This window comes from Eulemur rufifrons, chromosome 6 (genome assembly GCF_041146395.1).
Source record: "Eulemur rufifrons isolate Redbay chromosome 6, OSU_ERuf_1, whole genome shotgun sequence".
Lineage (NCBI taxonomy): Eukaryota > Metazoa > Chordata > Mammalia > Primates > Lemuridae > Eulemur > Eulemur rufifrons.
In genome coordinates, this window is record NC_090988.1 from 91,835,991 (window position 1) to 91,908,079 (window position 72,089).

Here is a 72,089-nt window from a genome sequence, read left to right on the forward strand (position 1 = left end):
TATATATATATTCTATTGTATATACATATTATATATGAATATCAATATATATATTCTATCCATATATATATATAGAGAGAGAGAGAGAGAGAGGAGGGTGAGTTCTGAGGAACATGGGAACATCGTCTTCACTAAAGAGGACATGATGACCACAAGAAAGACTGAGTAAATTTTCCAGATTTCCCAAGATAGAGGCAAAACTGTGGTAGAAGGAGTTTTGTGTTTTATGTCAGTTTTTAGAGATCTTGGTTTCATTTGTGGTTCTGATTTCATCTTACTTTTTTAAACAAATATATTTTGAACACTTACTACTTACCAAAGAGCTTACTGAACTCTTTACATACATTAACTCATTTAATACTCACAAAAACATTGTAAAGAAGGTATGATTTTTGCTTAATTTTAAAATTGAGGCAACTGAGGTTTATAGAAAACATGGACCTTTCCAAAGTTCTCATAGTTAAGTTGATCAGGATTTAGGTATTGGTCCTGTCATTTCAATAAATTTGCATAATTAAAATGAACTAAGCATTATGTTTTATTTCATCATTTCTAGTAATAGAGCTCACATTTGCTTTTATGAAAATATCTGGTTGGTATATTTGAAGTATGGTTCTCTCAGGAATACAGAGAACTGAAACAATTTTTTTTTAATTTCCAAATATTTTTCCAGATCTTCTTTTATTGAGAAAAAAACATGGGAGGAAATAGCACAGCTTTCAGATATCTCTAGAGGTTCAAGTATAGATCCAAAGGGACCTAGGAAATAATAAATTACCAAAATAACTTCAGAATGAGCTCATTGTGAGCCAAGACCATTGCTAAGCAGGTGAGTCAGATGGAGTCTGTATTTGGACTCCACCTGTACCCTAACTCCCCATTAGAAACCTCTCTCTTTGTTGAGCTGTGGTATTAAATGGCATCAAAATGCATCATAACTCTATTTCATACATGCATGCTGTTTTTCAGTACTTTCTAAAGGATATCTGTTTATACTTATAATACTATTATACTTTCTGAATCCTCAGTGCGTGCATGTGCTCTCTCTAAATCTCCCTCTCTCTCTCTGTCACACACACACACTCTCTCTCTCTGTAAATGATCTCATGCTAGGTTAACCAGATAATCTCTTAGAATTTACCCTTATTTCTGCAGTAGTACTCACAAAAAACAGTACTATGTGGCCGATGTAGGAACGAAACGGGGGCAGGTGAGATTTCCTGTCTACAATTCTCTTATGAAGTTGTTCAGCAGTAATGGCTCTCCATTTAAATGCTAGTAACAAGCTCTGTAAAAATTCCTCTTTGGCCTTTGGAAACATTGAACATGAGGTAAAATTTTCCCTCTAAAATAAAGAATGCATATTCACTATAGTTTTTTGAACCCTGAAGTAAAATAGAAACCTCTTGGTATGACAGTTATTTAATATTACTTCTCAGAAAAAGTGTTTGGCCCTAACCAGGGCTCCAAGGCAATCTGGCTCAAGCCAGTGCTTCCCAACCTTTTTCATGTCATGTCATGCCATCTTTTGTTCTTTGAAACACATAGAGGGAGCATCTGATGGCTAAAATCACCAGGTCTAGACACCTGCAAGTACACTGGTGGTACACAGGGTGCCTTTTCGGCATGGTTATTAAGGTCTGGTAAAGAAAACAAGCTTGGTGCAGCTCTGGAATAAAGGATGCTCAATTTGGAAAAGCTCTACAAACCCTCCTAAAGCACAAGGCAGTAAATCAAGATATATCTTGATCAACAGAGCAGTGAACAGGAGAAAGGAAGTCCCCAATGACCATTTGATTTTTCCCTTTTATTGACTACTTTTTTCTGGCAAAGCATTGCCATTGTATTAGATGCCAAAGGCAAGCCTTTCAAGAATTAATATAAGAGAAAGATTAATCCGTTCTGAAACTATGTTTTGAGAATCTAAAGGGGCAAAATAGAATCCAAAGAGACTAGGAGAGAATCAAATAAATGAATGTACATAGTGTTTAAGAATTAGCCAACTACCAGAAAGGACTAAAATGATAATTACTGATTAATTTTGGTACTCACTAAAATAATTTAAAAACAAATATTTTCCTCAACATACATATTTAAGTAAATATCTAAAATTTTCCACCAATTGTTTAAATAGATAGGAAGATGTAATTTTTATATGTTATAAATATTGGCATTTAAAAATATATACATTATGTATTTAAATGTATACCTAGTTAAATGTATCTTAATAAAAGAATCATTAAAATTACCTATATACAAGGGCTATCCGGAAAGTATCCGGCCATTTTTACTATGATAAGAAAATATTGCATGGATGGATACTTTCTGGACAGCCCTCATCTGTCTAATTTTAATGAATAATGATTAAATGTAACTTGTATTTGAAATTTGTCTTATTAATGGGACAGGGGTCTTTTTTATGGCACCTTGATGAAAAGGATTGTCTGAATGCTCAAATTGTTTAGAAGTCAGGATATTTTTACCCCTGGGGGAAGAAATAATAGTAAGGTTTCAGATGGATGAAAAGTATGCCTTTCATTTGTAAAGTGGGCAAAGGGTGGGTTTTGAAAAGTGAAGACAGAAAAGAACCAAGAGCACAGGTGTCTTCTCAGGCAAATCATTTTCCTAAAGGAACAGATATAGAAATGGAGGAACTGGAAATTGATTTTCGTAAGGCTGTGCTTGTGCACATAATCACTGGGGAGTCTTTTCCCTAAAATAGAAAAAGGCATAGTCCAGTTGGAATTCCACTGGCTTGGTGGAGTCATGTACTCAAATTAATTCAACCATTGATAAACAAAACCAAAAGAGAAATGAATAATTTTGAAAATATGACTGAGCTCTGCTTGCTATTCCAATCATTGAATTTGTTTTTAGGCTGCTGGCTCTCAAACCTGGGTGTACATTAGAAACTCCTGGGGAACTTTAAAAATGCTGATGCCCAGGTGCCCCCCAGGTGTTATAATTAAATAAGTATGGAATGTTTGGGTATTAGGATGTTAAAAGCTCCAAAGGTAATTCCAAAGTGCAGTAAAGTTTGAAGAAAACATTTGCTTTAGGAAAGATGCACTGAAGCAAGAAACACCAGTGCTTATTAAGGAAATCTTGGTTAAAATATGTCCAGGGTTTTAAATATTTCCTCTAAAAATTGGCAGACATATGAAAATGGCTGTATAAATGGTGAGGCTTTGGGATTGTGATTGTTTCAGAACAAGTTAGAGAAACTATATTAGAGGCTATGAAGCAAAATTGCTTTTAAAAACTTAGAGCAATTGATAAAATCCACTAGAGAATTGTAACATAGATGTAAAGTCATAAAGCTATATATTGAGAGCATTTGAATAGATTTTCATAAGTAATTTTGTTTCTAAGTGAATTTTAGGTTTATTGTGCTTGGAATTCAAACTCCAGCTTAATATACAACTCCACTCTGAATTTTATTTTCCTACCATAATGTGGTACTTAAACATCCCACTTCACTTAATAGGAAATATCCACCAAAGTTAATGTTGTCATTGATGCATTTTTCTTCCCATATGGCTCCCTCTCATGTGACTTTTCATGTACTTTGGAACCACCACAAATTTTGAAGTTATATAAAACCAATAGCATAGGAAATGCTAAATACATAGATGGCCTTTGCAAAGTCAAAAAATTACAATAAATGATAAATAAATGTCTTCCCCAACACCTTTTTTGGTGAAAGTAATTTATTTCACTTTTACATTGTGTGGTAGCCTCATAATCACCCTCAGTTAGGGTTCACACCAAAACTTCACAGCTGCAGTGGAAATAAAAGCCTTTGTGAGAAAAAGTTGAGTAGGTTCAAGTCCCATATGCAAGTCAGAGCGTCCTTAATTCTGAATATTCTCAAATGAAACAGTTACTTACTGGAAAAGATAACATTAGATACTTTTTTTTTTTTAATTTCAAGAGCCTGCAATTTCATTTGACGAAATGCATGAAAAATTTAACAATCTTGAATAAACTAAAGCTTGTTTGTCTTCCTTAAGCTTTAAGCATTTAGGTTGACTCTATAAAGAAATGGATTCACTTGCTAGCTTTGTTCTTCCATTCCAGTGATTAAAGATGAAGGAACAAATTATTACACTTTAGGCTGAATAATTATGAATAGCATATGGGCTCTGCAGTCAAGCATACCCAGTCACACTCATGCTATGCCATCAGTTCTCCGTGACCACAGCCATTAGCCTGGGTCTTTCCAACTGTGAATTAGGGATGATTAGCGAGAACCTTCATTATGGGGTAAACAAGAGACTATCTTAAATTAATTCATATATTGCATTCAGTAGAGTATCTGATAAGAACAGTACTCAATTGTAACAGATAAAATAGTCATAGTACTAATCAATTAAATTTGAAATATGATTGATGACCTCCCAAGGCCCCTTTCTTGTTAATATTTTATGGTTCCACTTTGTGACAGATACATCCAGGAGCAAAATTAAAGTTTAAATAGGCTAATTTTGGCCTTAATGAGGCCAGTGTTCTTTTTCAGGGATGGTAAAAATATAAATAATTATAATTATTCTAAAAGATGCATCAAAACCTCCACCAAGTTATACACATTTTCATAAAATTGTTCACAACTGAATATTTCCTTAGAATATGTTGCTGAAATCACAACCAGCTGGAGTATATTAAGTCCTTAATATATATTGACATATATTTATGGGAAAAATATTTATCTACACATAGATTAGAATAATAAGCTATTTCATAAATTACTTTATTTATGTTAACTCTTTAGGCAACTACCTTCAAAATATGGCAAATTTTGAACTGGAAAAAAATTATGGCTTTTTAATTCCTGTGGAAATGAAATTTTATCTTTTTCCATACTTGTGATCAATATTCTTTTAGCTTCTATAGCATAAATTACTTATCCATTAATATATAAATGGGGGATAAAATGTAGGAAAGTGAGATCATGGCAGATATAAAATTATTTTGATTATATTAGCATATAAATTTGTTTTGATATATGTTTGACATATTTTATGGGAGAATGCACAAAACTGAAAAGCAGGGAGATATAAATATAGTTACAATTATAGATTAGTTATTTCTGTGATGCTATGTGTTTATATGCATGAAAAAGATAGTGGCAGCAAGAACTCTCAGATATTAGTGTTAGTGGTCTCAAGTGCTTTCATAACATTTATTTTAAACCAACATTCTGTCTTATTTTCTAAAATCATGAAGCACAAAACTCTTAAGAAGACCATTCTGATAGTAAACAACTCCCCTCCTGAGGCAAGAATGGCGTATCATTAGAGAGTCATGGTGCACATTTTTGCCTACATGATGATATGATTCAAGGCAAGATTCATTGAACACCTTTACCCAACACTGGCAGGGGCTATGAGAAGTATCATCCTTCAGCTGCAGTGAAGTTCACAAAATCTGCTGGAATAAATGGCTAAAGGTAATATCTCTTATGTTACTGAATTCATTCTCAAAGGAATTACAGACCGACCAGAGCTCCAGGCCCCGTGTTTCATGGTGTTTTTAGTTATCTATGTGGTCACAGTGCTAGGCAACCTTGGCTTGATTACCTTAATCAGGATTGATGCTCGACTCCACACCCCGATGTACTATTTCCTTAGTCACCTGGCCTTTGTTGACCTTTGTTACTCCTCTGCTATTACGCCAAAGATGATGGTGAATTTTGTTGTGGAATGCAACACTATTCTTTTCCATGCTTGTGCAACACAACTGGGTTGTTTTCTCACCTTCATGATCACTGAGTGTTTCCTTTTAGCCTCCATGGCCTATGATCGCTATGTTGCCATCTGTAGTCCCCTGCATTATTCAACACTGATGTCAAGAAGAGTCTGCATTCAACTAGTGGCAATTCCATATATATACAGCTTCCTGGTAGCCCTCTTCCATACCATCATCACTTTCCGTCTGACTTACTGTGGCCCCAACGTAATTAACCATTTCTACTGTGATGACCTCCCTCTATTAGCGCTGTCCTGCTCAGACACACACATGAAGGAAATTCTGATTTTTGCCTTTGCTGGTTTTGATATGATCTGTTCATCTTCCATTGTCCTCACCTCCTACATCTTTATCATTGCTGCTATCCTAAGGATCCGCTCTACCCAGGGGCGACGCAAAGCCATTTCCACCTGCGGCTCCCATATGGTGGCTGTTACTATCTTCTACGGCACTCTGATCTTTATGTACCTACAGCCCAAATCAAATCACTCCTTAGACACAGACAAAATGGCTTCTGTATTCTACACAGTGGTGATCCCCATGTTGAACCCCCTAATCTATAGTCTGAGGAACAAAGAAGTCAAAGATGCCTCAAAGAAAGCCTTAGATACATGTTGTGAAACCTTAAAGATATTAAAATTAAGAAATTAATGATCCTTCATTAAATAAAAGCAGGGAAATAAATCAAATGCTTTCTTGTAATTATTTCCCAATCAACTGAAAATGTAGCTGTTACTTTAACAGAACTTGACACTTTCTACAAGGGAACCAGCACATTAAAGAGTCCTGTTCAGGCCAGTACGACCTTGACAGACCACTGTAATCATGCTCAAATACACATGCAAACACATGTATGTGTATCTGCAAGGCAACAGGATGTTTTTGTTACAGCTTGGGACTCTGGAACAAGACTGTCTGAGTTTGAATGCTATTTCCTTCATTTACTAGCTGTGCAACCTTGGGCAACCGACCTCAACTCTGTGTGACTCTTTTCAATTCTGGGAAATAAGAAGACCTAACTCATTGGTCTGTTTTGAGGATTACATAGCTTAATATTTATGAAATGCTTAAACACTATCCAGTGACAATATATGTTTTGCAAGTGTTAGTTATACAAATGCTTGTTATGTAAAATTAAAAATAAATTCATTGAGCTTTCAAAGGCTTATCCGGCATTAAGGAGGAAGGACAAATCCTGGTTGGGTTTTTTACTACCTGCCAGACAATTTAATCAAGTAGTCCTACTTATTCCAATCAAGTAAACCTAAGAGATGTGTGAGGTTTCATCTCTGAATTGCTTAAGGTCACATAACTAGTAATATGAAAATTATAAATGCAAATTCATGTCTATTTGAATTTTGTTTTTTACCATGATAGGTGTTCAGAATGAAGGGTGTTATAATATAGATTAATTGGATTTAAATGTGTCATTATCAGACTTTTAAATATACTTGGAAGAACATGGTTTCTAGAAATTGTGTTTTTAGATAATAAGTTCATTGTATTTGCATATTTGTTCAATTAGAAACAACCTTCAGTTAGTATGTCATGTATCTGTGCCTGGTACTTATTCAGTCACCCTTGTAGATGATGATTTGTAATTTAAAAATAGTGATTTGATGTGCTTTTATTATGTTGACATTTTGGAAAAAGTAAACTAGTGGTTTAATGTTATCCATTTTTTTTTTTTTTACAATTTAGAAGAAGATTATGATACCTGCAACCATTACAAAGAACACAGTTAGAGGTTTGCAATCCAAAGTGATTATTTCCTCTCCTGCACTTGAGTTTTAAATGACTCAGATATGCTTCCATGAAGTGCTTATAGAACCTTGTGAGGTGAATCAATTTTCTGGTTTTTAAAACAGATTCAACAGCAAAGCCCCGTGTTTCTATTCACCACGCTTTGTCTTTTGAGTGTATGTTTTTATGGAGAGACACACACTATATTCTCACATAGCACATATATGACATTTACATGTGTCATAGACATTCTCTGCTTTACAAATGAAAAAATTCAGACCTATAAAATCTTGATATCTCACCTGAAAAACACTGGTTTTCTAGGGTTTCACTGCACCTTTCTGTTCATAGAATTATTTAGAGAAGTGATGCTTAAATAATAACTGAATTGAAGTTTTCATGTATTTACACAATTTTAATTCCTTACTATTAACCATCTATTAAGGGAAACCTACGTTTTTCTCAGAGATTTGAACTATTCAAGTGTATTTGGTAGACATATTACTCAGTTTCTTCTAGAGCAGATACACACAGTTCTGCGCAACCTCTAAAACTACACTTTATAGATTGCTGTAGGTGGCTGACATCATCTTTTGAAACACCAGTCCCTCAGTCAAAACACCAAAATCAACATCATTCACTCTCCAGGTATATTTCAACAAATATTTGTGTTGTCACCCCTCAGTCTGTGATCTCTATGATGTTTTTGTGTCTAAATATAGAATAAAGGGGCTGATAAAATGTAGAAAATAAATCATCTTTAGCAGTGTCTATGATTAGTGAAGAACATGCCTGATTTCAGAAAGATTTGGCCCCAAATTTGAGTTTTGCTACTCCTAGTTGTTGCGAGATATATAGCTCAAATTACTTATAAAATAAGAAATATGCTCATGTCACAAGCTAGGGTGTGAGCATTTAGACAGAAATATATGTAAAGACCTTGGCACAATGGCTGGCACCTAAGAGTCTTGTTAAATAATCAGTTTTATCATCATCAGTGACATGAACCATCCCTAATTCATTTTCTTATAAACAAAATTTTTTGTTTGTTTTTATATCTACATCTGATTAGTGGTGTTCCTTGAATAAAATTATAATCAATTGTTTTTGCATGTTGGTATTAAAATCTTTATACTTTGTATTGAATTTCTTCACTTTAGTCACTTTTCAATTTTTTTTCAGCTTGAGTGGACTGCATTGTCCTTAAAATAACAGTGCCTTTACTGTATGACTTGTTTTTAAATTTTTTTTTTTTTGTATTTAAAATGTTTTCATTTTATTTCTATGTTTTTTTTGTTTTTTTTTTATTTTTTGTTTGTTTTTCAGCTCATTAAGGGGGTACAAAAGATCAGGCTATATACATTGCCCATGCCTCCCCATCCCCCCGAGTCTGAGCTTTAGTTGTGTCCATTCCCTAGACAGTGCACATCACTCTCATCATGTAGGTGTGCACTCCTCCCCTCCCCTCACCCCATCCCCCCCAGTCAGAACTTCAAAGAAACAGTCACGAGAGTAAACAGACAACCTACAGAATGGGAAAAAATTTTTGCATACTACACATCAGATAAAGGACTGATAACAAGAATCTATTTAGAACTCAGGAAAATCAGTAAGAAAAAATCGAACAACCCTATCAAAAAGTGGGCAAAGGACATGAATAGAAATTTTTCAAAAGAAGATATAAAAATGGCTAACAAACATATGAAAAAGTGTTCAACATCTCTAATCATCAGGGAAATGCAAATCAAAACCACAATGAGATATCACTTAACTCCAGTGAGAACGGCCTTTATCAAAAAGTCCCAAAACTATACATGTTGGCGTGGGTGTGGAGAGACAGGTACACTCATACACTGCTGGTGGGACTGTAAACTAGCGCAGCCCCTGTGGAAAGCAATGTGGAGATACCTTAAACAGATTCAAGTAGACCTACCATTCGATCCAGCAATCCCATTACTGGGCATCTACCCAGAAGAACAAAAGTCATTCTATAAAAAAGATACCTGCACCCGAATGTTTATAGCAGCACAATTCACAATTGCAAAGATGTGGAAACAACCCAAATGCCCATCGATTCATGAATGGATTAGCAAAATGTGGTATATGTGTACCATGGAATACTACTCAGCTATTAGAAATGATGGCGATATGGCATCTCTTTGGTTCTCCTGGAGTGAGCTGAAACCCATTCTGTTAAGTGAAGTATCCCAAGAATGGAAAAACAAGCACCACATGTACTCACCAGCAAACTGGTTTCCCTGAGTGCACATTTGGGATTCACACCAATTGGGTATTGGACAGAGGTCGGGGCTGGGTGGAAGGGATGGGTGTATACCTACTTGATGAGTGGCGATCCGCACTGCCTGGGGAATGGACACGATTAAATGTTGTATTTGAATAAAAAACCATCATCTACTTCTAAAACTTCTGCACTAATGGTAATAACACTACTAATAATAAACAGCTGACATTTATAGACGATTTGCTATCTTTGACTTTATCCTAAGTATTTGTCATTTATCAACTCACTTAATCTTCTTATCACTACTACTTAGGAATCACACTGATTATTTATAAATTTGTAGATGTAAAAAGTGAAACAAAAAGAAGATAAACAACGTATCTTAAACCCATTTTATTCCCCAGAAAAGGATAGCTTAAAAATGAGAAAAGCTAAATATCTCCGAAAACGTATTTTAATTGCAAAATCAATTGTTTTAGAGGCACAAAGTTTCAGGAATACATACAGAATTTAAATATTCTGGTGAATTTATAACATTTTATATGCTTTCTTATAATTCCCTCCTGTGACAAGAGCAGTTTATAACCTACATATTTAGAAAAAGTCTTGCTACAGTACACTATAGTCCTCATGTTGCACATTAGATCTTTAGACTTATTTATCCTACATATCTGCCACTTTGTATCCCTTGACCCCGTCTTTCCATTTCCTCTGCTCTAAACCACTGTTTCATTCTCTATTTCTGTATCTTTGAGTCTTTTTTGTTGTCATTGTTTAGATTCCACATATAAGTGAGACCATGCAATATTTTTCTTTTTGTATTTGGCTTATTTCACTTAGTATAAAGTCCTCCAGGTCCATCCATGGTGTGGAAAGTGGCTGAATTTCCCCCTTTTTTAAGCTGAAAAATATTTTATCCATTTATTCACAATTTTTTATCCATTACTTTGTGTTTTTTTCCATATCTTGGTTATTGTGAATAATAGTGAACAGAATTATAGGTATCTTTACAAGGCAGTGAGTTCATTTTCTTTGGGCATATATATATCCAGAAGAGGATATTCTGAGTCATATGGTAATTCTATTTTTAATTTCTTCAGGAGGCTCCCTATTGTTTTGCATAATGAGTATAACAATCTGTATTCCCACCAACAGGGTACAAGGGTTCCCTTTTCTCTGGATGTTAGACAACAGTTATCTCTTGTCTTTTTGACCATACCTATCCTAATGTGTGTAAGATGATATTTCACAATGGTTTTGATTTTCATTTCCCTGACAATTTGTGATTTTGAGCACTTTTTCATACACCCGTTGGCTATTTTTATGTCTCCTTTGGAGAAATATATGTTCAGGTACTTTGCCCATTTTTTAATTGGGGTTATATTTTTCTTTTGCCTTTGAGTTGTATGAATTCTTTATACATTTGAATATTAACCCCTTATCATATATATAGTTCACAAATTTTTTTTCCCTATCTGTAGGCTACAGTTTCATTTTGTTGGTTTCCTTTATTTTGACTCCATCAAATTAATATTAGATTATAATCTTTGAAAAATAACCACTGCTAATTATATATTTATAGATTATATATTTTTTCTCAGGTCTTCCTTTTGGCACTTGGTCTGTAAGTAATTAAATTAAGGATAGGATGTGGATTTTTTTATATAACTAATCACACAGCTTTATGACAAGAGATAATTTTCCTAAAAGTCTCACTTTATAGATGAGAAAATTGAGCCTCAGGGCTGTTAAAGATCCTTTCTTTAAGCTCTATATCAAGGCAGTTTTGTATATATAATAGCAATGGCACTCAGTGATGTAGAAGTTAAATGTGGTTATGTCTTATAGGAACAGCTAAGAATCTGGCTTTTGGAGGTTATGGAAGATTCTCAGAAACATTTGAAGTTAACATCACTGATAGCAACGGAATGATAAAGGCTGAAAGTCCTCTGTTCTATATGTGGAGACCTTTCTCTGTAATTTCTTTTCCAGAATAGATGAGCAACATGGCAGTAGGATCCATATTCTGTGACAGACTCAGGCTGACATAACTTTCTCTTGATTTTTTTTTTAACTTCTGAAAAATTTTAATTTAAATGTAGCTTTGGGGTGACTTTCTGTGAATCATCATTTAGTTTCTTTTTTTAAATCCCAATGTTGTATAACTGTATATAGTCATTAAAAATTAAGCTTTATGGTTGAAGAAAAGTCAACTCAGATTCTGTTTCTTCCAGTTTTTAGCTATGTGTGTGTTAGTAAATTACATCAACTGTTTTAATTTGTTTTTCATTCTTTAAATACCCATCTCAATTGGAAGATACGAAAATTATCTGAGACAATCCATTTAAAATAACTCACTCAGCCCTTAACACATGAAAATCATTCAGCAAACGGTGACTAATCTTCACTTTGAAAAATTTGGAACTAAATAAGTTCATAATTTATTAATCTGTCTTTGCTAAGTGAAACAAAAGTGGTTTCATTTTTTAAAGAAAAATATGCATATTTTAAGTAACAGGTATGATAGAACCTAAAAAATTCGTTTAAAATATGTTCATCAATGTACACACACAAATTTATAAGAACTAAATTGCTTAAGAGATTGTAATAAAATAATCCGTTGATTTTTATATTTTCATTTAATTGATTTTAAAATGGAGAATATCATTTTGCCAACTATGTCAAAAGAAGTTTTTATCCCATTACCTAAGAACAAATAAAAGGAATTATTAATACAATAACAATGTTAATAATTAAGTATAAAACCCACCATTTGTGAAGTACCAACAATGCATTAGAAACTGTGCAATGCACCTTATATTTATACTTTTCTTTAATATTCTCAATCAGTCTAGGAGATGGAAACTATTACTGAGTTTTGCAGATGAGGAAAATGTGGTTCAGACATTTACCCATGATAACAGCTGTTTATTACAAAAGGTAAAATTGTTAGCCAATATGTTTGAAGAGTTCAATTCCTAACCTTGCACTTATATAGAAGAGGCAGTGAACTATAATGGTGTGCAGTGGCTTTAATGATCTAAACTGATACAAAATCTATGTTGCTAAATATTTAGTATCAAAGTAACTCTGCTAATGCTATCCTTTCCAGCAGAATTCAGAGAAAGTGGTGTGCTAGGGGAATTATCATCTTAAAATACACACAAATAAAATCCTCGCTATTAAACTTTGACATGATGACTTAAACATTTTCCAGATGATCTATGCAACAAACTTGGAATATCATATATAAGACGTTGAACTATTTCAATATAAGCCAAATTTCTCAATATCACACAGAGTTAAATAAAACCAGTATTTCCAAACACAGTTTCTTCAGTTACTGATGAAGATGTTGTAGCCAAAGAGGAATAAGATATTAAGATCTTTCTCTCTTTCTCTCCCTCTGAATTCTTTATAATTCAATGACTCAAAAATTACCAAATGCCTTTTATGTGGAAACAACTGAGAATGAAAGAGTGAGTGACACGTATACTGAGTGAGTTTGAGAATTGAAAGTCAGGAATTGGAAGAGTGAGTGACACAGATACTGAGTGAGTTTGAGAATTGAAAGTCAGGAATTGGCTCTATCATTTACCAGTATTGTGAATCTAGACAAGACACAACTCAAAGTCTTCTCATTTCTTGGCTGGGTACTGTGGCTCACGCCTGTAATCCTAGCACTCTGAGAGGCTGAGGCAGGAGGATCCCTTGAGGTCAGGAGTTCCAGACTCAACCTGAGCAAGTGTGAGACCCCATCTCTACTAGAAATGGAAAAAATGAGCCGGACATGGTGGCATGCACCTGCAGTCCCAGCTACTCAGGAGGCTGAGGTAGGAAGCTTGCTTGAGCCCAGGAGTTTGAGGTTGCAGTGAATTTGTGAACTAGACTGATGCCACATCACTCTAGCCTGGGTGACAAAGGGAGACTCTTTCTCACAAAAAAAAAATAATAAAATAAAATAAATAAAAAAGTCTTCTCATTTCTGCCCAGTGATATTTAGGTTATTTGATACCCAAACACAATTTTTCTATAATTCTCTTTAGTGAATTTTTTACCTCCTGATTTCTCAAGCTATAGATCATGGGGTTTAACATGGGAATCACCACTACATAAAACACCGAAGCTAATTTGTCTGTGTCAAGAGAATGGCTTGACTTGGGCTGCAGGTATGTAAAAATGATTGTTCCATAAAATATTGTGATGGAGGTCAGGTGGGAAGCACAGGTAGAAAATGCTTTCCGTCTTCCTTCATCAGAATGAATCCTCAGGATGGCAAAGACGATGAAGACATAAGAAATTAGCACAATCACTAGAGAGCAAAGAGTATTGAACCCAGCGATGATCAACAGCATCAGCTCTTTGATGTGAGTGTCGGAACAGGCCAGCTCGAGTAAAGGAACATCATCACAGTAGAAGTGGTTGACCACGTTGGAGTTACAAAAAGATAACCGGAATGTCGCCACTGTCTGTACAAGACCCACAGTGAATCCGTAAACATATGTGCTAGCAATCATTTGAATACAGACTTTCCTGGGCATCAGAATGACATAAAGTAAAGGGTTGCAGATGGCAACATACCGATCATATGCCATGACTGAGAGCAAATACAACTCACAAACTCCAAATGTGATGAAGCAGCATAACTGAATAGCACATGCGTAAAATGTTACACTTTTAAATTCACGCAGAAAATTCACCAACGTGTTCGGGGTGACAGATGAAGTAAAAGAAAAATCAACAAAAGCCAGATGGCTGAGGAAAAAATACATGGGTGTGTGAAGCTGAGGACTGACTTGGATTAGCACAATCAGTCCAAGATTACCCATGACACTGGCTACGTAAACTACTAGCAATATACCAAAAAGAATGGCTTGAAGCTCTGCATTTTCTGTGAGCCCCAAGAGGATAAACTCAGACACTGCTGAATGATTACTTCTGGACATGGAGTACGTATAAAAGTTCTCTGCAATAAAACTCTCCGGAGCACACATTTAGGGTAATCTCGTTCCCATTGGCAATAATCAAGGAGATGTTAGGAGACATTTCTGACCCGCCATGATCTCATCTTGACTGCATTCAAAGGGGCATCATACATTAGTTCTGCTTTCAGAATAAAGTGATTTGTCCCAGGTAGAAATTCCAAAACACAAAACTCTGTGGGAATTTATGAAGATAAAAGGATAATATTTTAAAGTTTTACATAATTGAATGATCAATGTAATATTTATTTTTAGAAAAGAAAATAAAGATTGAGAGTTATTTGAGCACAGACAGAATGCTTTTTAAAATTATTGTATTATTTTAAACAAAACTATATACATTCTATTGGAAAATTTTAATTAACAAAAAATAATAAATTTAAAAAAATTGATTCCAGAAGGTGTAATGTGAAAGGTCCTAAATAAAATTTTGGATAATGATAAATGCTATGCTGATAAATGCTATACTAAACATTCAAGATAATTTTTGATTTTGATTTTTTTCTTTTCTGTACCAATGATTTCTGGTTTTCCTTCAATTGTTGTGTAGTATTTGTGAATTAAGGAGAAAACAATATGTTTAGAAATGTGAATAGCCTTGCTTTTTTGTAACATGCATAACAGGATTAAAAGTATAGTAAATGATTCAGAAAACACATTTGTCATTTATTTTCAAACATCCAAATGCTAATCAGGAGAAGAAAAAGATTTTAAGATGTCCACGTAGAAGCACAATTTAGTTGCTGGCTAACTGAAAGAGGGTAGCATTCAACGATTTTCATTTGAACAGAAGAGGAATAAATTTAGTTTTCTTTTTTACTATTCTATCTCAGACTATCTCTATTTCAAGCCTATAGATTAACAGTATGACTATCTTCTTCTTTTTCACATAGGGAAACTGAGGCCGAGAGCTTAAGCCCTCTTCATGCTTCATGATTAGCATAGGGTGAAGCAAATAACTCACTGACTAGTCCTTGATTCCCTAACCTCAGTTTGTAGTTGATGCGAATGATTTTTCAGAGAAGCAAGAGTTTTCCCATCAAACAAGGTATCAAGGCAACTTTGAAAAGGCAATCTATGAGTCTATTCATACAGGTGCCTAGAGCAGTGCCCATCCTCATATTGTGTGCTAAATAAGTCAATTTTAGCTCTTGATAGCATTAATATTATTTAGACTGAGGCTTCCTAAGAAGATGCCTGCATGTTCTCCCATCATATTGATGACTGTAGAAGCTTAATCTTTTTTTGCAATATTTTTAGATATTTTCCCACTGCCTCACTAACTTGTGATCTCTAATCCTTCACTCTCCTTGCTCTTACTCTCTTTAGTACTTACTTTGCTGTGGTTAAATGACACTTGTGTACGTTTAACTATCTTATTACCAAACTCTTCAACATCTTCAATCATTTGATTCTTTTTTTCTTAAACTCCAACTTGACTCCTTGAAAACCTGCTTCTCTTCCAGACCACTTCTTTGCTCAGTTTTAAATTCTCCACATATTTCAAATCTGGCAGGTGAGATAAGGCATTGCTGATGTTTGGAGCATTGTTCCATATTCATTATATCTTGCATTTGTGTAAATTACCCTGATGCTTTGACACTTATACACTCACATACTTCGTTACTTACATATTTCCAGGACAGTCCTTTTTATTCATTGAAAACGTTAGTAAGTTCACTCTACCCTGCCTGCACAAAATTGTCAGCAGTTCCCATGCACAACACACATTCAATATGTGGCTTCACAGATTCTTGTTATTTGAAACCAGCACCATTCCACATGAGCTTCCCACTCCCATGGCTCCATCTTAAATATCATTTTATCTGGACATTGATCAAATGCTAGATATCCAAAATTGAAACATTATCTTACAATCACAATCTTCAGCCCTTTCTTTTTCATCTCAGTTATGACACTATAGCTTTTCATTTATTCATACATATCATTATTGCTTAAATCCAACTATTTAGTCTTTATATTGTTATCTTCTTTATTCGATTCTCCACTGTACAGCTGAGACTCCATGATTTATTACTACAACTACTCTTTCCAACGTGCAAAATTTCCTCTTACTATTTCCTTCTAGTTATACCAAAATCTGGATATTTTGAAATGTTCTCTTTGCAATTGAATCTGAACTACAATGAACAATATCTAGGCAAAAGTGAGCTATTATGAACTTATCACACAAAAATCAACTGGTCATTTACTTGACCTGCCAGTCTATGCAGATAGTTCAAAACCTCTGGATTTCTTCATACTTCCCCGTACAACCCCTGCCACTTACTCTAAGTAGATGCTACAATTTCTGATAAAATAATAAGATGGAAAATTTGTCTATTTCTTAACTTCTTGTTGACAGTTGCAAAAAACTTCCTGTTTCCACAACTATCCTTTCCACTTTTGTTGGTGGGGTGGATAGCGAAGTGTCCTATTTCTTATACTTACACTTCTATTTTGGTTTCCATACCTTTTTGTCTTCCAGTCTCCTTCCTATGCTAGTTTATTAAATCTCTCCCATCAACCTTCTATTCTTCTACCTTGACCGTTTTACCTGTATTCTTCTCTTCATTCTTTCAGTACCAGACCTCTTGGAAAAGTGACCAACACTCATTTCATCCTTCATATTTATGTTTCAAACTCATATTCTGATATTTTTCCCAGTATTGTAATGCAATTACTTTCTCCAAACTCACCAACATTCTCCTTCCTCCAAAATCACATGAAGATTTGTTATTTGACTTCTCTGTGATATTGGACATCATTGACACTAACTTTCATCATGAGAACCACTATTTCACTGGTTTCTATAATAAGTCATCCGAAAGTCTGAGGTTTCCTGCCTTTCTGTCCACTTTTACTTTCCTTAACGGTTCTACTTCTTTTGTTTATGCTTTAAATAACACTATTACTTTAGAATTCTTTCCTTAACCAACTCATATCATTCTTTCATATTCTTTTCGAGAACTATCATCTATTCCTATAACTATCATTGCCATTTTTATGCTGGTGATGCAAAAATCTAAATTTCTAGGCCAGATTTCTCCTTTGAACTTCAGTTACACATATGTTCAGTACATAGATATCCAGGCAACTTCAATGATATATTGCAGAGGTACCCAAATTTACCATGTTCAAAGAAAATTCATCTATTCAAAAATCACCCTACCGCACCAATACACCTTGGAGTATATATTTTATAACTCATTAAATGGTAGATTCTCCTACACAGGTGAAAAACTAAAAGGAAAACATGTTTCATATATACTTCTAACTTCTACCAATCAACAATTGAACACCACTCATTATTTAGCCTATTTTTTTCAAGTCATTCTACTTCTAACAGCCTCTGAATTTTATTTATTTAGGCTTCAAATTACAGCTCTCTGCATTAGTTCACTCTAATTGCTATCTTCCAACCAGTTTTGCCACCTACTCTGCACATATGGCATTTTGAATGTACTTTCCAACACGCAGATCTTAGCTTCTTTTTGTCCATTAGTTTTGAAATAGAGTCCAAATTTCTCACAGTGTTTAATTAGACCTTTGCTAAACAAGCCCTTCTTTGTAGACTTGTCTCATTCCATGCAATATTCTTCAAGTAATCATGCACCAGACATACTGCCTACCTTCAGTCCCTCAGATGTGACCATGGGTTTTGTACATAGTTTGGCCAGAATACTCCTCCCTCTATTTTCACCCCTCTGGTTGGCTACTATCTTTCTACTTATCTTTTGGATCTGAGGTGAAATATCACTTCCTTCTATGGTGTTTCTCTAGATTATATCTCCATTTATTACATCCAACAGTTAAGCCACCTGCTAATTTGTCTGTAAGCTACTTTAAATTTCAAATTCTTGGTAAGCAAAATGATTCCATTTTCCCCAATATTAGCAAGACTTAGAAATTAGTTGACATTCCAAATATGCTAGTAGAATAGTTCAACAAATGAATACAAATTTGTGCTATGGCAAATACGAATTTAGGATTATCTCAATTACCTTTATTTGTTTCCTACTATATATGGCTTTTGAGTAATCCACAACAAAAGCAAAAAGAGTAAAATATACCTTGAGGTAAAATTCTGTGAATGCCAATGATACTTAACATTACTTAAGTATTGTGAGTTTATTTTGTGTGATCTATTCATCCCTCTAGACATTTCCATTGAATTACATCAGTTCAAATAATTATGAACCCAAAATATTATGATGTTCCACAAGCATAAGCAGTTATGTTATGGTTGATCTTTTGGGACTTAATTTGCTTAACAGGTAAAAAATAAACACTTGAGTGGCAGATCGCTATGGTGAACCAATGTATAATAAAGAATTAACAACTAATAGAAAAGATTTTTTTAACTTGTGAGAAACAACATGTTTAACTAGTTTTGATTTACTTTTTATACATTAATATATATTTTATTAAGCTTATAAACTTAAGAGGTTACTATATGCATTATATCAAAGTAAATTAACTCGTTATTGAACTTTGAAAGTATACCAAGTTAGTCACTTGATTTGCACCAAAAATCCAACGTGATGTCTGAAACTCAATAATCTTTTGAGCAGTAAACAAATATTAATTAAACCATAAATTTCTTATTGGTCTGGAGGTACATTTATTTCAATCTCAGAAAATTATTGTCTGAAAGTTCTGTTCAAAGAGGAAAATGATTTAAAATGAACTTTATTTTGTTTCCTAAATTCTGTTGGGAAGCATTTGAAGACATGAAAATCACAGAGAAATTAACATCCTACTCTTTGAACACTCTAAAAAACTCTGTTTATTTGTATTCCACACACCTATATAAGTTTAGAGTGATAAACAGAAAGATATACAGATAAAAATTATAGGCAATCATTTATTTTTACAAAGAAAGAAAAGGTAAGGAAAAAGAAGTTCAGTTGTGTTGAATGTGAATGTTTGACCCTAGAATCACTGTTCTAATTTTTCAAAATACCATTCTACACTACACAACAACGTCCAAAGTTGCGGGGAGTACTGCAATGACCTGTTTTAACACCTCTGTGGATGAGGTGTCAAAGAACAGCAAGCAGGAAGGAGGCTTTCTTTCCTGCTTTCTGGTAATGAGCCCCTCCCTCCAATATATGGTGACAATGGAGACCAGATATGTAGCCTGAAAGTCCATTCACTGGTCATATTGAGGTTTCCCTCCTGTTCTATGCTGGAGTGGTGTCAGATGAGGGTGTTGCAAAGTGGTAATGAACCCCCCCTTCTGCACTGTTAGACCATGTGAGCTTCTGTATGAGGGCTCACTCCCCCATTATCAATAGAGACCAGGTGGAGAATCAGGACTTCTACTTTCACCTAGTAGTCATGAGGCAGTTCCCAGCTTTCCCTGAGAGACTATTGTCAGAGAAAGCCAGCCAAGAAAGAAAAAAAATAAATAAGGAAGATCCAGTGCCTCATGACATAATACAAATACATCCAGGTTTCTGCTCATTGAAAGAAGCCAGACACAAAGAAAACACAAATTTTATTATTACATTCATTTAAAATGCCCATAATGGACAAATTCATGGAGATTGAAAATAGATTGTTGGTTACTTAGGGCTGGGGTGGGTAGTGGTTGAGGGAAAGTGAGGAATAACTGCTAATAGGCATGAGGTTTCAGTTTGAATTGATGAAATTATTCTGAAATTCATTGTTCTGATGGTTGCACACTGTGAAAATACTAAAACCATTAAATTATATACTTTTAATAAGTGGATTACATGGTTTATAATTATATCTCAGTAAAACAGCTAGAAAATTGAACAAATCAAAAAACAGTCAATTTATCTTACTATTCCTAGGTCTGTAATTATAGATAAGTTTGCATAAAATTCACTCTTCAAGAGGCAGAAGTCATATTTATTCGATAGACATTATATTTCTTTAAGGCCATAAAAATACATGACAATTTAATGACTTGGTAAAAACTAAAGCCTTGAAAAATTTTTGCATTGTTATATTTTTAATCAATTACTTTGGAAATATAATAAGTACATAAGTTTTTAGAATTAATATTAGTTGTGATGGCCAAAGAAAGATTCTATAAAGAGGAAAGCTCTTAAAACCCAGCAATTCCTATGACAGAATAAAACCTGAATTTTATATTGTCTACTCTAATGTTGACTATTTTCTATAGCTCTGAGTTGTAAACCAATATTTTGAACTACTGATTATAGAAATAAATAGATCTGAGGTTAGAAGGAGAAGGAGTATAAGTATTTCCTCACCTTTTGGGGAAAGGTCATTTATCTAATATTTGTCCCTGGTAGAATTCAACCTACATATCATTAAAAGTAGAATCCCAAGATTTGGAATAGTTATTATTTGACCACTTTCATAAGACTTAAAATTATCACATATCATATAAACAACCAGCATCAAATACAAGTCTAAAATGTATCAGCAAAAAGTATGACGGCTAAAACAGAAGGAAAGACCTCACATACAACAACCACACACACAGACTCACACACAAACACTGCAAATTTTACTCCAATAACTGACAAAAACACTAGAGAATCTTTGCCACTCCCGTTTGTGATTACCACTGTTCCCTACTGCACTCAGCATACTAACTTTCCTTGCATCCTTTTTCTTCTTTTTGTTCTATATCCATATAGCACATTTTACTATTCTATAAAATTGACTTACTCTGAATATAATTCATCTATACCTCTCAAGAAAGACACAGATTTAGAATGTTTTGTCCATTAATCTATGTACAGCAATCAGAAGAGCCTGTCATGTATAAGACAATATGTAAATATATGTTCAATACATTTGTACTTGTTATCCCTTCTGGAGTCACACAGAGCAAATATTGAGGCCTACATCTAATTTATAGGAATCATATTCTATGAAAATTTAAAGAAAAATATTGCATAATTTATGCCACATTCTTTGTAGGGCATATTTTACATCTTTGTTCCTCAAACTATAGATCAAGGGATTCAACATGGGGATAACCAGAGTGTAAAATATAGAAGCCACTTTATCAGTGTCAAAGGAGTGACTTGACTTGGGCTGCGCATACATAAATATCAAAGTCCCATAGAACACTATGACCACTGTCAGGTGGGATCCACAGGTGGAGAAAGCCTTGTGCCTGCCCTCAGCAGAGTTCATCCTGAGAATGGCTATGAAGATGAGCAAGTAAGACACAAGAACTACAAGAAGGGATGAAATCAAATCAAAAGCTGCTAAGATCAGAATTATCAATTCAATCTCATGTGTATTTGAGCAAATTAAAGATAACAAGGGGAGACAGTCACAGTAGAAATGACTGATGACATTGTAGCCACAGAAGGACAAAGTAAAAATCTTTATGGTGACCAGAAGAGAAACAAATGTGCAGTAGAGATAGGGGATTGCCACCAGCACCTGACATACCCTTTGTGACATGATGACTGTGTAGAGGAGAGGGTCACAGATGGCCACGTAGCGGTCGTATGACATCGCTGACAGAATAAAAAGTTCACTACCAATGAACAGTAGAAAGAAAACTAGTTGTATGGCACAAAAATAGTAGGAGATTGTGTTCTGATCCACAACAAAATTTACCAACATTTTAGGTCCCACGGTTGTTGAATAACCAAGATCAGTGAGCGCCAAGTGTCTGAGAAAAAAGTACATGGGTGTTTGTAGCCTGGAGTCCATCTTGGTGAGGATGATCATGCCAAAGTTGCCCACCACTGAGATCACATAGATGATGAGGAACAAGGCAAATAATGGAGCCTGAAGCTCGGGGCGATCTGTGATTCCCATCAGAATGAATTCATTCACCACTGTTAGGTTGTGCTTTTCCATCCCGGTTTATCAGAAAATCTATTCTGGATAGAGATATCAGCATAGTCAATGGCTCTTCTGTATTATCATCTGGGAATTTTTTTAGGATGCAAAACTAGCATAAATAAGATATATCCAAATTTCTCAATTTATGATATTTAAAAATAATCCTAACACTCATAAATAAAAGTATGCATAAGTAGAATCCGCAGAGATAGAGCTGTCATTTTCATTTGGGCTTGATTTCATTCACAACATGACATTTTCCAATGTCTAGAGACATTTTTTTGGTCACAGTTTGGATATGGGCTACCATGTGCAACTAATGGTTAGAAGCCAGTAAGTTGCTAAACATTCTATTATAATCAATATTCAATCCATCATGTTATCCAACCCAAAATATCAATAGTGATAAACAGATAGATAGATGATAGATATCTACATAAATATATAGACATAAATTTGCTTAACTATTAATCTTCCTCTAAGAGCATTCTCATTATAATTGAGATATACTGAATTGTATGTAAAAAGTTAAATGTACTTTATCATGCAAAATCTTAGGGAAATATGAGGAAATCTGAGCAAATTAGGAGAAAGATTGGTCATTAGCATTGGTTTTGTATAATGAAAATTCATGAAAACTCCCCTTGGTATAAAGGGATAAAATATATTTAAGAGAAAAACAATGGAAAATCACTATGGCACACAATAGCATAGAGACAAAATGAAGTACACTGAAGATGAGATACACATAGATTCCTGGCTGTGATTTGCAGTGGTTCTGTGCATTCAGGCCACAGAAATTTGGAACTGTGATATAGCACATAATACAGATAAACATGTATGTAATCAAATAAACATGTATTTAAATTCCCTAATAACTCACAGATGTAAAAGATATCAGGGCAGGAAATGGAGGATATGCTAAGGTAAGAGAATTATTATTGGTTTAAAAATTATGAGCCCCTGTGTTTCTTTTTTAAAAAACAAAGGGAAATGATATTGTTTACAATGAAAATTATGACAGCAGTCTCTGAGTGATCTATAAACAAAAATAAACACATACATTATATAAGATTAAATATAAAGGTTACATATAATTTGAACTTCAATCAATTAAAATATTTCTTATAAGATTGTGATCTCCTGTTATCCTACCTTGACCCTAATGAACACATCTTTCCTATGTTAGAAATATGTAACAAGAGATAGTAGTATTAGAAAATATATTTAATAAATACAATAAAAAGCAATAAAATCTTTTATTTTGTTTATTCGTTTTGTATTGTTTTACAATTCTGAGTGGCTAAAAAATAATCACAGCTGGTAAGTACCTATTTTCTTCTTAAGTAAGGAAGATAAATGCATTTTCTCTCGCCAACTTTGGAGTTCTAGGGAAAGAACCAGATTGCTTTTTTTCCTATTTCATTATCTTTGTTCAGTATCAGTTGTATTTTTAAAAGCTATACTTTTTGATAAAATCATATCTGCTTTCTGGAAAACCCTCCTGAAAACTGAAGTATATTATGAATGTTTTTTGTATTTTATCATAAAACTGAATACTTAAAAGTCTCCTAATCTTCAAATACCTTACATCTGAATGTAACATAGAAACCACCTTTTTCCTCATTGAGATATGAGGAAAGGATTATATTTACATATTTATTTTAATACTCATTTAGTATTAAATTATTTTAAGAGGGTCACAAGGAAGACTAAATAAGTATTTGAAAGGATATGAATATGAGTTACAAAATAACCATAGCTTTTTATTCTTTTCATTTAAAAATATTCATATCCTTTTAATTACACTTCATTTGATCTCAGTTTTGGCCTCAATTAGAGAAAATTATTTGTGTGAAACAAATATTTTATAAGCAAAATACCATGATGGTGTTTCAAAGGTGCTTATGAGCATTCAGCCCAACACACCATATAAAATATACAAAAATTTTATATGAAGGAAGAAAGGGAGAGGTCTTATTTCTGCTCAGGTATTATTGAGTAGTAGAAAACCCAGAGACTGAATTAGAAATGGTCACATTTTGCTATGGTTGTGCGATCAAATTAAAGTGGAACTTTACAATGTTGCTGAATCATTGATATCTATAACATAGGGCACCCCATGAAACATTCTACCTTTTTTTACCTGTAATGAAATCTCTGTCTTGCCTCTCCCATGTGTTGCTCATACAGCACGGTGAGTACAATTTATGGATGTTTTCACCTTTCGAGACTCTCTCTGAGGAGATGCCAAGCAATTTGTCGATAATACCCAAAGTATCTGTGAGCATAACAAAATGCCTAGAGGCTGTCCGTTGTCAAGGGCAGTTCATATTCACTAGTGAATTAGGATGCTCCAGATAGGATGTAGATAAAATCGACTTTTGCTTTCCAAGGGATTTAGAAATATATATTTCTTTATGAGTTAGTTTATATCTCTTTCAACTTCTTTTTTATTTTATTAAAGAAACATAGATTTGAATTATACTTTGTGCATTAATTTGTTTCTACTATATTTAAAGTTGTATATATTTCTATGACCTTTTTCTTATTCATTTTGACTGATTTTATATTGAATTATTGACTAAATCATGTTAAATGTCATACCTCTCTTCTTCCCCACTTTACTTTTTCTTTTCTTTTTTCTCTTTCACCTTTATATTTAAAAAATGGAAACAAAGCTATCTTAGAAAAGGTTGTAGATTGCTCTATACACTCCTGAAATTTCAATGGGAATAAACATACAAGTAAAATAGGAGCCCTTTTTTCACATTTTCCTCAGAATTTACTCATACTATAGTGTACATGCAACTATAGCTCAATTTACCAAAAATGCATTTTAGTTACTTTTTGTTGGTTTTAATAAACATAAGCAATAGCTTTCAAGAAATACTTACTTTAATTTTATCTGAAATAGTTTGTATATTATGCCCTGAAATCCTCATACAGATGGAGCTTTAATGTCTAATGAAAGCAACATGAGAATTGAGGGAAATAAGGACCTAAAGACCCATACATTCCAAATCTCTAATTTTTATGTTAAAATAGTTAAAACTAATTTTGAATTGTAGAAAAGCAACAAATGGAAAAGGAAAGAGAAAAATAAAGATAAGATAAAAATTTTGGTTATTGGGCTACTCAAGCTACAACCCTTATCTAAACTACCAGCTTTCATAACCAAACTGTTTTAATCACAAGCTGCAGAAATAAATACTTATTATAAGATGTCATGAATCTAATATATACCTCTAGAATAATATTCTCATGACCTGGCTTATAGTGTTCCTTTGTCTTCTACTGAATTCTGTTCCATTCTATTTAATCCAAATAATTATAGTCAGACCCTAAAAATTGAATCTATGATTTAAAAGTACAGCTTCAAAAATACACACTAGTCTACTACTCACCACACCATTTTCACTAACATGAGTAGATAAGCAACTCATCTACAAATGGCTCCTAGCTTTACCTCCCACTCTTGTCTGAAACCAAGACTATGCACATTCTGTCCTTAACATTGCCCTTGATCACATCTAATGGCTGCTTTCTTAGACGTGTGTCTCCATTTATTCATTCTCTCCAAAAATATGTAGTGAGAACTATTAATTTCCAAACAGTACATACATACAGTGCAATGAAAGAACAGATTGGAAAGAAAACTAACTGGAAAGAAACTAAACTTTATCCAACTTTCCTCTATTTTTTCTGGTCTCTTTATCTGTCAATTGTTTTTTCCACTTCCAAAACACAGAACTCTGAAACGTGTATATACAAACTATTTTACTTTGGTTTCAAAGGAGATAATACATCATATTTGAAAAGATACATGGAAGATATTTTGCCTATTTTTTAATCCAATTATTTATTTTTCTTGCTATTGAGTTATTTGAGTTCCTTATATATTCTGGATATTTATCCCTTGTCAAATAAGTTTTCTACCATTCTGTATATTGTCTTTTCACTTTGTTGCCCATTGTTAAACTAGGTCCATTTATGAAGAATTCTGTAATAAAATAAAGGAAACAATGCCCAGTATCCACTAAAAGATTTGTCACAATGTTAGTTTAACTGATAAAATAAAACTTTTTATCTGAAATGATTCATATTTATTCTCCTTAAGTTAGGAAAAAAAAAAACCTTTGGATAATTTATCAATTAGTAGAGATAATTTATTAGGCAAGCGTTTCCTTTATTAGTTTTACCTGTCCTCACCATCTGTCCAATGGGTAAGACATTCCCACTGAAAGAAGGGATTGAGAGAGGATTTCATTGATTTCATACTCCTCTTATATAGTGGAGGATTCAGCATTTCTGAGCAGTGTGTTGCTTTCCATAGAATTATTTCAGCATTATAATGACATTGAATGGCCATGGGAAACTTACTGAATTTTAATGATTACCTACACTGGCTCAGTTGGTTAATAATAGACCAAGACTCTAGAATGGCTTATAAGTCAAATCCAAAGTGGAGGCATATTCAATGATGCTACTCTGTGTCTTCTACTTAAAAATTGTATTAATTCTATTAATTGGTATAAAATAATTCAGTCATATTCTGATAATACTTTGAAATATATATTGATAGTACATACACACTTGCTCATTCAAACAATATTAAGAAACATTTGGAAAGTTTTGTTTTAAACATAATTGACATTTCAGTTTTGCTAACTTATCTGTAAAAGAGATTTTAGTCATTTTTAATTACAGTTTTTCAAGATACAGTGATCTGTCCTACGCAACTGTACCCAGGAAGAAACAAAAAAAAAGGAAGCAAAAGATTAAAAAAGATTAAATTTACTTCTTTCATTCATGTATTGTTGCTTCACCAAAGTTATTTTTTTAATGGATATCTTTATTAATCCTGGAAATATTTTTTCCAAACTGGGTACCCCCTAATTTCTGGGCAAAGTTCATGAAAAACATCTGTGCTTCTGTATTACCATCACAACTCCAAGAGCTTCAATTTATTATTTTAATTCAATGCTCTCAAAATACTAATGTTTTTATTTCCCACCATTGCTTATAAATAGGTAGCTCATCCAGCCACATTTTTCTTTCTCTTACATAATGGCAGCTTATATTAATGATCTCTCCATGTACCTACAAAGTTGTAAAATTACATTGATCTACAGGAAGAACAGGGATTTGCCATGAATTTTTTTAAGGCATCTTTCACATCTTTATTTCGCAGGCTGTAGATCAAGGGATTCAGCATAGGGATCACCAGTGTGTAAAACACAGAAGCCATTTTATCAGTATCTAAGAGTGGTTCGTTTGAGGCTGCACATACATGAACAGCATTGTACCATAGAAAACTGCGACAGCCATCATATGTGAACCACAGGTGGAAAAGGCTTTTTTCCTTCCTTCTGATGAATGGATCCTTAGAATGGACAAAACTATGTTGAAATACGATACTAGAACAGTAATCATGGATAAAACCAAATTCGTTGCTGCAGATACAAAGACGATTGTTTCTGGTAAGTAAGTATCAGAGCAAGACAATGCTAAAAGAGGTGCAATATCACAGTAAAAATGGTTGATTACATTAGAAGAGCAATAAGACACAGAGAATATACAGGGTGAAACCACAACAGCTGTAGAAAAGCCATAGAGGTAAGTGAGGGACACCAGCAGAAGGCAGATCTTGCGAGATACCACCACCATGTAGAGCAGGGGATTACAAATGGCCACATAGCGGTCATAGGCCATCACTGCTAGCATGATCACCTCTGATACGATGAAAAGCAGGAACCCTCCCAGTTGGGTGGCACACTCATAGTACGAGGTCGTTTTTTTCTTTAGTAAAAAATTGATCAACATTTTAGGGGCAATGATGGTAGAGTTGCCAAGGTTGATGATGGCCAAATGTCTCAGGAAAAAATACATGGGGGTTTGAAGTCGAGAGTCAACACTGGTGAGGGTGATGATGCCCAGGTTCCCTGACACAGTCAGCCCATAGATCACCAGGAAGACGAGGAAGAGGGGAATTTGGAGCTCTGGACGGTCTGAGACACCTGTGAGAATAAACTCAGTGACCCGGGTGAAATTTCCAGGAGCCATGTAGGAGTTTGAGAATTCATCTGTTTGGGCAAAAAAAGAATAAGTGTTTACAGACTTTAAGGAATCATTTTCTAGTACTACTATTAGATGGCAAGGGCTTTTTCTTGGGTGAGATCCTCAAGTCATGTATTAAACTAACACCATTTTTAAATTTAAGGTTCTATGTCTAATGAATGAATGTTGCAATTATATGGGAGAGCGAAAAAAAGCAAGTATGGAAATTAAGTATGACAAATTAAATAGATGCTCCAGTACCATGCAACATTTTTAGGATTTACTCCCTTGCAATCTAATGGAATTATAAATCAGTTCTAAATTTGGAAACATGTGAAGGCAGGACTTATGTCTTTTGCATTGAGCGGGAGAAAGGCTTGAAGAATTCTGTCCCCAGATAATCCAAGAGCTACTTTTAATAGCTTAATCTGACACTTCTTACATTTCCAAAAATAGATGATTCTAGGTACCAACCCATTCCATTTTCTAAATTCTATCCTTCTATAATAGGCATTTGCAAATTCCACCATCCGTGTCTGTCAACTGATTTTTATCACTTTCCATTTTATTAACTCAGACAAAAATATATGGAGATATGTCATAAGATCTGTTTTTAGGTTACTGATTCTCTTTTTATCTTTCAATAAATACTATCAGTGAAAATTTTATTATCTTTGTATTTCCTGACGTTATACTTTAGTGGATACTGTTTCCTATTCCTTCCCTCTCATTACTCCTTTTCTTCTTATCCCACAAATTTGTACAATTCTTTATATTATTTTCATTCTTTTTGATCAGTATTTTTATTTATAAAATGTTATTTTTAATTCATGAAATATATCTGATCTTAATTTTAGTTTAGGTTTTTACTATTTTTTAAATTTTTAATTGTAATAAAAATAAACATCCTTATTTTATAGAGTTTCTATGGCAATTATATTGCATATATTTGCTATAGATTCAGCATACTATTTTAATATGGCTGAATATTTTCTTAGAGTTGTTTATTTTAAGGAATATTTTCTGCCTCTCATTAGCCAATTGGAGTCTGTTTGCAGTCATAATTGATAGTCCAGTGGTAAGAACCTGGCCTAAAGAAGTTATGTCATAGTTCCTAATATAAAAATTTGCAATTACATTCCAGAGAGTCAAGACTATATCATCATCCGTGTCTAAATTTTAAAAACCCAGAGCTTTGACATTTACTTTTTTTTTTTAATTGTTTCTCCAGCCCAGGTTCTGATCCAAGATATTTTCTTTCCTTTTGAAAAGGATAGAATAGAAATAAAAATAAACAATACTTCTGCAGTGATTAAAAAATAAAGTGATAATATAAAAAGTATCAGAGAAATAAGACCAAAATGACTCTTAATGTTGTTGAACGTCTGATATGTTTGTTTTTGACACCAAACATCTTTCTTTACCTTGGTATCTGTGAATCATATTATCAACATTTGTCACCTATTTATTGAATTGCTACTTTTTGGCAGACAACGTTCAAGCTTTAAATGAATGACTTGTCCCTCACAGCATGGATAAGCTATAATATTGACACAGAAGAGACAAACATATGTTAAAATTGTATAAACAAGGTAATTGTAAATTGTAATATGTAAATGAAAGAAGAAGATACAGTGGGGTAACCTGGGACAGTAATTTTACAGGGATCATTAGGGAAAGCTTTCTGAGAAAGTGACATTTGAAATGAAACCTAAAGATTGAGAAGGGATCAGCTATATAACGAATCACAGAAGAACATTCTCAGATTTCAGGCAACAGTGATTATTTTCTTAAATTCTGATCTGGGGTAGAAACGTGGCATTTGCCACATTTATCCTTAATGCCTATGGATCACTACTTCTAATGATCTCCTAATCATCTTTCTTTTGCAGAAAAGGGGCCATTGGCACTCTGACTACTCATGAATACTTTATGGAGAATCATGAAAAGAGGCCCAACAGAGAGAAGAATTCAAATGAGTATCAAGAACTTGAGGGAACTCATTTTGTGCTAGCAAATATTCTAAGCACTTTACAGATACAAATTCATATGAGCTGCACAATAATTCAGGAAGTGTATAGTAACACCATCCACACTTATAAGACAAGGAAACTGAGATAGGGAGATTTAACCAAGGTCACTCAGATGATAAGTGGTGGAGTCAGGGTTCAAACAAAGTCATTCTGCCTTCAAAACGTGTTCTCATAAACACTATAGGATGTCGCCTCTCTATTAAGGGTACTCTGTGTAGATAGGAAATGAATGTGATCTGTTTCATAGCCAAAGATCTTCATTAAAATAGATGACTGAAGCTTGAAGTTAATTTGAAAACTAAGGTGGTATAAATAATGAACAACACAGAGTACTGCAGACTGTACAACAGGTCTGTCTGTGCACTAATCCAGTTGAGGACAGAACAGTATATTTCAAAGGAAAAAACAGTTTTTCAGATTTTAGGGACCTCTAAGATGTTTGGTGATAACCTAGTTTAAGCTATATGTCCTCAGAAATTTTCTAAGACCTATGTTTTTACTTACCTTAATGGAGAATCTGCTTTGGCTTCCTACTGTTTTCCTCCTCACAGGTTGTTACAGATAGATTTAAGTTTTTCTCTACTCCCTTGAGATTCACTATGTGGATGATTTAATCTGATTCAAGGGTAAATTACACATAATTAATTACCTGAAAGAGAGTGCTTTCTATGTATACTATTCTCAGAATGTCCCATTAGGAAAAGTCAAAATACTTCAATCTAACTTAATAAATAAATTATGCAATATAACTAAATACTGAAAACCATGGCTTTGTCGGCATCTCAGTTACATAATATTATGCACATATTAGATACACCGCCCCATACCCCCATACACACAGAGACATGCAATCCGTGAGTAAATGAATGATTTATCTGAAAATCTTTATCTTAGTAAAATCTAACAAATGAGATTGTTGATACATTTTTTTAACTTCTCTAACTTCCTCTTCGCTTGTAATTCCTAAATGCCACATTCAACTTTCACGAATCAAATAGGTCTAGTACATCCGTTTAATTCATAGAATTTAATGGTGTAAAACACAAAATTCCAGGGAATACCAGTTAACAAAGTAGATGCTGAGTTGAGTTTTTCCAGTGTATTTGAAGGCATCAGCTATCTGTGGCCACAATAGAGTCACTCACAGTCAGAAGACAGGAGTAATGCGAAAGCACCAAACCTAGGAGATTATCAAAATCAAAGACAATTCATATCCACTAGCCTTTAGTGGAGAATCAGATTTTCTTCTCCAAAATTATATTTTCTTTGTACAGAAAGAATTTATGGTTTTCCTCCTTCTTTGTTATGTTCCCTGAGGAAATAATATATAATTCATTCACATAATTATGCACAAATCATCTGAGAGACTTAAAAATTACTTTGATGACATCCTCCATATTCTACAGTGAGAAAATGTAATGGACAATTCAAGAAAAGGAACAAAAGAACAAAAATGATCTGAACAGTTCTGTGGAGACTTCAATAAGTTAAAGATACTTACATACAGACAAATGTTATAGTAAAAATCGAAAATAATTTGATACCAGCTTTATCCCTGTAAAAATAGCGGATAGTTAAAATTGTGTTTATCATATTTTATATTTGGCATATTAATATTATCAAGATAGATTTTTCAATGTGTGATATGCTATTATTATCTATCAATAAATATTTATTCATGTTTTATATTTTAATTTTCAATATTTATTTTTAATTTTTTGAATACTAAATAGTTATACATGTGTATGGGGTGCATGTGATATTTTGATACAAGAATATAATGTGTAATGATCAAATCTGGATAATATGGATATTAATCATCTCAAACATTTATCATTATCTTGTATTGGGATCATTCCAAATCTGTTCCTCTATTTTTAAATATACATGAATTATTGCTAACTCTAGTTGCCCTATTTTGTTACTGAGCACTAGACCTTATTCTTTCTATCTAACTGTATTTTTGTACCCCTTAACCAATTCCTCTCTATTCCTCCCCTACCCACTAACCTTCTCAGCCTCTGGTAACCACTATTATATTCACTACCTCCATTGGATCAATTATTTTAGCTCCCTCATGTGAATGAGAACACGGGACATTTGACTTTCTATGCCAAGTTTTTGGCATCCATCAAGTGGAAAGTTTACTCAACTTTAATTTTTCAACTAGAATTGTATAAGTTGAACCAATTAAAAGATGTCTATGATGTTGACTATTGTTTCTCCTGCTAATTGCTTGTGTTTTCAGTTACAGCACAGACGAGATGATTTTTTCCTTGCAAATTCACATGGATGATCTACCACTGCAGGCTTCAACTTCAACAACGTATCATCTCTTCTTAAAATGAGCTATCCATTTGTAAACTGCTGATTTCTTTGGGACATTGTTCCCATAAACTTTTTGTAAAGCACCAGTGATTTTATCGTTCTGCCACCCAAGCTTAACCATAAATTTTATGTTTGTCCTTTCTTCAATTTTAGCAGAATTCATGTAGCTCTGATGGGGGCTCTTTTCACATGGATACCTTATTGTTCTTAGTGCCTCAAACTACATCCTGTTCAGACATGATATAACAAGTTAAGATGAGTTTATTTTGCTGCAAAAATTTTTGAAATCCTTGCATAATTTTTCATAAGACACATTTGCCATGAAATTTTTGAAGATCCCTTATATTCCATTATGTATAGATACAAAATTTTCATTATCCATTCACCTGTTGATGGACACTTAGGTTGTATTTTCATCTCTCTAAGTACCATTTGGTTATTTTTAAATTTTTCACTTCTCTCATTACGTTATTAATGATTTTGCCAAACAATTTAGTGTAGGGAATGTATTTATAATATCTGTTTTAAGTCATCTCCTAATTTCTGTAATCACTGTCATTTCAGAATCTATTTTAATTAAATACTGCATGGAATCACACATTATTGATTTTTCATATGTCTAGTATCTGTGACTGAACGCTGAATATTGTGAATTTTGTTCTAAGGAGTTGCTGTATTTTGTTTTCCTAAAAGAATGTTAAAGTTTTAAACAAAGTTCAGGTGGTTCTCAGATTTGCTTTAAGCTATATGAGTTGGAGTCTAAAGTAGATTTTACTTCTGAGATTTCTCTCAGATGTCCATGTACTGAACAAGGACTCACTCTACACTCTGGGTTTTTTGGAATATTAATGTCTTACTGCCCTGTGGGGTGTCTAGAAATTGTTCAATTTATAATTCTAAGCATTTCATGATAGGCACCTATAATTTAGTGTTCAGCCAAAAATCAAGAGCAACTTTTAATAAAGCAAATGATGAACAACAAGCACTATATGATCTGACATTTAGAAAACAAACAGCAATGTGCCAGAAAGAAGTCTGTTATCCACAGTTACTTTAAGTGTGCATGGATTGAACACTTCAATTAAAAGGCAGAGTTGGCAGAATTGATTTAATACAAAAACAACAATTTGGTCTGACTAAATACTCTCTGCAAGAGATTCTCTTCATTTATATTGCTGTTATATGTTCAGAAAATTAAAAGAAAACATAATTGGAAGGATATCTTTCCAATAAGAAATATCGCAAACAAACTTGTTTACTGATGTGGCTTTAAAAAGTATTTCTATTGGAAGAAATCTGATGTTCTATAAAATCGCTAAAGGAAACACTGAATCAGACACAAGAGATGTTGGTAAAGAAATGACATTTAATTGAGATCTAAAATATGATGGTTAATTTGGCTAAATATAAGGAAAGTGATTTATTTGGGTATTCTAATTAGTATTTGTTCTGGGGCAAAAAAATAATATTTAATAAAAATGTTATCAATTGATGTTGGTCTATGTTATATGTTATTATAACAATATTCCACATTGATTATTAAACACAAAGTTTGCATCAATTCTTAAACACCCTGTGGAAGGCATTTTTTACCTCTTTGTTCCTTAAGCTGTAAATCAAAGGATTAAGCATGGGGATCACTAACGTGTAAAACACAGAGGCCATTTTATCAGTATCAAAGGAATGAGTGGATTTGGGCTGGACGTACATAAAGAGGAGAGATCCATAGAACACAACCACCACTGCCAAATGAGAACCACACGTGGAGAAAGCTTTCTTCCTCCCCTCTGCAGAATGCATTTGAAATATGGCTAATAGGATAAGCATGTAGGACACGAGGACTACCAGGAGGGAGGAAATCAGATTAAATGCTGAAAACAGTATGATCAACAATTCTATTTCATGTGCATTTGAGCAGAGCATAGGTAACAAGGGAACATCATCACAATAGAAATGGCTGATGACATTAGAGCCACAAAAGTTCAGTGTAAAAATTTTAATCGTGAACGTCAGAGCCTGAACGGTACCGTAGAGGTAGGGAATGCCCACCAACACATGGCAAAGTCTCGGAGACATGATAACGTTGTAGAGCAGAGGGCTACAGATGGCCACATAGCGGTCATATGCCATGGCAGACAGGATGAAAAATTCACTAATAATGAACATGAGGAAGAAAGCCAGCTGTGTAGCACATGCAGAATAAGAAATGGTATTTTGGTCCACAATAAAATTTACCAGCATCTTGGGACAAATGACAGTGGAATTACCAAGATCAATGTAAGCCAGGTGTCTGATAAAAAAATACATAGGTGTATGTAGCTGGGAGTCCAGTTTGGTCAGAATGATTATGCCCATGTTGCCCACCACCGTGATCGTGTAGATGATGAGGAAGACCCCAAAAAGTGGAAGCTGTAGCTCAGGCTGCTTTGTCACTCCCGTTAGAATGAATTCAATCAGCGCTGTTAGATTCCGTTGGTCCATTTAGTCAAGTAGTATCTTCAAGGAATAAACAGAGGTAGTGTTACTAGGTTTTTTAAGTAGTGTTAGCTAAACAAATTGTAATATATGTAGACAGATTGGAAATTTTTATTTATAATGTGGAATAGAAACATAATTTCTACATTTGATTAGAAATGAAATAAAAAGTAGAATCTTACATTTTCCATAAAGAGGGATGCATCTGTTATACATTCACTGATAGGACATAGATTGAAATGGTTCAGTAGGTTTTGGAGTATATATCTAGTAATAACAAAACAATATGCGTATTATTAATTGTATAACAATATCAGACTTCATTTCATTTGCACATTGGTATCTTGCATCTAAGAATTCTTGTTTAATTTTGATATTCTTAAACATAGACTAGGCAGAGATTACAACAGTGTAATGAAGGTTAGAATTAGGTTCCTCATTTGGTTTTTCAAAGTCCGGGTTGGGGACTTATGAATGCACTCACAAATGTAAGATACGATAACCATGATCAATTAAGCCCATTTTCTGTCTTCATTGCAACTTCTACTTCATCACACTTGAACTACTATCAGGGTGTTTGGCATGTCTGTAAGCATTGTGGGATAAGCAAGGTAGGACTGAGTTAATACTTTGATGTTCCTTGGATACATTTCTATGGTTCAAAAAGAGTTAATTGAATAATGCTATCTATCCTGATTTTAAACGGTCTTCTCAGGATACTCTTACTACTCATATGTTGAGATGTGTTTTGAATATTATTGATGAACATTTGTATATTTGTAGATTTTATGTTAGTGTCCATGAGATTATTTACTACTGAGATTTTAAATGTATTTTGCCATTCCAAATAAATAATCATATTCATGTCTCAACTTAGATATGTAATTTTATTCATACCTAATGAGTGTGGTGCACACCATCTGGGGGTTGGACATGCTTGAAGCTCTGACTAGGGTGGGGCAAAGGCAATATATGTAACCTAAACATTTGTACCCCCATAATATATTGAAATAAAAAAAATAGTGTAAGGTTAAAGATACATATGATCAGTCTACATTCCTGCAAAGATATATAGTTTAAATCAATATCCAGGGATTTTTATTATTTAATTATATATGCTTTATTCCTCTAATGATAGTCTATGAAGCATCTAAAAATTATTTGAGCATTTCTGGCATTATATATTATTAAGTGTCAATTTCTAGAATTGTAGAATGCAGTATTCAAAGAGAATAATACTGTGATTTAAAATATTTCAGTGAAAAGTATTTCCCCTTTTATTTAATAAAAATTACATGAGAAGTCAAAAAAAAGAAAGCGGAAGTGCTCTGATTAAAGATAGTGAAGGTGCTTTAGTCTGATTCACTTGAATTCTCTTCCTATCACATTTATTTTCTACTCAGTGAAAATATGGAACTCTTTCAGATTGTAACTTTCAATTGGAGTAGTAATTGGATTTCAAAATCTTCAGTCAGATAAAATGCAGGATTATATAATGGAATGGAATGCCAATTTTAGCCTGCACAGGTATCAGGTAGAAACTTCTGGGATCCCTCCTCAAAGTCCAAACCCACAGTTTGGAGCAGCTGCAATCCACAGCCACCTTGTGGCAGCAGGTAGCAATTATATAAATATGCTAGTTGTTGGTAAACATTTTCCCTAACAAATCCATGGACTGGGGACAGGGGAAGGGATTATTAGTGAGCCTCTTCCATCCCTTTTTCCTAGATAAAGCTGTTTGCTGTTTCTCCATTGAATTCTAATTCTCTTTCAGGTTTCTTCTTCTCCCACAAATAAGAACCAGAGCCGAATCAATCTTGAAAACTTTGTTTTGATTTTGCAGTGCTACAGGACCTGCTAACATAAGTATTTATGGTAGAAAATTAAACTAACTGGACACAGAATTCCAATATCAATCCCACCACTTTGACATCCATTGCAGTTTAAAAATATTTATCAATTAAAATAATTGTTAATTTTTTTAGTGTTTATGGAAACTATGTGCATTTTCACTGTCAGTTATTATCTCCTCTGAAGATGTTTCTATTTTTTTACCCTACTCAATTCTTCTTGTGAGAAAAAGGCTATTTCTAATCGGTTCTGAACATGCTGTGCATACATTTTAAATACCTCCATTTAGTGCTAACCAATAGAAGGGACAGGATAAAAAAAACTGTGCAAAAGAATGACTAAATTTTCAATCTGTAGACATGATGAAATCCGTTAGGAATTATTTAGGTTTCAGGGGTTTCTCTGTAACTCCATAACTTTAAAAATTCTATATAGCTACCAGTCTAAGCAATCAATTTGCAATGCTCATAGATAAAAAAAAAATTGTAAGTGTTCCAGTAGGAAAACAAACTAAAAAAAAATGCATGTTTATACATGTGATATCTAGAAATTATTTGAAGCTTTAAAATATTGCATAAAAATAATTATATGAAAACATTCTTTTTTGAAATTTTACATTACATTTGGTCATAGTACTTCTTGTTTATCTGAAATTTAAATGTAACTGGGCATCTTTCATTTTATCTGAAAATCTTAACCGTATTAGATTCTAAAATATGAGATCAATAATGAACTTTTTAGGCATTTCTAAATTTGTCTGCATTTGCAATATCCAAATTCTAGAATCTCCTCTCACTAATCACTAGATCTAGGACATGTGCTCAACCCATATGATAGTGCCTAAGCATCATACTACTCCAGGAAACCCTAGTTATCTAGGGAGATACTAAATTTTTGTACTATATTTGAAAGAATCGGCCGGGCGTGGTGGCTCACGCCTGTAATCCTAGCACTCTGGGAGGCCGAGGTGGGCGGATCGTTTGAGCTCAGGAGTTCGAGACCAGCCTGAGCAAGAGCGAGACCCCATCTCTACTAAAAATAGAAAGAAATTATATGGACAGCTAAAAATATATATAGAAATAATTAGCCGGGCATGGTGGTGCATGCCTGTAGTCCCAGCTACTCGGGAGGCTGAGACAGGAGGATCCCTTGAGCTCAGGAGTTTGAGGTTGCTGTGAGCTAGGCTGACGCCACGGCACTCACTCTAGCCTGGGCAACAGAGTGAGACTCTGTCTCAAAAAAAAAAAAAAAAAGAATCAACTGTCAGTCACCATACAAATATTTATTGTCAGAATCCAGGAGTAATGGGATATTTACCCTTACCCAGGTAATAATCAAATCAATGACAATTCTTATTGACTCACCTTCAGTGAAAAATCAAATTTTCTTCTCCCAAATTACTCACACTTTTTCTTTGGGTAGGAAGAATTTATAGTTTTCCTCCTTTGTGGTGTTCCCTGAGGAAATGGTATATAATTCATTCAGATCATTATGCCCAAATCATCTCAGAGGCTTAGAAAAGGTGTCTTCATATGTCTGCTAATTATCTAGTACACTATACCTATTCCCCAGTGAGAAAATGTAAGGGACAATTCAAGAGAAGGAGCAAAACAACATAAATGTTCTGAACAGTTCCGTGGAGACCTACATGACGTAAAGATACTCATTCACTCACCTACATTGAGTCAACAATTAAAGTTGAGAAATACTTCGTTATACTGTATGTATCAGCTTCATTCTAGTAAAACTGGAACAGTTCCAAAGTCATGGATAAATTGTATGTGGCATTATTATCACATGGGATTTATCCTTTCAATGTATTATCTATATTAAAATATGTAGTAGGCACTGGATTAAAATAAATTCTTTAGCCCATTTATGTGAGATAGATATTACCATTCCCATATTTAGAAGAAAACAAGCTCAGATGAACTATGTAATTTTCCAGAAGTCACATATTTGATAACTGGAATATTTGAAATTAGATCCTCATCTCTAAATACATATTCATATATATATTAATAACTTGTCCTTTCATAATAATTATTGTCATGTAATATGTTGCTACAATGACTACTTAACTGTAGTGTTTCTTGAGCTAACATCACCATTGGATAATGTTTAATACAACCTCATCTAGAGTAAGATCTACTATAAAATGTTGTACACCTGACCTCTTCCTCTTATTTCTAATCTTTCTAGATTGTACACAGAGAGAAAAATTATTTTGTGCCCCATAAATATACACAATTATTATTTGTTAAATAAATGAAAAAAGAATTTAGAAAAATATAGGTAGAGTGGAAACATGGATCTAAATTGCACCAATTGATGAGTCATAAGAAAGTATTAATATTTCATATGTGTCTATTACATAATCTCTATATCAACATATAGAACATTTTCAAGAACAAATAGATTTTCCTCATGCTTGATACCCCCATTGGCCACTTCCATCATGAGGAGATTTTCCTCATACCTTAACCCACAAACAGCTTCCTCCCCCACCAATAGGCGACTGAATTCTATGCCTAGACTTATTTTTTCTGTTCTAGAATTTCAAATAAATGGAATCACGCAATACATACTCTTTATCTGGCATCTTTCATTCAACATATTGTTTTTGAAATTCATCCATATTGTGTTTTTATGCTGCGTAGTTCATTATATTCATATACCACTTTTCTTTAACCATTTCCTACTAATAAATACATGTTATAAAAAGTCTAATTTAAGTGCTTCTATAAAATTATATTTGAGGGTATACACAATAATTTCTCTTGTTATAGACCTAAAAGTAGAATTACTGGATTGCATGGTAAAGGCATATATAACTATAGAGGAAAATGCCAGATTTTTAAATTCAGTGTAGCATTTTATATTACCATCAGCTATGTATGAAAGTCTCATTTTTTTCCACATCTTTGCCGATCCCTGATGTTTTTAGGGTTTTTCTTTTATTTTATTTTAGAGATGGTAATTGGTGTAAAATGGTATCTCAGAGAAATTTTAATTTCCAATTATCTGAAGATTAATGATAATGAGCACTTTCATTAACTCATCAATCTTTCATCTATCTATTAGAGATACTGTAAATGACATTGCCTTTCTCATAGTTTATTGGAACAACACTCCATATTGAACATTAAATACAAAGTTTGCATTAATTCTTAAAGACCCTGCGGAAAGCATTTTTTACTTCTTTGTTCCCAAAGCTGTAAATCAAGGGGTTAAGCATCGGGATCACTAACGTGTAAAACACTGAGGCCATTTTATCAGTAATATAAGAGTGAGTGGATTTGGGCTGCACATACATAAAGAGGAGAGACCCGAAGAACACAACCACCACTGTCAGATGAGAACCACATGTGGAGAAAGCTTTCCTCCTCCCCTCCACAGAATGCATTCGAAATATGGCTAACAGAATTAGCATGTAGGACACGAGAACTACCAGGAGGGAGGAAATCAGATTAAATGCTGAAAATAGTATGATCAACAATTCCATTTCCCGTGCATTTGAGCAGAGCATAGGTAACAAGGGAACAACATCACAGTAGAAATGATTGATGATGTCAGAGCCACAGAAGGTCAATGTAAAAATCTTAATAGTGAACAGCAGAGCCTGAAAGGTACTGTAGAGATAGGGAATGCCCACCAGCATGTGGCAAAGTCTCGGAGACATGGTAACATTGTAGAGAAGAGGGCTACAGATGGCCACATAGCGGTCATAAGCCATGGCTGACAGGATGAAAAGTTCACTTACGATGAACACAATGAAGAAAGCCATCTGTGTGCCACATGCAGAATAGGAAATAGTATTTTGATCCACCATAAAATTTGCCAGCATCTTGGGACAAATGACAGTAGAATTACCAAGATCAACAAAAGCCAGGTGTCTTATAAAAAAATACATAGGTATATGTAGCCGAGAGTCCAACTTGGTCAAAATGATCATGCCCAGGTTGCCCACCACTGTGATCATGTAGATGATGAAGAAGACACCAAAAAGGGGAAGCTGAAGCTCAGGCCACCTTGTGACTCCCGTCAGAATGAATACAGTCAACGCTGTTAGATTCCGTTGGCCCATTTAGTCAAGTTATCTCTTCTGGGAAGAAACAGGAGAGCTGTCATTAGCTTTCATGTAGTGTCATGTCAACAAATTACAATATTGGTAGACAGAATGAAGCTTTTTATTCATAACTGGGAAGAGAAAAATAATTCCTTCATCTGATTTTGAAATGAGAATAAATGATAGAATCTTTTACTTCCCCCCAAATAGGGATCCAGATGGAACACATAAATATATGTGACATAGATTAAACTCTAAAAAGGAACAGCAATGTTTGAAGCATATTCATTGATAACAAAAGGCATATAGGCATAAATGTAGAAATGTTAGACTTTATTTCATCTACACAATCCCATCACAGCTTTTATTGAGGGTGCTTCCATTTCTATAATAGAATTCTTCTGAAATTTTGATATTCTTAAAGAGAAAGGCATAAAAAATAAGAACCTAATGAAGGTTAAGTTTTAGGGTTCCTCATCTGCACTTCCAAGTTCCTTGAAGACTTGAGCTATGTACTGACAAAGTGCTATATCTCTGTAAATGTTGTAAAGGTACAGTATTTAATCATAATTAATTAAGCCTACTTTTTTTTCTCCATTCCAACTTTCATTCTATCACACTTCAACTCATATAGAGGTACATTGGTAGGCCTATTAGCATTCGTGGGAACCAACTAAGGGAAATTTGAGTTAATACTATTTATTTTATGTTTAATAGGTATACTTACAGTCTCAGAATCAATATCATTAATCATTGAATATTTTACCTATTATGGTACACTAATGGCTTCTATGAACACTCCTACTACCTGATGTCTGAGCTGTTTCCAGAATTTTATTAATAAAATTATTGTATTTATAGATTTTGTGATAATTTTGACCTCTAGTTTGTTTCTGAGATTTTAAAATTATTTCCCATTCTAAATAAATATTCACATTTATATCTCAACTTGAATGCATAATTTTATTTCTTTTTTAAAAATAGAAAACACCAAATTAGCACAACTTTCAAGATACACAATATGGATCCATTCCGGCTAAAATATATGGTTTATTTCAATCCCCAGGGATATTATTTAATTCCATATATTTTATTTCTTCTACTATAACACTGCAGAGATAATAGGTTCTACAATGCATTCAAAACTATTTATCTGAGTATTTATTACATTTTATATGACTAAATGTCAATTTATTTCTGGAATTGTACTATAGAGTATCTATCAAATATAAGACAGTGATTTTCAAATATTTTAGTGATCAGTACCTCACCATTCATTTAACAAATTTGCGTGAGAAGTCAATAAAACAAAGTGTAACTTTCCTGATTAAAGGTAGTGAAGATGATTTAGCCAAATCCATTGGATTCTCTGCCTATTACATTCACTGTCTCATCAAAGAATACCTGGAACTCTATGAGCATGATTGCCAATCTGTGGAGAAATTGAAGTTCAAAATCTTTAGACAGATGAAATGTGGGCTAGAATTATTATAATGTAATGGAATATCAGCTTTAGCCTGAGCAGCTTATCATGAAGAAACTTCCAGGAAACCACTGCAAGGTCCAGAACTACCCTTTGGAGCAGGTGCAGACCATGGCCACCTTGTGGCAGCTGGCGGCAACTCTAGGAATCTGCGCATTATTGGTGGACATTGTGCTTTTTAATTCAGAAAATGAGGACTGGAGTAGGGGCAATGCTGGAGATTAGTCAGCCTCTCCCATCCTGTCTTCCTAGACCAAGCTGTCTGCTGTTTGTCCTGTTGATTCTCACTCCCCTTTCAGGTCCCTTCCTCACCCACAAATGTGAACAATGAATCTATCCCCTTTTGAAAACTTTATTTCAAGTTTTAAGTGTTGCAGGGTCTACTCTCAGAGGGTTTATGCTAGAATGTGAGATGCACTAGACTGAGAAAGAAATTCGGAATTCTGGTGTCAATCCCACCACTTTGAAGTCATCAAGGCTTTGCTAAAAATTATTTTAATGTTTATTGAGTATTACCTCCCTCTGAAAATGTCTGGATTATTTTACCATGCCTATTTTTCTTGTATGAAAAATGACTGATTTTTAAATCTTTAGACATGGTGAAATCAGTTAAGAAATAACTGATGCTCAGGCTTTTTTCTGTTACTCCATAACACTTAAAGGTCATTTTATTATTTGCCAGTCTATTCAATCAGTGTGTAATGCCCATTCTTCAAACCAAAGACACAGTAGTGAGCATCCCAATAAGAAAAACAAACAACTAAAAAATGTGCAAGATTATACATGCAGCATAGTTCTATAAAAATTATTGAAGTATATAATATATTGTGTGGGAAATAATATATTATTTTTTAAATATTGCATTGAATATATCATCCCAAAATAATTTATTTACTAAAGATTTCATAGGGCTTATATTAAAATGTATTAATTGTTTATGTGAAAATTAATTATAACTAGGAATCCTGTATTTTATCTTGAAATCTTAACCTTAATAGATTCTAATATATGAGATTGGTTATTAATTTTCAAGTATTTCTAATTTCCTCTTCATTTGCAATGTTCAAATACCATCATCAACTCTAAGAAATCAAATATGTCCAGGACATTTGTTCATTTAACAGGACTCAATGCTCTAGAAATACCATACTACTCTAGGAAACCCCATTTAACAAAGGAGAAATATATTTTTTGTGGTGTATTTGAAGGAATCAGCTGTCATTTACCATAAGAGTGTCTACAGTCAGAAACCAGAAGTCATGAGAAATTATCAACACCCACATTATCATTAAAATCAATGACAGTTATTATCCACTCACCTTTAATGAAAAATCAAATTTTCTTATCCCAAATCCCTCTTATATTTTCTTTTGGTAGAAAAAATTTAAGTTATTCTTCTCTCTTCACAATGTTCTCTGAGGAAATAGCATGTAATTCGTACTGATTATTATTCCCAAATAATGTGAGGGACTTAAGAAAATTGCCTGGAAGTGCCTGCTAATTACTAGTGTCTGTTCATATGCCTACATATTCCCCTGTGAGAAAAATGTAAGGGAAAATTAAGGGAAAGAAACAAAACAACGTAAATGATCTGTACAGTTCCGCGGAGACCTATAAGAAGTTATAGTATTCACTCACTCACTTACAAAGTCAACAATTAAAGTAACATTGGAAAATGATTTGATATCAGCTTTATCCCAGTAAAACTGGAACAATTCCAATGCCACGATGACATTGTAAGTGACATTACCATTATTACATAGAATCTTTCTTTGAATATATTATTCAAATACAAATATGTAGTAAGTACTGGATTAAAAATATATCCTTTAACCCTTACATGTGAGATATATATTACTATTCCCATATTCAGAGTACACCAAGCTCCTATAAACTATGTAACTTGCCAAAAGTCATATAATTGATGACTGGAATGTTTGAAATTAGAGCCTCATCTCAACATATATGCTTTGTCCTTTCAGATGGCAAATCCATACAATTATTGTAATGTAATATGTTAATGAAATGACTACCCAACTATAGTGTATTCTTGGATAATGTTCAGTACAACATTATTGAGAGCAAAATCTACCATATGATAGTATATGTCTCATAACAATCTACCCATGTCCTTTTCCTTCATGACTTCAATATACCTACATGATGAGTGTGATATGCACTGTCTGGGGAATGGACACGCTTGAAACTCTGACTCAGGGGGATGGGTGGGACATGGGCAATATATATAACCTGAACTTTTGTACCCCCATAATAAGCTGAAATAAATAAAAAAATAAAAATAAAATAAAATTTTTAGCTGCCTTCTCATTTTCTCCATTGATTATTACTTTTTGCCTGTGATTTATGCTACAAAGTTTAATGTATGTTTCTTATTTTTAGACCATATTTCTAAATATTCTCTTACATATTTTGGGGGGAGTATGTTAATTCTGCAATCTATCTAAAGATGAATATCCTGTCATTTTTGAAAGCTCCTTTATGTCTAGTGTACAACATAATTCATCAGTAATATTAGATCATTCATCAGTAATATTAGTTTGATGAATATAAACATTGAATGTAAGCCAAATTCCTGTCAGGATTCTTCCAAACTCATTCTGCATGTTAAAGTGAAAATGGAGATAGACAATCCAAGCATAAGAAACTTGCTTTAGTCTTCAGTCTCTCTGTGTGTGTGTGTGTGTGTGTGTGTGTGTGTGTGTGTTATTTTTAAAGATTTCTTTACTTATAGTAGCATTTGTCAGGTTCTTTGTCTTATACATCTGTATAAGAACATAGTTTGTAACTAACCTATTAACATCTAACTATTTGTGATTTAGGTAATTCATAATTCTATTGATCCAATTATTTTCAATTATTGTTTTCATTATATTTTACTAAATTCAAGAATCCTCATACTTTTCTTGACACTTTTTAAAACTGTTTATAGCATTTTAGTTGATTAAACACTTTAGGGAGCTATATGAGTCATGGGAAATTTCAAAGTCCCTTAAGAAAAAGCGTACATACTACAATTTCATTTGCTACTCTATAATGTCTAAGCTATGATAGGACTCATTACTGGTGATGTAATATGTGTGTGTGTGTGTATGTGTACATATACATCTTGCATATATACACATCTCCATTTTTCCCCAATTTGTCCTCTAAGAGGAAAAAAAAATAAATATGTTAAGGTTTTATTTATTTGTTGTGCAATAATGGCTAGCATTTACCTTCAATTATTTTACCTGGAGTTATCTTCAGCTATATACTATGAAAATATTTACTAAGTCTGCATATCATATAGTCATCAACTGAAATTGTTTTTGAGTAAAGGGTGAGAAACCACGGAAAAGGGTATGGCATTTCTAAACTGGAAATTTTAAAATATTTTCTTTTGGTAAGTTAAATTTATTCTGTAAAATGTGTTCCTCTTCATTTCAGTTTTCTCATGTTTAGCAGATTAGTTAAACAATTTAAGTTTTAAATCTGATATAATCATTTGCATGTTAACACTATTGGAGGTCGATTAATCCAACTCCACAATCTATCATTCAATTCTGTCTACAAAATTGCCTTAAATTTTCAAGAGATGGGCATCTCCTAAATTAGTGCATGAGTGAATTTTGAAATTTTAATTGGAAACATCATTTCCTTAACTATACTGAGAATTAAGACTATTTGTAATAGATAATCCTTCCTTGAGAAAATGTTATTTAATTGATACTCTACAAAGATGAGGCAGAGGGTTAGAAGAGAGCTCTATACAAGCATTTATATAACAAAAATAAATATACAATTTATTTATTCAAAGCAACACAGAACCTATGAAAACTTATAAGTTTTTGCAAGTTTTCTCATTTAGGCAAGACATAGATATTTGTGCTCTGAGTCTCAGAGCTGAGTGATTCCTCTGTCTCTTTCCATGATGCTTGTCAGGAGACTTCAGAAGAGGCCTGAGATTTATGCTCTTTAAATAGCATCTTTGGAGACCAGGCCCCTGCCTCATAATCTTTGCCAATTTTCTGGTTATATCATAATTCATCTGTGCATTAACCATATAGTTAATAGTACAGCTGCCTTTACAATTTTTTGTTATTTGATCATTTTATAATATAAATGAAGATTCAGAGAGAACTTAATGCTAATTTTGCAACTTTCTTTCAGTCACTATCAGTGTCCCTCAGGAGAGTATCTCCTTTCTACAGAGACAGACATTTTTAGAGAAAGACTGAAATTTTTGACCACCAAAATGTTTTTCATACTTTTCCTTATGGGATTGAATCATAACTAACACGGAAAAGAAATTAAGAGACAATATAGTGAAGCTTCTAAAATTTTAAGTTAAGAGATTTATGAACAGAAAAATAATGTTTACTTATTCAAGAATACAAGTCTATGAATGCTTTTATTTGGTCTTAATGTATACTAGATTCTTCTGTATCCATTCTAATTCCCTTATGTTTCTCACCTCAGACTTCAAGAAAAGGAATTTGCAAATGGCTGAAGAGAATTTCACAGTTGTCACTGAGTTTATTCTTTTGGGATTGACAGATCGTGACGAACTGAAAGTTTTGCTTTTTGTGTTATTCCTGGTGATTTACACCACTACCTTGGTGGGGAATCTGGGCATGATCTTCTTAATCCAAATCACCCCAAAGCTCCACACACCCATGTACTTTTTCCTCAGTTGCCTTTCATTTGTGGATGCCTGCTATTCATCAGTTATTGCACCAAAAATGCTCACCAACTTCTTAATTGTGAGGGAAACCATATCCTTCTCTGCCTGCATAGCACAGCATTTGTTTTTTGGGGTGTTCATTACCACAGAAGGCTTCTTGCTGTCAGCAATGGCATATGACCGTTACATGGCCATCGTTAACCCTTTGCTTTACTCTACAGCCATGTCTAAGAGAAAGTGCATAGCGCTGGTCACGGGGTCATGCATAGGTGGAATGATTAACTCATTGACACACACAATAAGCTTAGGGAGACTGTCCTTCTGTGGGCCCAATGTTGTGAGCCACTTCTTCTGTGATGTCCCCCCACTGCTAAAGCTGTCATGTTCTGATACCTCCCTGAATGAGTTGTTGCTTTTAATTTTCTCTGGAGTTATCGCCATGGGCACCTTCTGGATTGTGATCATTTCCTACATATTCATTGCTGTTGCTATTCTGAGAATCCGCTCAGCATCAGGCAGACAGAAAGCCTTCTCCACCTGTGCCTCTCACCTGACTGCTGTGACCATCTTCTATGGCACCTTAAGCTTTAATTACATTCAGCCCAGCTCTCAGTACTCCGTGGAGCAGGAGAAGGTGGTTTCTGTGTTCTACACACTAGTAATTCCCATGTTAAACCCACTGATTTACAGTCTGAGAAACAAGGAGGTAAAAGATGCTGTGAAAAGAGTCATAGAAACAAAACGTTTCTCATGTCAATTTAAAGTCACTATTACTCCTATGACATTTTTCCAGGCAGCCTTCCCTTACTAACATTCATATAAATTCAATGCATTCTAGAGTTTAGATGTTTTCATAAATCATTATATTCTAAATATTCATTGTTCACATGGGAAAATATGACTAGAAAATTGAAGTGACTTAATGTATAACTTCCTTCTAGGAAAGGCAACTTAAAATTCAGCCCTCCTGTGATATTAGGACATTAATATTTAAATCAACCAATCTATCTAAGAATGGCATGTACCTTTTATTTTTTGAGACAGGGTCTCACTAAGTTTCCCAGGCTGGTCTTAAACTCCTAGGTGCAAAGGATCCTCCTGCACCAGCCTCCTGAGTAGCTGGGACCACAGGTGTGCACCACCACACCCAGCTGGCACTATCGTTTTTGGTATTTGGATAATTCCATACATATGAGTTTGTATATACTTTTATACATGTAAAGAATTGAATCTTTTTCTAAGAATTTTGAAAATTTAGTTACTCAGAAGATTGAGATAATTGTATACCTGATATTTGCTTTTATTTTATTTTTGGTATATTTTGGATGCTATCCTTTATTGATTTTATTATTTGAATAAAAATCCTTCTTCCTCTGTGTCTTTTTATGCTGTATTTTAATTAACAATTGTTCTTAATTATAACAAAATGAAATCAATCAATATTTTCATCAATCAGTTTTAGTTGTTCTAATTAAGGATGCTATGTAACAAACTACCCCAATGTTTATTTGGGCTGAAAAAACATACACTTAATTTTGCTCACAGCTTCTGTGTCAGGAATTTAGGGAGGGCTCAGCTAAGCCATTCTTTCTTGGGATTACTTACAGGTCAGCAATCCTGTTCCAACAATCACTTAATCAAAGCAGTGATCTCTTGTTTACTACTAAGATTTCTAAATAGCTTAATCCTTACTACAGGGTAGGGCTTGGATAATTTCGGAGGTTCTCATTTTGCATGTCCGATTAAAAATATGATGAATGTGCTTGGTCAGAATTCCCTTTTGGAATGGTAGAGGCAGACTTTGATGACAATCTCAATTGCACACTCAGGTAATGGTAATACAACCACAGTGTATTTTCTCCAGATACGAATGGAAAATGCAAAATTTCCAATTTGCAGTTTAAGCATGACATTAGTATCCTCTGGTATAACATCTCCATAACCTACCAGTATCACCATTGGGCATTTTAGAATGCACTTTCTCCCATGGGGGTCACTTTAAAATCATCACCAGTTTCTAACAATTTCAAATATTTGTACACTAACCATGGGATATTCCAACAAAACATTGCATAAAGCTGTGGATTCTCCTGGAGAATAAGAGAGCATATCCAGGCCCTTTAGTCAATATCTACATATGGAGATAATTGGAGGGCATTATGAGAAATATAGGTCATGTGTGGAGTTGGAGCCAATTGTTTTTACCCCATAAATATCAAAAATGCTCTTCTGAATCTCTAGTAGCAATCTCTCAAATTATTCTTTTTAATTGCATTTTTAACCTTCATCTCAAATTCCATCCTCCTTGTTAATTTTTTTTCTCCTTAGTTTCACTTTCCTGTTAAGTGATATGAATCCTTTTTGCCATATTCAGCCTCTTCCATGCTATTCAAACTAATAGACCAGTTACTGCCTCTTGAATATTTTTCAGCCTCATCCAAAAGTAAGGTCACATGAGGTGCCAAAATTTACACCGTATGTCAATGATCTTAAATCGGATATGCCTGTCTGATGTTAACCAACATTCTTGAGTTACATACAATGGTATCATGCCTATGCTTCAGAAGTATTCCATTTCTTAGTCAAGAAGAGAGTGGGGCAATTTTCTCTCCTCCAAGTAAATTTGTTGAAATCTGTCCTTTATCCATTACAAGTTAGTTGTCACCCCTTTCAGAATGGTCAGCTCGTAGAAGTTTGCCACCACTTGGGGATTGGTATCAACCCAAGCAATCTCTTTCACTCAGTTGTATATAGAATTAGGAGTGTTCCATCCTGATGTATTCAGAGAATGATGCTGGCCCAGGGTCAACAGACTTCTGTTGAAACTTCTCTGTCAAGTGTTACACTCATTACTAATAAATATATCCTTAAGATCCCAGGTTTACTAGCTGTGACCCTGGCTATCTTAGTAGGCTTCCAGGTAACCCATCAATGGTGAGTGCCTTGCCTGTAAATATAATAGCATCCACCCAGCAGATCATGGAAGTATGGCAAAGTATTTTTTTCATCTTCCTCCCTTTAAATTTCTTTCTTTCTTTATAGACTTTGTTTTCAAAATTTTGCTATTAACAGCAAGGGTGCAGTATTATTTCTAACTTTCCCCGTGCCTGGCATCTTTTTGTCTATCAACCTAGTCAGTTTCCCTGGGTTTAGGTTTAGGGTTTCTTAGTTTTAACACTTGGTTAGTTATGTAGTATAGTGATTATAAGAACAAATTTCCATTTTCCAGCTACTTTGACAACAGAAGTTCATAAATCCCAAGATTATTGACAAAAAGCAAAACATTTTTTAGAGAAAAATTCATGGTTATCTTTCTGTTGATAAAACACAAATAGCATATTTACAGGGAAATCTGGTAGAATCAACATTTTTTTAATTTAAAATTTCTTTAATTTTTTTTGCAATATTTTGTGATTTTCAGTTTGTGGGATGTTTGATTTTTCTCGGATTTATCATTAGATATTTCACACTGATATTGTTGTAAATTGTATTTTTTTAGTTTTAAAATTTGTGGTGTTCCACTGCTAACGTAGAAAATAAAATTGCTCCCTGCAGGGTGGTATCATAGTCCAAATGCCAGATGGAGGCTTTCAGATCAGAAGCATCTCTGAGCTGGCCCCTGAGCTGAGTGTGTGGCTGGAATCAATATTTTATTAAAAATCCATGAGAAGGGAAGGAAAAGTCACATACCCACGAATTAATACATTTGCATAAAATTTTAAAAATTTGCAATAGTAATATTCGCTAAATTATTTAAAACTGCAATTATTATGTCTTGACTGACTTTATCCCTTACCAATTTTTTCTTAGAATCTCTCTGCCTTATATTAACAACATATTCTACTTTACTTTATTTAATATTACTGAATAGGCATTTTTCATTCCTTATCTTTCAAATTTTTGTAATTAATTTTAATTTTTATATTTAATCAGATTTATTTTATAATATATATGTGATGATTCAAATATCTAAAATTACCATTAACCTAAATCTATATTTCTTTATTTTTCAGATGCAAGTATTGCTTTCATGTATACTTATATATATCAGTATATTTTTTCTAAAAATTCTGGGAATGCTGGCTTTTTCTGATAACCAGCTTAATTGGAGATAATCTCTTTTAGAGAATATATAAGTTTGCTTCTGTTGAATGCCAGGTGCACTAAGCTGTGTTTATACTAGCATCTCCAATTTAGTTCTGTGAGAGATATCCTCCATTCCAATACTGATCTTGCTTTTACTGCCATGGATTAGGAATCACACTTGATTGTTTCAGTTCAAAATGTTTTATGCTTGCTGTTTTCTGTTTGTTTTATTGGCTTTCAATGTTCTCCCCTCTTCATTCAACTACGCAATATTTTGAAATTTATAGATTCAGCCTGGTTAAATTTTCTCACAGGTATTCATTCATTCACTACACAGAACATTGCCAATTCATCAGCCTGTCACCCTGTTCTTTTTGGAAAAGTTGTTATTCCTTTTGCTTTTTATCCTAGCGTTTTGACAACCTTTATTTTTTCCTGAAGATTTTAAACGTAATTACTGTGTTCTGGACTCTTGATTTTGGAGATGTGTTTTCTCATGCGTGTCACAATCAGATGGAGAGTGTACACTCAACAGGACCTACTCTGTGATGATCCCGGAGGACTGTCTGGAGAAGAAATGTGTGCCTAGATTTCAATCTGCGTCTGTTAGCAGTTTCAGTGCTACCAACTCTGACCATTGAATATTCATTTCTTAGCTTGAAGTTGCCTCGGTTGCACAGGTAGCAAAATCCGATTATTAACCAGGCAGGGTTACTGATTCTCACATGAGGATTTTTTCCTTGCAAAATGCCAGATCACGATGGACACGTTTATTCATATGTTTTGCTAATAACCGGATTCATTTAGTGTTTACAATGAGAATGCAGGTCTTTCAAAAGTATTGGATTTATATTTGAGCTTTAATGGGCTTTCATGTTGTTCACGGGCCCATGGGCTTAGCATTGCTTTTGAACAAATAGAATCTCACTTAAAAAATTATAACATTTTGAAAATACCCCAAAACATATCATAGCGTCACTGTTCATTTTTACTTCCAGTTTTCTGCTTTTTCTTCCTTTGTGCTCATTAAAAATTTTAATTCTTTTCATGAGTCAATCTATGAATGTTTTAGAATATTTTTATATTCAGTATTCAAATGTTAAAATTATTTTTAAAAATATATATGTATATGTATGTGTGTATATATGTATGTATTGGGCACATGTATATATGTACATGTATTTGTGTATATATGTGTGTACATATATAGAGAGAGAGAGAGAGAAAGAGAGAGAACTTCACTCTGTCACCCAGGCTGGAGTGCTGGGGTGCAGTGATGCAATCATAGCTCACTGTCATCTAGAACTCCTGGGCTCAAACGATCCTCCCACCTCAGCCTGAGACTACAGGCACATGCTGTCACACAAGGCTAATTTTTTAAAATTTTTTGTAGCGACAAGATTTTGCCATGTTGTCCAGGCTGGTCTCGAACACCTGGCCTCCTGTGATCCTCCTGCCTCAGCCTCCCATAGTGCTGAGATTACAGGTGCGAGCTACCATGCCAGCCTAAAATATTTTTTGAGGGGAGTGAAGTTAAATCTAGTCTCCCCTTTGCTGGAACTGAAAATACAGCCACGTTTGTTTCCTCATTTATTTGTTTTCGATAATCCATATTCTTCTAGCACCTTACACAATGTCTACCTTGTATTTGTCACCCAAGAAATATTTTTTGAACGAGAATACTAAAGCTAAATATCATATCTAATAAGAGTAACGCGTGGCCATTCTATTCTACTCACTATGTAGAATGCAGATTTTGACTTTTGACAGAGGTGTGTGGACATGGGGAGTGGAACGCTGCTTCCTACGAAGTTGTCAGAAAGTCTGGCTGTTATCAAGCTGGATTCATTTTTGCCTTACACAGGGTAGGTCCAGGACATAGTATATCTTAATAAAATGTTATCCAATTTATGCTGATTACTTACAATCAATATTTCTACTATTTTTTTTTCACCCCAGGTTCTATGTTTCCTTGCACTCTTTGTAAACTTTTTTACATTGCACACCTTGGGGAAAACTGGTTCCCCTGAGAAACCTTAAGAAAGTCCTTTGAGAAGCCAGACTGCAAACAAATGCATGGCTTTGGCATGGCTGTTGTGTTAGTTTCTTCAGAGTTTGAACTACAGGGATTTGATGACATAAAAAATACATACATATATACATACACATTTGCTCATTCTTATAAATTGGTCACCTTGAGGAAAGATTTAAAGATGTAAAACCATTGTTTCTTTGTTTCCATTATGTTTGTTTTGTATCAAAGCCTAAATTTTATATGAATTATTTTTACCTATAATTATTTTGACTTACCTACCATTATAATATTGATCATTCTGAATTTCAGAAAGATATATTAACTGATTGCATTTCTAAGTAAAGAGTAAAAAACAAAGAAGATTAACATGATAATTCTAAAGAAACTCATGTCTTAAACCTCTTTCCACCTTTGGTAAGTTAAAGTCATTATTTTGAATATCTTTCTGTTTCTTGAAATTTTTTCATATTTATCATTTGTTCTATAGATAACTGAAACTTTCAAATACAATGGAAGCCTATCAGTGTTTGAATCTTAAAGTTTATGTAAGTTAACTATGTATCTTACTATATAATTTCATTTACAATATTTCCATGAAATTTTATTGGCAAAGTTATATATTTGAATAGTTAATTTAATTCCTACTTCATTTAAATATGATATTTTCTAAATTATACTTTATAATAAAAATCATATTTATAAGTGACCATTGGGAAAATTATCCATTTAATGCTCTAAGAGTAGTAGAAAACAGTAGATAAAAGAATAATCTATAAAAATGCAGTTTTGAAATATTCAGACTTCTTTGTTGACAGTACTCTCCCATATTGTCAAATTTGTTGATAATCTCTAGAAACAACATGTGGATGATCATGAAAAATATATATATTTAGTTTATTTATCTTCCATTTAATAAGGCAGCTTAGTGAATAATAGCTTGAGATGTATATTTCATTACTGAAATAAGTAAAACGGTGCTTAAACATTGCAGGTATGTTGCAAGATAGAAACAATTCAATTAAAATATTTTCAAAGTTCTATCTATACTCATTACCATAAATCAAAATATATCACACACAGAGTGTATATCACTATTCTATCTATCTAGTTGTATACCTCACATAGCTATGCAACCATCTAATTTTTTTTAATTACTTAATTTGTACTCAGAGAAACACTAAATACTTTACTGTAATTGCCTCCTTCAATATTCTTGGTAGTATTTGGAAAGAAATTATATCTTTCATCAAAAAATAACTTATCCAATGAAATAAAGCTGGTAGTGATCTGCAATAATATTTGAAGTGGCTCTAATGGATTCCCACATTTTCCCAATTGTGATAATTGAAATGTTTTAATTAAAGTAAGGAGTGTAAATTATACACAGACCAAATTGATCACTATTTGTTTCTCATCATTTCAAAAATACACTCATTTAACAGAGAATAAGGGAGAGAGTTGATTCAAAAACAAATATGAACAGCTTTGAATATAGGTACATGTCCAATCATTTAATTGAAATTGCATTTTTAAAAAGTCTTAAACTGTCTAACCTACCTATTATAGGGTGAAGACTATGAAGAAGTATCACAAAATATTTGGTGAACATATTTATTTATATTCTGAATTATTGTTTGTTTAGTTTTCTAACATTACTTGAAGTCTCAGAAAAACCAGGAAGCCTCCAAATTGCCCACATTCGCAAGGCATGGGATTCTGTGCTCCCACTCTCAGAGTTAGGGACTTTCTGGGGTTACTCTCCTACCATGGCCGCAGGAAAGATTACACAGAAGTAAGAACACTGACTACTCTTACTATGTATCATGAAAGAGACAGGCTGTCGTTTCATGAGTTTCACAGGTAGGTGTGGCCACACAATGCCTCCCATAGTCATTGGCGCCAGAGTACTTGGCATTTTCAAATGTCATCATTGTAGGTACCTGAGATATCTTACTTCATGAATGTGACCACTTTACTGTCTAAAATAATGGAACTGCACATTAATTCCCTGAATAACTTCAAAATAAAGGTAATTTCAGAAGCCCTTCTTATTCAATGATTTCATATTCAAAAACAAACCAAAAACAAAACAAAAAACAGAAGAGTTTCACTGAATGGTAATTTAATTATCCAACAATATATTTTCTTCATACTATTAGTTTAAATTGTGAATAGTGTTTTCTTAGTGTTAGTTTCACTTTGTTATTGAGGTAGAAATTTTACAGATAGGTTGCAGCTGTTAAAGAATGTGTTTTTCATGTATTAGTTTCTGTGGAATATAATCACATGAAACAACATCATTGGAAAAAAATTAGACACTATCGAGTTTACTTGCTAAATTTATTGATGAAAAAACTCAGAATTCAAGAAAGGATATTATTTGCCCCAAGAGCAACATCAGTAGTTGGTCTGTATTTTATCATAATGTGTGTATATATATAACATTTATATATTTAAACATTTTACATATATATGTATTATTTTCCCTATAAATTATAATTCTGTATCTTTTTTTCTCAACAGATTTTTTTTTTAAAAGAAACAAACAAATGGCTGAAAATTTTACAGTTGTTACTGAATTTATTCTTTTGGGATTGACAGATAGTGCTCAACTGAAAGTTGTGTTTTTTGTGTTATTCCTGGTGATTTACACCATTACCTTGGTGGGGAATCTGGGCATGATCTGTTTAATCCGTATCACCCCCAAACTCCACACCCCCATGTACTTTTTCCTCGGTTGCCTTTCACTTGTAGATGCCTGCTATTCATCTGCAATTGCACCCAAAATGCTAGTGAACCTCCGGGCTGTGAAGGGAACCATTTCTTTCTCGGCTTGCATGGTACAGCATTTGTGTTTCGGGGTGTTTGTTACCACAGAAGGCTTCTTGCTGTCGGTGATGGCATATGACCGTTATGTGGCCATTGTGAATCCCTTGCTTTACCCTGTAGCTATGTCTAAGAGAAAGTGTGTAGGACTGGTCGCTGGGTCATGGACGTGTGGAATAATTAACTCATTAATACACACCATAAGCTTGGGGAGACTCTCCTTCTGTAGGCTGAATATTGTCAGACACTTCTTCTGTGATATTCCCTCACTGCTAAAGCTGTCCTGTTCTGACACCTCCATGAATGAGTTGTTGCTTCTGACCTTCTCTGGAGTCATTGCCATGGCCACCTTCTTGATTGTGATCATTTCCTACATCTTCATTGTTTTCGCTATCCTCAGGATTGGCTCAGCAGCAGGTAGGCAGAAAGCCTTCTCCACCTGTGCCTCTCACCTGACTGCTGTGACCATCTTCTATGGCACCTTAAGCTTTAATTACATTCAGCCCAGCTCTCAGTACTCCGTGGAGCAGGAGAAGGTGGTTTCTGTGTTCTACACACTAGTGATTCCCATGTCAAACCCACTGATTTACAGTCTGAGAAATAAGGATGTCAAGGATGCCGTGAAAAGGGCCATGGAAATGAAAAGTTTTCTCTGTTAATTTCAAGTCATTGCTAATCCTACCACATTTTATAAGTCAGTTCTCACTCCAAGAATTCCATGAATGCTAACAATTCTAAGGATTGTACAGATACTCTCATTCTATACACTTTCGTTTCATATGAAGAGGCCACCAGAATGGGAAAACAGTTTAATTCATATATCTGTATCACAAAACAAGAGACTATCACTTAGCTATGCTGATGCTCTAGGTTTTTAAAATATTAATGCATAATAGAATACTACATTTATCCTTTTCAGTTATTATAGAAATAAAAGTATAATAATTCTTGCATTTAAAAATATAAAAATAGGGTACTTTCTAGGAAAAACAATAAGTATTAGTGCTTGGATTTCTAAGAAAATTGATATGATCTTATAACTGAAACTTGCTTTCTTTGAGGTATATTTTAAATATTCTAAACAGTGGTAGACAGCTCCCGCCCCAACAAATCAAATGGAGAATTTTTTTCTGCTGTTCTTCCCAAAACATGAATTTTAGTCAAGCTATCTCCTTTTCTATGCCTTAAACTCTGGAGAAGGAAGGCGGCTGCCCCTGTGGTTACTTCCGAGAACAGGAGCCTCATAGATTTCAACTTCAGATTCTTAAATTTTAATTGCATGCATAGAATGACATGAGTAATTTTGGAGGATTTAAAATTCAAAACCCATTCCATCTCTCCTTTTAAGCATCCTCTTTCTAGTCCTGAAACATTTAAAACAAAAAATCACCAAGAAGCTATTGAAAATTTTGCAAATTTATCCTTTACAGAAATTCCACTTAATAGACTTAAAATCAGGCTGTATAAATTAACACCTCCTCCTTGATTCACTTCTGTTTCTTATTCATTCTATGCTTTCTAATATTCTATAATGTCAACCTTTACCGTTAACAAAAAAAAAAGTCTGAGGGAGTATATTTCCATTAACAGGAAATTAATTCGAATTAAATACATTTTCTCTATTTTTGAGCTCCATGTACTAATAAATAGAGGTGTGTGAGGTTAGTAAAATTGTTTACAATTGGAGGTACAAGACAATGTGATTGTTTTAAAGAATGGAGGAGCTTCAGGCATGGGCCAGGCGTGGTGAGAAAAGTAAGTTGGCCAACACATGGTGTAGTATCAAAATCCCGCAGTAGAAAGTTTGGCTAAATTCCATGGGAAGGTTCTGAAGACAGGGTAGGTCACACCTCTGAATTATTATAATGAGCAGGCAAAGGAGCTTGTGCATTTATACCACTGTACAAACATCATTTATTGGTTAAGAGTTATCTTCTAATGGGGTGTAAATTCCTAGTAGCTTCTGGTTCATTTGGCATGTAGGCAGAACAGCTTCAGGAAGCTGGGAGCAGTTTTCCAATAAAGAAATGTAGGTACTAGCTCTTGAGAAGGAAAGCACACCAGGAGCTGCTATACAACTATGGAGAAGGGATCATATGGGACCGTGGTTATAAAAATGTGGTCCTGTGCAGGCACCATCAAAATAAGAACTTGTTAAAAATGCAAATTCTTTGTTGCCACACTAGACCTCATGCATCAGAAGCTTGGACATTTTGCCTCATTAATATGTGTTTCAATAAGCCCCCCAGTGACACTGATGCATACTCTAGTTGAAGAATAAACCAAAGATTGTTGGCTCATGGAAGGAGCACTGATTATATCTCTTGCAACTGCCACCTTACTAAAGAGCTAATTTTAAAACAAAAATAATTGTGCCGTTTAAATCCTAAATATCAAATGCCTTAAATGAAGTACATCTTTTTAAATGGAAGGTCTGTGTATGTGCTGATGACTTTGGTAGATTAGGTATGTAAGTTTGGGAGGAGGATGCTGAGGGAGTTCAGCTGCCATGCATAAATTTAAAAAAAAAAAAATAGCTGCTTGGTTCAGTCTGGGAAAAGAGTGATAGAAAAGAAGAATGCAGTGCAGAGGTGGAAGATTTGCATTTGTTAGACAATCATTTCAGTAAGTTTCTAAGTTAATTCTATTGAATAAAATATGCTTTTTTTTTTGTAATAAATGGATTTCCTGAATAGAAATTAGGTTGACATGGGATAAAAACAGACAGTAATCAGAGAAACTGGAGCTAGAATAAAACTAGAAATAAAAACAGAAGTCTAGCAGACTGTCTGCATCATGGGGAGGGCTTGGAATTTTTATGTCACATTTAACTATAGTGAAGTGCATAATTTTTTACCATTATAGTTTCTACTACTGGATCAATGACAACTGTAGAGCCCAAAAGGCTTTTTCTAGGAGAGTTACGTGAGGGCAGATACAAATTAAAAATAAGAGGACTAACTCTCCCTTTTGAAAATAAGGGAAGACACTTTTCACCTTCTCAAATCTGCTCCCACACCTGCCCTTTCTAAAAGCATTTACTTTAGAAAACTTACAATTGTAAATTCTTTTAGTTCTTTATTTCTTTGAAAGGTACATAAATCTTTTTAAAGGCCAGACAGAATAGTCTCTTGATAGCTTCTTTACCACCCAGGGATACCTTTCTCAAGTACTTGGGAACCATCTCTTTAAAATGTATCATCAAGGGAGATAGTGCCGCTACTCCCTGTTTCTATGGGGGAGTAGGAGCCTGGTTTAGGCAGCCCTGCTTTGCTCCATGTTGCCAAACTACCGCAGTCATGAAGATAGTAGTTTATTTTTCATCTGGATAAAACCAATTAGCTAACACAGATTGTTACAGAGTTAGTTACCAAATGAATTTATGTTACAGAGTTAGTTACCAAATGAATTTATGTTACAGAGTTAGTTACCAAATGAATTTAGGATGAACTGTGTAAAAACGGGTGTTGTCAAGTCCTCTTACTTGAGGGTTGTTCTTTATTTGGGGATCATATAGGTACATTGTATCTGCTCCACTATATTGAAAGCATGGGACTATGCCTTTGCAACATTTTTAGCAGATTGCCCTGATGCACATCACATTCTGGTTTATTGCTTAGTCAACAATAAAACTATTTTCATTCTCTTCTACCTTTGTGGAGAAGTTTCCTGAGCTGAGAGAAGATTTTGTTTTTAATTCTATTTCCCCAACAGTTATCACTAAATTAATGGTAAACTATTATCATTTTGGGATTCTTTTATTTGTATCTGTATTTCAAAGTAAACAAATAACTTATTAAAAATAACGCTTACTGACACGGGATTCCCAGCTAATCAAAAGTGAAGAGTTTGACAAATTGTACCTCAACTTGTGTGTGTGTGTGTGTGTGTGTGTGTGTACACACATATATATCCAAAATGCTAAAAACAATAAATTGAGAATTTTAAGTCTCTTGAAATATACTAAAAACACACAAAAAATGAGAGTAAATTTATTTAAAACTGGTAAATCCAGGTAAGAACAGTGGAAGTCTGTGGCATTCTTGCCAGAGACTGTCCTTAACCCACACCCAAGATTGTCTAGGGTGGGCCTGGCTGTGAAAACAAGAAACTTCGTTGCCAAAGCATGTGGGGGTCGATTCCATTTGAAGTAAAGAGTAGAAATCCATGCCCAGTGATGACAGTGGCACTCTTATTCTGAAGTCATGGTTCCTGTTAGAACAAGTGGCAGATTAAAGGACAACTAGAAATTTAATAGCTAGATCCTGGATAAGGGATGGCCATCAAGGTATTTGATACAAATGTCAATTGGGCTCACATTTGTAGCTGTCTGATAACATGCACATACATAAGTAGAGACTTGAGGGTACTCAGCTGAAACAAAATGCTGGTACATACTTAAACACTAATAAAATTTTGAGTGTGAACCCGAAAACAGACACAGATCAGCAGCAGAGGGCAGAAGCCATATGGACTCACAGAGTTTTAGGACAATTTCTCATCAATCATTGACTGACCACTAATCTAGCAGACAAAGAGGCCACCCTTAGGAAGCCATGCTAAAAGATACAAAGAAAAAAGAAATACTGAACAGTAGTGTGAAAAGAGGCTCCTTCCTAACTCTAAATTCTCATTTCCTTTAAAAAATAATCATTTTCACACAGCCATCTTTTTCTATTTATTATAGTAATAGTGGCATCTAAACATTCAAAGATACTATGGTAAATTCACAATGTATCATACAGTTACTGGAGTCATTGTCTTTTTATCGAACATGTGAAATGTTTGCTTGAAGGGTAAGTAATAAATAAAAGGATTAAATGAAACCCAAGTGCCCTGAACCACAGGACAGAGGCATTATAAATATACAAGATAGGAGAATATTTATTCACCCCTTTAATGAAGAAATATATGAATATTAAGAAGTATCACATTTATCAATTTTGCTATAATTTTCTGTGCTTTTGAGGCCATATCCAGAAAATCTTTGCTCAGACCAGTATCATGAACCTTTTCCCTATATTTTCTTCTACTGTTTTCATACTTTGGGGTCTTAATTTAAAGTCTTCAATCTATTTTGATTTGATTTTTGTATATGGTGAGAGATAAGGGTTTAAATTCATTTTTCTGCATGTGAATATTCAGTTTTCCCACACCATTTATTGAAGAGAATGTCATCTCTCTGTTGTGTGTTCCTGGAATTTTTATAAAAAATCAGTTAGCTGTAAATTGGTGGATTCAATTTTTGGGATCTCTATTCTGTTACATTGGCCTATGTGTCTGTTTTTATACTAATAGCATGCTGTTTTGGTTACTGGGCTTTGAACTATAATTTGAAGTCATGTCATGTGATGTCTACAGCTTTGTTCTTTTTGCTCAAGATTACTTTGGCTATCCAGGGCCTGTAGTGGTTCTGAGTATAAATTTTATAATCTTTTAAAAATTTCTGTGAACAAAAATTTCTGCTACTTTAGCAGGGATTACATTGTTATCTATAGATCTCATTAAGTAATATAGAGATCTTACCAATATTAATTCCTTCAATCCATGCACATGGGATATATTCCCACACCTATTGTCTTCTTCAACTTCTTTTTCAAGGTTTTAAATTGATCAGCATAGAAATCCTTGAATTCATAGATAACTTTAATTATAAGTATATTAATTTTTGTACCTATTTAAAATAGGATTGTTTTCTTGACTTTTTCCACATAGGTTGCTGTTAGTATATAGAACCACTACTGATTTTGTCAGTGAAGTATGCCCAGAACCCAAGTCAATGTAGTTACCCAGTAGTCATATGGACCAGAGATAGAGTCCATTTTTCAGGGGTTTTGGGTTCATAACTGGCACCAGTGCAGGTCAGGTGGCTTCATCTACAAGAAGCTCAGACCTCAGTCAAGAGGTACTGGCATCTATTCAGAGGCCATGAGGGTCTACCAGGTGCTAAATTTCATCGAGGAAAACACTGTCTTGTGGAACAAAGCAAAATCCCAAGTTCATTTTCTTCTCTTTTCCCCAAGTGAATGGTATCTCTATCCATAATGTGCTTCCTGGGGTTGGGGAGAAGTGATGTGGGTGATTTCAAATTAATTTCTTCAATGTCTCCTTTTTTCTGATTATGTTATAACAGCACCCTATGAATACTCATTTCATTTCCTTAGCTCTTCAGAAGCTATTTTTGTGCATGAATATTTGTTTAAATTGTTGATTCTGTGGGAAACAATCAAAGGAGAATCCTATTCCAAGATCTTTGTCCATCTTCCTACATTTCTTTACATATATCATAATTATTATGACTTAAGATATTTTCCTATGCTTGAAGAAATTTTCTATACTGAAACACACTTATAAGTAAGGTGAACATACACTGAGAATGTTAATGTATCTTTTCTAGTCTAATTGCTTGATCATTTGCCAAGATTCTTTCCTAAGGTTCAGTGTCAGAATCCCCCATGAAGTTTAATGTCCCTAGTAGTCAGAGCTGAATAATAGATTTAGTTGTACACACACTAATTGAGAACTATTAGAAAACTCAATTAAATTGTATAAAACAAACAAAAATGCTTCTCTAATGATGTAAGCAACTTTCATGAACTTGGATTGTTACATATCTAATAATATCACAATACAGATGATTTATTTTACACATTAAAGAAGAATACTTAGATTCATGAGAAAGCAAAAAACCTTTACAAAATACACTAGGTTTATAACTCAAATCCAGCATGAAAGTGTTTCAAATATGGTACTCTGTGTCTCTCATTATAAAATTAAAAACATTACGTTAAGTGGAATAAAATGATTTAAATCTTACTCTGGTTAGCATTCAGAGTATAAATTAATTGGTGGTATACATTTTATCATTAAAATATTAAGAAACAAGAAGTTTTATTTTAAATACAATTTTCATTACAATTTTAGTGACTCAGCTGTAAAAAGGGATTATAATCATGTATAATAACATTTTTCAAGATGCATAGATCCACTATACCAAACCATACCAAGGAAGAAACAAAAAAGGATATCAAAGCATACAAGATATCAACTATACTTCACTTGTCACATTATGTTTTGGTTCATTCAAACGTATTTAACTTTTTGAAAACATTTTTCTTGACTCCTGGAAGTATTTTTTTTAAACTGTTTACCTACTTACTCCCTGTCAAAGTTGGTGGTAACTTTTTTCCCCTATACTGACCTCATAACTCAAAGAGCTTAAGCTTATTTTTCAATTCAAAAATTAAAAAAAAAAAAAAATCCTAAAATCCCGAAATCCTACCTCTTTTTAATTTTCAGAATTTCTTGTAAACCTTGTAAGTCATCCACCTGACCTTTCCTTTCTGTTATAAAAAGCAGTGTACCTTAACGAATTCTCTTTATCTATTACGTTCTAAAATTACATTGGTTTACAGGAAGAACCTGGATTTGCCATGAATTTCTTTAAGGCATTCTTCACATCCTTATTCCGCAGGCTGTAGATCAAAGGATTCAGCATAGGGATCACCAGTGTGTAAAACACAGAAGCCATTTTATCAGTATCTAAGGAGTGGTTCGTTTGAGGCTGCAAATACATGAATAGCAGTGTCCCATAGAAAACTGTGACAGCCGTCATATGTGAACCACAGGTGGAAAAGGCTTTTTTCCTTCCTTCTGATGAACGGATCCTTAGAATGGACAAAACAATGTTGAAATAAGATACAAGCACTGTAATCATGGAAGAAAACAAATTTGTAGCTCCAGATATATAGACTACTGTTTCTGGAAGGTAAATATCAGAGCAGGACAATGCTAACAGGGGCACATTATCACAGTAAAAATGATTGATTATATTAGAAGAGCAATAAGACAGGGAGAATACACAAGATGAAACCACAACAGCTGTAGAAAAGCCATAGAGGTATGTGAGGGACACCAGCAGGAGGCAGATCTTGCGAGATACCACCACCGTGTAGAGCAGGGGATTACAAATGGCCACATAGCGGTCATAGGCCATCACTGCTAGCAGGATCACCTCCGATACAATGAAAAACAGGAACCCTCCCAGTTGGGTGGCACATTCATAGTATGAGATAGTTTTTTTCTTTGCTAAAAAATTGACCAGCATTTTAGGGGCAATGACGGTAGAGTTGCTAAGGTTGATGATGGCCAAATGTCTCAGGAAAAAATACATGGGGGTTTGAAGTCGAGAGTCAACACTGGTGAGGGTGATGATACCCAGGTTCCCTGACACAGTCAGCCCATAGATCAGCAGGAAGACCAGGAAGAGGGGAATCTGGAGCTCTGGACGGTCTGAGACACCTGTGAGAATAAACTCAGCGACCTGGGTGAAATTTCCAGGAGCCATGTAGGAGTTTGGGAATTTACCTGTTTGGGCAACAAGAAAGTAAATGTTTACAGACTTAAAGTATTTATTTTCTTGGACTGCCATTAGATGGCAAGAGTATTCCCTGAGAAATATTTCCTTGAATTATGTATTAACCTAGCTCAGTTATTAAACTCGTTTCTAGGTCTAATAAGTATAATATGTAAACATTTGGGAGTTAGAAAATGCAAACATGGAAAATTAAGTATGATAACCCAAATAAATGGTCCAGAATCATGCAACATTTTCACAATTTAGCTTTCACAATCGTATTGAATTATGAATATGTTATTAGCTTGTAAATATTTGAAGCCATAATTTATACTTTCTGTCTTTTGCATTGAGTGTTAGAAAAGTTTGAGTCATTTTACGTATGCAAGTAGTCCAATGGCTCCTGTGATTACTTAATCTGAGACTTCTCAGTTTTTCTTAAAAATAGATGATTCTGGGTACTATCGTACCATATTTTTTAAATTCTATCCTTCTATAATATGTATTAGATGTACATCAAATTAATTCAATCTAACATCCATGTCTGCTAACTAATTTTTGTCATTTTTATTTTATTAACCCAGATAAAATTATATGAAAACATGCCCTGAGGATTATTTTTCCGGTTACTGATTCTGTTTTTAACTTTCAATAAATAATACCAATGAAAATTTTATCATTTTTGCAATTCCATGACATTATGCTTTACTGGATTCTACTTTCTATACTTTCCTTCTTTGTGGTATTTTACTTCTTGTCCCACAAATTTGTATAATTGCTCATAGTTTTTCATTGTGTTTTATTTTAATTATATTTTAGTTATAAAATTTTATAATATTTTTATGACTATCAAAATCTATTTTCTCTCAATTTTAGTTGTTCTTTTTATATTGATCTTTTTTCACATTTTTATATTTTTCATTATTGTAATAAAAATAAATATTGTTTTGAATTTCTGTAGTAATTACAATGCACATATTTTCCATGAAATTACATGACATTTTAACATGGCTGAATATTTTCTTAGATATTTTTACTTAAAGGATGATCACCAACTCCCAAGTAAGCCAATTAGGGTTTCTTTGTACTAATAATTGATAATTCCAGAGCTGGGTATCTGGCCAAAAAATCTTGTCATTGTCCCTTATCTAAAAATTCAGAGTTAAATTCTGAGGAGTGAAGATTATCATTATAAATGTCTCATCAATTTCTAAAGCTGTGAATATTTTCATTTATTCTATATAGGATAATATAGAAAGAACTATACAAAAATATTCTTCTGTGAGAAAAAAATGAAGCGACAGTGTAAATGGAATCAAATAAATAAGACAAAAATGATTCTTAAAATTTTTAGTAACTCATATCAGTTTCTTTCTGACACTACGCATCATCTTCTTTCTTGGTTTCTTTAAATAATCTTCTGATGTATTTATTTACCACATAGTTAATGAATTTCTACACCGCACTAAGCAATACTCAGGCTTCAGATAAATTACTTATCCCTCAACCATGAACCTGTTCTTTCAATGATAGGGAAGAGACAACATGTGGTCAAGAAACATGTAAACAAGATAATTTCAGATAACAATAAGTATCATAAGTGAATTAAAAGGAAGACACATTAGGATAACCTGGGAGAATAATTTCACATGGGATGTTAAGGGTAGGACTTTCTGAGAAGTTGACATTTGAATTAGAACCTAGTTTTCAGAAGGAACTAGCTATTTAACGAATGACAGGAAGAACATTCCAGGATTCCAGGCAAGGGTGAATACGTTGAAAATTCTACTCTGGCATGAAAAATACAGAATGCCTTTTTCTTACCTGTCTTCTCTGAGTTTGCAGGTTTTTATAGTCTGTCTGCAACCTTCAGTCTCTCCACATCTCCCTTGGCAGACACATCAACTATCAGCCAGTGTTAATGCTTCCAAATTGTATCAGCTACTCTGATTCTGCTGAAACCTAGTGTGATACTAGCTTTATGCTTTATTTAAAAATGCAGTATTTAAACCTTAAAAGCAATCATTTTAAATCATGAACATCTTATTCATCCCCTAATATTCTCTTTCAAAGCTCCAGATTGCGTTATTTGTTAATTTCTATTAGTAATTTCTCATCCTATGCATCTTCCTCTCTACATCCTTAAGTCCAATCTTCATTAACTCTGCCATTGACTATTGTATCCTCCTGGTCACTGTGTGATGATTCTCTCAGATTGATAGGTGGAAATGCCAGTTATTAAAGCTTTCTGAGTTATTAAGATGTACAATCTGAGCAATTATTAGAATAATGGAAATAAGCTTTTGTGTCATTTTTAATATGTTTCACAATTGGTCCATATTACTTTTATAAACATGCTACCCTACCAGGTATACATTGTAAGTATGTTTTTATCTTGACCCTCTGTGTCCTTAAGCATATTGATTCTTCTGAAATTAATCTTTTTTTTTTGTGAAAGATAACATCTCTGAAAGAATTTTGTCCACCATTTGTAGCAGTGGCTACATACAACCACAAAATGGAAATGAACGTAGTGTGAAGTGGAGCCAACAAACTTGAGTTTTGTATTATTAAGAAAGTTGTTCATCATCATTCTCCAGGTATTTTCAATATTTTTAATAATACTAATGATCAAATTGGTACAAAGACAGTTGAATTATCTTTAAATTATAAACAGCACATTGTTTTGCCACCAATGGGTAACAATAGTAGTCTTTAAAAAGTGTACTTTAGAAACAGTTTCCATGTACTTTGCATTCTCTTTTAGTATAAAATTTATGGTACAAGAAAAAGAAAGAAAACTTATTTTTGAACATTCCCCTTTAGGTCAGTTGAACCAAGGGAAACCCAGAAAATGAATGTTTTCTTTCTGGGTTTATTTTTTCCTTGAGAACATAATAGATAGAAATTGTGTCCTATCACACCAGAGCTCTCTGGTTCTGAGTTTCTTATAATTTTACTCCTGTTTATTCAAGAATCTTTCCTCAAATAGAACCCCTGTTTTTGATATCTCATGGAAATTGTTCTTTCTGACATTTTCTTAACGAAAATGTTGGCATATTTATTTACTGTAAGATAGTTTAAACATGTTCCATTATTACATTGATTACATATTATGCCTACATATATACACAAGTATGTATATATGTACATATATATGTGTATATCTGTATATGCATATGTACATATATGTGTATATATTTGCCGGTAGTTTATCAGATTTAATGAATAATTAATTTCCTCAATATGCAGCATTATTTAGACTTTAGTTAGATGTATATTCAATTATCTTTCACAGAATATACTTTGAAACATACAATTTTCATTTTAAATAATGTTGCAAAATTAAACCTATGCTATAAGAAGACTCAGTGAGTAATAAAAAGACTTAAACACATGGGACATAATGATGCCAGTTCTAATTTGGAAACATAAACAGCTGGCTCTTATTTGATATCCTGTTTTCCTAGAAACAGTTATGAATCTTTAAAACAAGCTTTAATTTAAGCATTGTATTATCAGTTATACGTAATTTCCAGTGATTTCCAAAATGAAAATGAAGTGGCTCATTTTAATATATGGTTCTACCCAAAGGAAAAAAAAAACATTTTATAATAAACATATCTGCACTTGAATGTTTATAGCAGCACAATTCACAATTGCAAAGGTGTGGAAACAACCCAAGTGCCCATCAATACATGAGTAGATTAATAAAATGTGGTATATGTATACCATGGAGTTCTACTCAGCCACAGAAAACAATGGTGAACTAGCACCTCTTGTATTTTCCTGGATAGAGCTGGAACCCATTCTACTAAGTGAAGTATCACAAGAATGGAACAACAAGCACTACATATACTCACCATCAAATTGGTACTATTAATCTACACTTATGTGCACGTACGGAAGTAACATTCATCAGGTGTTGGGCAGGTGGGAGGGTGGTGGAGGGGATGGGTATATTCATACCTAATGGATGCCGTGTGCCGTGTCTCAGGGGTGGGCACACTTGTAGCTCTGACTCGGGTGGGACAAAGGAAATATATGTAACCTAAACATTTGTACACCATAATATTTTGAAATAAAAAAAATTGTATAAAAACAAATATTTTCTACCCACCTCTATTGGAGAATCTGCTTCAGGTTCTTAGTGAGAATATCTACATGGATGTGGTAGTGGTAGTCGATGAAGTTCTATAAATCTTTGAAACACTACTCTGAGCATAGGTAATCTAGGGTATGCACGTTGCCTTTTACATTGTTGGGAAAGCTGTCAACTGGGATTGGTTCCTTAACAAGGTCTCCCTCTAGGAATTCAGTGAGAACCCCTTTGAGTCCTCTTTGTGGGAGTCTGAGCCTGTATTATTCAAGTGAGTTTAATTCCATGACACCTGAGGGACACAGTGGTTAAAGTGTTTCTGTCAAAGTAACTTATTTCCCTTTAGATATTCATTATAGCACAGATGGAATACATGAGATCTAGGAACTGATGGTCCAGCAGTCAAATTAGGACAAATTTTATGTGTAAATAATATGTTTACTGTGCCACTATCTTTGTTGGCTTCCCCACTACTAGTTTACTTCAAAGTATAAAATTGGCTAAATCATTATTAAAAGAAATTTGGTGACATGGATGTTAAAAGAAGGATGAGTCCTCCAAGGAACAATCCTCATGTACTAAAATTATTATTTTACTCTTGTATTTATGCTTGCATTTCAGGTGAGAAAACATAGAAGACAACCACTGGAGAAGAGTCAGAGTATTTAGTGTTGTATTGAATGTGTCTATAACTTTCCTGATGGATAAATGCATTATTTTAAATGCTGAATATTTTAGGTATATATTTTTATGCATGTGATGACTAATACAATTATTTAGAAAGGAATATGCCTTGGCTAAATTCTCTTCTTTAGGGATTATGTCCTCTGCAGATCACATGCTGTACATGGTGGTGGTATCTCGCAAGATTTGCCTTCTGCTGTGTCCTTTGCATACCTCTATGGCTTTTCTACAGCTATTGTGGTTTCATCTTGTGTATTCTCTGTGTCTTTTTGCTTTTCTACTGTAACAATCATTTTTACTGTGATAATATGGCTCTGTTAGCATTGTCCTGCTCTGATACTTACCTTCCGCAAACAGAAGTCTTTATATCGGGAGCTACACATTGGTTTTCTTCCATAATTACAGTTCTAGTATCTTATTTCAACATCGTTTTGTCCATTCTAAGGATCCGTTCATCAGAAGGAAGGAAAAAAGCCTTTTCCACCTGTGGTTCACATATGATGGCTGTCACAGTTTTCTATGGGACACTGGTATTCATGTATTTACAGCCTCAAACGAACCACTCCTTAGATTCTGATAAATGGCTTCTGTGTTTTACACACTGGTGATCCCTATGCTGAATCCCTCAATCTGCAGCCTGCGGAATAAGGATGTGAATGTTGCCTTAAAGAAATTCATGGCAAATCCAAGTTCTTCCTGAAAGCTAATGTAAATTTCAGATGTTATAGCTAAACAAAGAATTAATTAAGATATACTGATTTTATATAACAGAAAGGAAAGGTAGAGTGGATGACGTACAAGGTTTACAAGAAATCCTGAAAATTAAAAAAGCTAGGATTTGGGGATTTTGGGATTTTTTTTAATTTTTGAATTGAAAAATAAGCTTAAGTTCTTTGAGTTATGAGGTCAGTATAGGGGGAAAAAGTTATCACCAACTTTGACAGGAAGTAAGTAGGTAAACAGTTTGAAAAATTAAATACTTCCAGAAGTCAAGAAAAATGTTTTTAAAAAGTCAAAAAAAAGCCAAGCGTGAGCCACCACGCCTGTAATCCTAGCACTCTGGGAGGCCAAGGCAAGAGGATCACTCAAGGTCAGGAATTCGAGGCCAGCCTGAATAAGAGCGAGACCCCATCTGTACTAAAAATAGAAAGAAATTATCTGGACAACTAAAATTATATAGAAAAAATTAGCCAGGCATGGAGGCGCATGCCTGTAGTCCCAGCTACTTAGGAGGCTGAGGCAGAAGGATTGCTTAAGCCCAGGAGTTTGAGGTTGATGTGAGCTAAGCTGACGCCATGGCACTCTAGCCCCGGCAACAGAGCAAGACTCTGTCTAAAAAAAAAAAAAAAAAAAGTTAAAAAAGTTTGAATGAATAAAAAAAAATGTGATGGGAGAAATATAGTTGATATTTTTTATTCTTTGATATCTTTTTTTGTTTCTTCCTTGGCATTTTTTGGGATAGTGGATCAATGCATCTGGAAAAAATGTCATTATACATGGCTATAATCCCTTTTTACAACTGAGTCACTAAAATTAAATGTTAATTATATTAAAAATAAAACTCCCTATTTCTTAACATTGTTTTAATGATAAAATGTATACTACCCATTAATTTATACTCTGAATGCTAACCAGAAGATTTAAATTATTTTTTTCCACTTAATATAATTTATTCAATTTATTAATCAAAGACACAGAGTACCATTGTGGACACACTTTCACGCTGGATTTGATTTGTAAACCTAGTGGATTTTATAAAGGTTTTTTTATTTCTCCTTATGCTAAGTACTATTCTTCTTTAGTGTATAAAATAAATGATCTGTATTGTGATATTATTAGATATTTAACAATCCAAGTTCATGAAAGTTGCTTACACCATTAGAGAAAAAATGTAGCTTGTTTTATAAAATTTAACTGAGTTTTGTAATAGCTCTCAATCAGTGAGTGTACAACTAAATCTATTGTACAACTCTAACTATTAGGGGACATTAAACTTCATTAGAGATTCTGACATTGAACCATAGGAATGAATCTTGATAAATAATCAAACAACTAGGCTAGAAAAGATACATTAACATTTTCTGTGTGTTTTCACCTTATTTATAAGTGTGTTTCAGTGTGGAAAATTTTCTTCAAGTATAGGAAGAAATCTTAAGTCATAATAATTATGAAATGTGAAAAGAAATATAGAAAGATAGAGCAAGATGGTGGAATAAGACCTTCCTATGACTTTCCCCCACAGAATTATAAATATAACCAATGCACAAAAATACCTTCACAAGAGCTAAGGAAATGAAGCGAGAGTTCACAGCACCTGGTTATAGCATAATAAGAAGAGAAGACACATTGGAGAGAGTAGGTAGAACAATTTGACATTATCCACATCATTTCTCCCCCAACCCTAAATACGTTATGGAAAGAAAAGAGATATTATAACCCCAAAAAGAGATAAAGAAAAGAGATACTATAACCCCAAATACCATACTCCGGATA

At 33.8% G+C, this 72,089-nt stretch overlaps 9 protein-coding genes and 1 pseudogene across 9 annotated transcripts; 4 read left to right on the top strand and 6 right to left on the bottom strand.

The window, feature by feature from the left end:
• The first annotated feature begins 5,439 nt into the window (after positions 1-5,439).
• Positions 5,440-6,399, top strand: LOC138384967 (olfactory receptor 8U3). Its single transcript, XM_069470606.1, has one exon. It carries the CDS (start codon positions 5,440-5,442, stop codon positions 6,397-6,399), a length of 960 nt encoding a protein of 319 aa, XP_069326707.1.
• Positions 6,400-13,737: 7,338 nt separating this feature from the next.
• On the bottom strand, positions 13,738-14,727 carry LOC138384473 (olfactory receptor 5AL1-like). The gene has a single exon (XM_069469979.1). The coding sequence runs from the start codon at positions 14,725-14,727 to the stop codon at positions 13,738-13,740; it is 990 nt and encodes a 329-aa protein (XP_069326080.1).
• Positions 14,728-21,600: 6,873 nt separating this feature from the next.
• LOC138384475 (olfactory receptor 8K3) lies at positions 21,601-22,542 on the bottom strand. Its single transcript, XM_069469981.1, has one exon. It carries the CDS (start codon positions 22,540-22,542, stop codon positions 21,601-21,603), a length of 942 nt encoding a protein of 313 aa, XP_069326082.1.
• Positions 22,543-27,646: 5,104 nt separating this feature from the next.
• On the bottom strand, positions 27,647-28,593 carry LOC138384474 (olfactory receptor 8J3-like). Its single transcript, XM_069469980.1, is given in 2 exon segments — positions 27,647-27,795; positions 27,798-28,593. Coding segments are annotated over 2 exon segments (945 nt in total).
• A 5,912-nt stretch (positions 28,594-34,505) lies between these two features.
• On the bottom strand, positions 34,506-35,429 carry LOC138384476 (olfactory receptor 8K5-like). The gene has a single exon (XM_069469982.1). It carries the CDS (start codon positions 35,427-35,429, stop codon positions 34,506-34,508), a length of 924 nt encoding a protein of 307 aa, XP_069326083.1.
• A 5,008-nt stretch (positions 35,430-40,437) lies between these two features.
• Positions 40,438-41,361, bottom strand: LOC138384477 (olfactory receptor 8K5-like). Its single transcript, XM_069469983.1, has one exon. The coding sequence runs from the start codon at positions 41,359-41,361 to the stop codon at positions 40,438-40,440; it is 924 nt and encodes a 307-aa protein (XP_069326084.1).
• Positions 41,362-47,328: 5,967 nt separating this feature from the next.
• On the top strand, positions 47,329-48,321 carry LOC138384968 (olfactory receptor 5J3). Its single transcript, XM_069470607.1, has one exon. It carries the CDS (start codon positions 47,329-47,331, stop codon positions 48,319-48,321), a length of 993 nt encoding a protein of 330 aa, XP_069326708.1.
• Positions 48,322-56,180: 7,859 nt separating this feature from the next.
• On the top strand, positions 56,181-57,116 carry LOC138384478 (olfactory receptor 5J2-like). Its single transcript, XM_069469985.1, has one exon. The coding sequence runs from the start codon at positions 56,181-56,183 to the stop codon at positions 57,114-57,116; it is 936 nt and encodes a 311-aa protein (XP_069326086.1).
• A 6,740-nt stretch (positions 57,117-63,856) lies between these two features.
• LOC138384969 (olfactory receptor 8J3-like) lies at positions 63,857-64,804 on the bottom strand. Its single transcript, XM_069470609.1, has one exon. It carries the CDS (start codon positions 64,802-64,804, stop codon positions 63,857-63,859), a length of 948 nt encoding a protein of 315 aa, XP_069326710.1.
• Positions 64,805-69,732: 4,928 nt separating this feature from the next.
• On the top strand, positions 69,733-70,296 carry LOC138384970 (olfactory receptor 8J3-like; annotated as a pseudogene).
• The last annotated feature ends 1,793 nt before the right edge of the window (positions 70,297-72,089 follow it).

Bases quoted from the DNA above. Each gene is read 5' to 3' on its own strand.
- LOC138384969 (XM_069470609.1), bottom strand. From the start codon at position 64,804: ATGGCTCCTGGAAATTTCACCCAGGTCGCTGAGTTTATTCTCACAGGT.
- LOC138384473 (XM_069469979.1), bottom strand. From the start codon at position 14,727: ATGTGTGCTCCGGAGAGTTTTATTGCAGAGAACTTTTATACGTACTCC.
- LOC138384475 (XM_069469981.1), bottom strand. From the start codon at position 22,542: ATGGAAAAGCACAACCTAACAGTGGTGAATGAATTCATTCTGATGGGA.
- LOC138384967 (XM_069470606.1), top strand. From the start codon at position 5,440: ATGGCTAAAGGTAATATCTCTTATGTTACTGAATTCATTCTCAAAGGA.
- LOC138384478 (XM_069469985.1), top strand. From the start codon at position 56,181: ATGGCTGAAAATTTTACAGTTGTTACTGAATTTATTCTTTTGGGATTG.
- LOC138384477 (XM_069469983.1), bottom strand. From the start codon at position 41,361: ATGGGCCAACGGAATCTAACAGCGTTGACTGTATTCATTCTGACGGGA.
- LOC138384476 (XM_069469982.1), bottom strand. From the start codon at position 35,429: ATGGACCAACGGAATCTAACAGCGCTGATTGAATTCATTCTAACGGGA.
- LOC138384968 (XM_069470607.1), top strand. From the start codon at position 47,329: ATGGCTGAAGAGAATTTCACAGTTGTCACTGAGTTTATTCTTTTGGGA.